General features: G+C 43.2%; 2 non-coding genes across 2 annotated transcripts; both read right to left on the reverse strand.

The window, feature by feature from the left end:
- Positions 1–6897: 6897 nt before the first annotated feature.
- Positions 6898–7016, reverse strand: LOC145394402 (5S ribosomal RNA). The gene has a single exon (XR_013896411.1). It is a non-coding gene; the product is annotated as a 5S ribosomal RNA (ribosomal RNA).
- Positions 7017–10627: 3611 nt separating this feature from the next.
- On the reverse strand, positions 10628–10746 carry LOC145394371 (5S ribosomal RNA). The gene has a single exon (XR_013896404.1). It is a non-coding gene; the product is annotated as a 5S ribosomal RNA (ribosomal RNA).
- Between the last annotated feature and the right edge of the window lie 61343 nt (positions 10747–72089).

Raw genomic sequence — 72089 nt, forward strand, 5'->3', positions numbered from 1 at the left:
TCTATCTGTCTGTCTATATTTCTATCTCTACATCTACATTTGTCTATCAATCTACCCATCTATCTATCTGTCTGCCTATCTCTCTATCTATTTATATACAGGACTCTCATTACCTGCTATATGAGTGTCTGAAAATACTGTTACTTTGGCATCCATCCATCTGTCTTCGTCTGTCTGTCCGTTTATGTTTCTGTCTACACGTCATGTCTATCTACCTACCTACATAATTATCTATCAACCTGCCTATCTATTTACCTATCAAGCCATATGCCTTAATCCTGGAGTGGGTGACCATGAACAAACTGCCTGTGTGTCACCCTGTCCTATGCCATCAAGCTGCCTTCCCTCCAGGTCACACCACTTGCATTCACATACCCCTGCCCCTACCCTCTATTTACCCCTCTCACTACTCTCCCCTCTGCCTCACTCACTCTCCTAGTCAGTCTCTCATCCTCCATACTTTCCTCAATCCTTCACCCTATCATCACCATCCATATCTCCTTTCCCACCTAAGGATAGATTCAGGTGGGGTTCAAAGAGCAAGGAAAAAAAAAAATAATAGTAGGAGAAACTATCCAAAAGCCTAAATAAATGGGCCACACACTCATTTACTCATTAGTCAAGCCCCTGGAATCCTGACTTCACCCCACAGGCATAAACATCCACAATTACCACCTATATACATGCGATACAGTGTGTTATGGTGGCAGAGAGCAATGCCTTCATGTGGTGGCACCGATAAAACCACCACCTATACACATGTCCCGTAATTCCCTCCCTATCCCCCCCAAGGATGATGGTGGACTGCTTGAGACGGCCAACTTCAGTCTACAGTCCACTAAGTTTACATCCAAATAAGCCCAGAGGAGCAACAACATGAGTATATATTGTGTGTATACCTCCTTGGACTGGGTTTACATCTAAGTCTAGAGAAGCAACATGAAGAGCATACTGTATATTGGGTGAATACCTCCTTGGTCTAAGGCTGCAGTCCACTGGGTTCACATCTGGATAAGCCTGGGGCCACCACCACAACAAAAACAATCAATATACATCATGGCATCAGTCAATAAAAGGAAGGGAGCTGTTATCTTTGAGGGTCTGTTGTGAATATTTAACAGGCTGGCAAAGGGTGAGACACAGGGACAAATAAACTGATATAAGAGTTCAGTCTGGGGCTTATCAATGCTCCAGGACATCACAGCTTATGTTATTCTAATGTGCAGAGACGTGCAGTGCCTCTAAGTGCAGTGCCTACAGTCTATGTGCATCTATACTTCACTCACTTTAACTTGGTTGAGATTTTCGTTCCTTCACTTTAATTCATCAGAGATTCTTATTCTTTTATTTGCTTCAACTTGGTGGATTTTTTCACCGTTTCATGCTTTTAACTTGGTGGAGCTTTTTGTCCTTTAGCAGCCTATTCCCAGTAGGTCAATGGCAGAATAAAACAATACTATGGCCCGGCATAATATCCATAGCACTTATACATGACTAGTGCATTCCAATGTTACTCTTATTTTATGACTCAGTATTCAATATGGACAGATGGTAGTTTTACACCCAGTTAAAGTGAACAGAGTATAGTAATGTATCTACAGTATCAACAGTATCTACATGGTTCCACAGTACTGTACATTACCTGTTGTCATGGTGTTGGATAGGGAAGCCTTCATGTGGCTGCATCAATACAACCAGGCAAATGGCTTCATACAAATATCCCTGAACAACCTCTCTTTCCTCCAAAGGGAGGCTGGTGGACTGCAGGGGAGGGGCAAATTCAGCCAGCAGTCCACTGGGTTCACATTCAGAAAAACAGCACTACAGTAACAACAACAATCTGGCCTCACCCTTTGCCTGTAGTCTCCAGTTTTGTTGTTACTGTACAAAAAATTAATGTCTGTGCTTCCTCTTAATGAACTCCATAATGGGGCTAGCTAAGGTAAGGCTGATTATTTTTATTAATTACTTATTTATTTCTATTATTTTTTTGTGGACTGGGAGCTAACCAAAGTGCCAACACCAGCTAAGTACTATACAACAACTGCTGGAAGTTTATGGGGGGGAAAAAGAATCCAAACGGTATAAACACATGAAGTGTTACAGAGCGGTAACACTGTCAGTCATGGCCTGGTCTTTGACTCAGCATACTTGTGGCTCAATGTTTCCTATAAGGAATAATTCTGTGGCAAGTTACCAAGCCTCTAAAAGGTTCAGAGTAATTTATTAATGTTCCTAAGTGCTATTTTCTAACCTTCAGTTGTCCGGAAGTATGTACAATATGTATACCAGCACATCTCACCAATATGTACCTGGTAATCTCTTGTTAGCAATCTATAACCAGAAGCATTATGTCAGGAGGGCTGGTCATGAACAAATTACCTCATGGAACCCTGTCCTCCGTCTTCATGCTGCCCTACCTCCAAAGCACACCACTCTCATTCACATACCTCTCCATCTCACCCTCCATTCCCCAACCCCCATCCAACTAATGATTATTCATTCTTAGTGCTTCTCCACATCGTCCCTCCACCTCGTTCTGAGACTTCATATTCCCCTCCACCTCACTCCTAGCCAGTCTCTCATTCTCCATTCTCTCACACACCAAAACCTCCTCAGGGCACTCTTTCTGACACATTTCAACACATCCACACCATCACCACAACACTTCATAACTCTCTCACTGGTCTGTCTGTCTCTCCACATGCTTCCTTAACTAAATCTAATCTAACCCACCAAATCTTAAATAATTAGCCTAAAGTAATCAAATTTAACCTAACTGAACCAAACAATAAAAATAATAATAAAAACCTAACCAGTCTTTACCTACCCGCATTGCTTTGCCTAATTCCACATGCTCCAACTAAACTGAATCTAACATGGCCATATATTTCAATTAACCAAAAGTAATCAAACGTAACCTAATGTAACCTAACTCAACCTAGCAGAGAGAGAGAGAGAGAGAGAGAGAGAGTGTATACTGCACCGTAATCTGGCCTTGGTTTAATGACACATATGATTCCATTTATTATTTTACCACAACTGAAACAATTTACCAGTGAATTCCTACAGTTCATCCACTTTAGTTACGTGGAAAATGTCATTTTTTGCAGCTTATTTCTCACAGCTCAATGGCACAGTAAGATAATACCACGGCATATCACCCCTTCCACAGCACTTCTTTGTGACTAGCAACCAGTATTCTTGTGTTTCTCCCATGCTACAGCTCTGCATTCAAGTTGCAGAGGTGGCAATTTTTACCTGGATCTTGGAGGGATCAATTCTTCATGTTTCTAGCCTTTGATTCCTGCTTCCTTGCATTAAAAAAAAGTACAGTGCCAGTTATCACACACCATATGACACAAATTCAAAAGAGGGTTACATTACAGTGTACTGGACATGGCAAAAATAGATGAGGCAAAGACAAGGCAACAAAAATTAACACATGGACAAGACATTCAAAACAAGCTCAAACACAGCCAAGAAAATCAATAAAAAGATGGAAATTATGAGACAACCAGTAAATATCAGGTAAAAGACCAATGAGAAATAAAAACATTAATTTGTGTAGAGAAAAGGTCTGAAATTCACTTTAAAAAACGGCTAAAATGAAAGGGACAACTGTGACAAAATATCTATCTATTGCCAGACGTCTTAATTCTGCAAGGGGTGGCCACAAACAAATCACCTCCATGCCATCTTGTCCCCCCCCATTTCACTGCCCTTCCCCAGCCCATACGCCCCTCTCTCATACACCTCTCCACTCCATCCCTCCACCTCCCTCCCTCTCCCTCCTCCACCTCACTCACATACACTCTCCTCATCAGTCTCTTGATCTCCATCCTCTTCACATGACCAAACAAACTGAAGACCTAAATAGCGTAGGAAATAACTGGATCCATTATGCATGATACTCTTTGGATCAAGTGTTCAGACAGACAAAAATAACTTCATCCATTCCCTTCAGAAATTTAAGTACTGTAGTGACACAGTGAAAAATGACTCAAAATCCAGCCTTTGTAACTGCTGTAACTCTAACTTCTCAGAATATTGTGTATACAGTACTTCATAATTTTTAAAGCACAAGGGAGAGCAATGTTAGTCTGCAGTTGTATTAGTGAGCAATATTACCAAATGTCAGATATAAAATTCATCAACCCCTTTCCTTAAACTTTGGTGTTAACACTGTTCTTTCTCCTTGGCCACAAATATGCCATCCAAGACTACATCTGGATCGTACTGTACTTGTGTATATGACAGTGATATCTTGTAGTGTACAGTAGTAGTCTCAGTCTGGGCTTTTCCTTCTCCTAACTCCCCTCCCCCTAACTCACACACGCATGCACCAGTGTAACTTATGTTAACTTTCCTCTTGCAACTAAATACGGTATATATTTCTTCTTGCAGGAGGAAAAATCGACTTAGGTTCTGCATTCTCGTTTGTTTGTCTGTCCTACAAAAACAAATCACAGTTAAAACAAGGAGCTGATGGTGTATTTGTAAATCTAGCCCTGGACTCTTCCTTCACCTATGCCACACAGCAGCCATCCAAGGCTGCCCAAGGAATATAATGTACTCGTGAATAAGAAATATGTACTGTGGTGTACAGCAGTGTATAAGAAATATGTACCATAGTGAACAGCAGTGTATAAGAAATATGTAACATAATGTATAGCAGTGTAAAAGTATATTATGTACTGTAATGTAAACCAGTGTGTAAGAAATAAAATGTACAGTAGTGTATAGCAGCGTGTAAGAAATATGCACTACAGTGTACAGGAGGATGTGAGAAATAAGATGTACCATAGTGTACAGCAGTGCCTAAGAAATAAAATGTACTGTAGTGTATGGCAGTGTATGAGAAATATGTACTGTATAGCAGTAGTGTATGGCAGTGTATGAGAAATATGTACTGTATAGCAGAGTATAACAAACAAAATGTACCATAGTGTGTAGCAATGTACTTTTTCCTCACCTACATCACACAGCTGGTAATTAAGATCTTGTAGTAGAGGTGAATATTTGTCTTGCATACCACTCAGGCCATCATCCTCCATGCAGCCTGGAAAAGAAGGTACCCATTAATAACTGTGACACCATTTTGTGTGCACACATGCATATGTAGATCTCTCTCTCTCTCATAGCCCATTTCCTAAAACCCAGCAGTTCTCCTATGCCTCCTTCCTTTTCATATACCACTTGTCTCTCCCTCACTTAACAGTATATGTACAGGTGCAGACAAAAAGAAAGAGAGACTGCCTTAGCCTGGATGCACAAGCACTGGGTCATTTCTGGTTGACGAGTTACAGAGGTGGGTGGGAAAGTGGTACCACCTTCCCCTCACTTCCCCTCACCTGATAGCATTCCCTCACTACCCACTGTAACCCATCAGCCAGAAATGACCCAATCTGTGCACCTGGCTGGTATTCTTGACAGTTATGAAAGTTCCTTGACACCGTTTCCATAATAATATATTTTCGGATACGGCTGGCTTATATCAATTAGTAATTATATTATTTATGATGAAAATGGAGGTAATAGAATGATTTATATGACACAGAAGAGGACAGTAAGGAGCAATAAGCAAAATAAATCCTTTAGGATGAGGTGTTAGGGAGCTTCCTTTACCATCAAGAATAATTGCCCCTGTTTCTTTTGTTCCATCTGTAAATTATGCTATTGTGCATTAAGCATGAATATTTTTCAAACATACTTAGTGTGTATCCATCCATCCATCCATCCATTATCCAATCCTACATTACCTCATGAGGAGTGTAGGAGCCCAGGGCTAGGCAAGTTGGTCCCAACATTTAAGATGAGAGTGACCAGCCTCACTCATCCCTGAGTGGCATTACATGAGCAATAAACCCCAACCACTCTTTGGATATAAACCTTCACCGGCTCAATCTGACTGGAGCACCATAATCACCCATTAAACCATCAGGCACCAAAATTTGGTTATATGGTTACCACCCAGTATAGTAAGTGGTTTCCTGGTGCACAGGAAACCATAAGGCTTGTCACTCAGTGTAGAGTCACCCACAGGCAGAAGGAAGAGGAAAGAACAAAGGAAAGAAAGACAGAGGAGGGAGTGCAAAGTCACCCGGAAGCAGAAAGACAAGGAAAGAATGAAGGAAAAACAGAAGAGGATGAAAGGAAAAAAAGGTGGAGGAGAGGAAAGGGCAGACATCTGAGAGCAGCACTGCATTGAGTGAGTGGATGGTGAGCACCCCCACCTACCACTAACTTAGTGTGTACTTATCACATATTCCACACAGTTCATACATTCATATATACTATTAACTACCTCTCTCACTTGGCTCTCCCCCACATAAAGTCAACGCATATGTTTACGTGTACAAAACAATATTTTATATATATATTTCTCACATACTCCACACAATGCATGCTTTCATATGGTGTTAACTCTGATATGTTACCTCCTCTCTCTCATCACCAGCTCTCTCTCCTCTTGCAGTGCACTGTAGTAAAAACTGGACTCTTTCACACTTGGTTGTCTACAATTATTACTGGATATATCACATTATTTGATGAGGAGAAAAATCACTGGGAAAATTACAATTACCACCATCCACCACACCATCATCATCATCATTCATTCATCCACCACCACCACCTCCACCACCATCATCGTCATGATCTCTTTCCCCACCTTAAGATAGGGTAAGGCAGGATCCAGAAAGCAAGAAAACATGACAGGGGTAGAACTAAGCATTCTATAAGGTTTCTGATTCCTACTGTATGTCTAGTATGTTATTTTTTTTTCATTCATTGCCAGATGCCATGTATCCCAAACGGGGTGGCCAAGGGCTTAGAGTTAACTGTTTTACAGGGAGGGGCACTAATCCTCCACCAACCCCACTTGACACGTAGGGATGCCAACAGCATCTGGTGTTCCCAGGCGGTCACCCATCCTAGTACTAACCAGACCCAACGTTGCTTAACTTCGCTGATCGGACGGGAAGCGGTGTACTCAACGTGGTATGGCTGTTTAAAAAGAAAAATAAATAAATGAAGTCTTACTTTCTACAAGCTTTCCGATTCCTACCATACGTCCTGTTGGGGGGAAAAAGAAAAAAAAAAAAAAAAAGACCACAAAGTCTATTTATCTATCTATCTATAGCCCGACACCCTAATTCCGCAAAGGGTGGCTGCAGACAAAATGCCTCCAAGTCGCTCCGTCACCCACCATTTGACTACCCTCCCCCCAACTCACGCCCCCCTCCCTGATATACCTCTCAGCTCCATCCCTCCACCTACCCCTCCCTCCACCGCACCTACATACACCCTCTTAGTCTGTCTTTCATTCTCTATTCTCTCCACATGTCCAAACCACCTCAGCGTATTTCTCCTAATCTTCTCAACCACATCCACATCCACCCCACAACGTTCCTTCACTTCTTTATTCATCAACCTGTCCCTCCATGTCACCCCACATGCTCCTCTCAAGAAACACAAAGTGCTAAGGGATATTTGTATGCAGCATGTGTCAGGAGTGTAATGCTGTATCGCAGTGAGACCTGGGCAGTAAAAGAAGCAGGTATTCGTTGGTTCAAACATACAGAAATGAAAATGATTAGGTGGATGTGTAGTGCGTCCTTGAATGAGAGGTCTGGAAGGGCTAGGTTTATGACCGAAAAGTTGAAAGGAAGGATGGAATTGGAAAGAATTGGTGATGTGATGGATTGAGATGATTTAGGAATGCTGACAGGATGAAGGATGACAAAGGAAGGATGGAATTGGAAAGAATTGGTGATGTGATGGATTGAGATGGTGTAGGAATGCTGAAAGGATGAAAGATGACAATCTGATGTGGAAAATGACAAATGTAGTGCTGGGGGTTGGGCTGCAAAAGGCAAACTGAAAAAGACCTGGTATGAGGTCACAAAAGTGGCCTCAGGGATAAGGGATTGAATAGGGAGGTAGCCAGAGATCAAACAGTTTGAAGAGCCGCAATTAGGTGACCAAGGCAGATGCATGTAAGCATATCAGAGCCTTTATAAATGATGTGACAGGATACAAAAACATGAAAAAAAAGAAAAAAGAAAAATCAATCATAGTGAGGATTTCAATTAAGATTAAAATAGCTACAGTAATTACAAATTTAGTGGTAGGTGGTGGCGACCATCATCCACTCACTTGATGTAATGCTGCCTACTTCTTCCTTAGCCTTTATCATTCTTTTTCTGTGCCTGCCCTCCTCTCTTCCTATTTCTCCCATCTTTCCTGTCACTACTTAATGCTTTTCTTTCCGTTACAGGTGGCTTTACATTGAGTGACAAGCCAAATGGTTTCCTGTAAGTCAAGAAACCATTTACAACGCTGGGTGGTAACCATATAACCAAACCATACGTGCTCCCTACGTGTCAAGTGGGTTGGTGGAGGGTTAGTGCCCCTCCCTGTAAAACAAACAACTCAAGAGTCAAATGGCCACCCCATACGGGATTATGGCATCTGGCAATAGATAGATAGACAGATAGAATTACAAATTTGTGAACTCACCTCAGAACTAAGTAAACTGTGGGTGGCTCAATTTCTCAAACCACTTAATCCATAAACTGCAACAAAAAATCACACACATCATCACCAACAGTAGTTCCAAGAAGGGCTACCTCATCCATCATGTCAGTTGGCCTGAAAAACGAAATTCAGAATGTTACAGCTGTTGCACTGACTCTGATACATGGTTATGAAGCTACATGCAAGTGTGCCTATAAGGTGGAGCCAGGATTCCAGAGGGTTAATGGAGTAAGAATGTGTGGTCCATCTCACCAGGCATGATGTTCAAGTGATCCATTGCTATCATTTTTAAAAAACTGCCTATGCTGTTCATTTGTTCACTAACATTTGTTATAACTGGGAATGCTGTTCATTAGAACATTATCATTTTTTTTGTTGGGCATGCTGTTCATTAATTCTCCAACTATCACTTTTTCATTCTTTTCCTTGCTTTCTGGATTTTCCCTCACCCCACCTGTAGGTGTGAAGAAGAGGCTGGATGATGTTGCCCATTATAAGCCATGGCAGAATCTGCATACCTGTATATCAGCATGCCCTCTTACCTCACATGCCATTTTTTTTTTTTTTAACTGTCCGTTCTCCCCTTTGGGGCTAAGATGGGAATGAATGTGTTTGAATGGATGAGTAAATGGGGAGTGTGTCGTCCTGTCTTGGCTACCTCCCTTTCCTTGGGGGAAGCAGCCTAGGTATATAGATAGATAGATTTAACTAAAACAATGTACTGTATGAATACTGTAATCGGATAAATACATACGTGCTAGAAAGGGGCACCTTCATGTGGTGGCACTGATATAACCAGGCAGCGTAACTGCCTGGCTATAAAAACATCCCTCTACTACTTCCCTATCTCCTGAAAAGATGATGGACTACAGGAGAAAGGCATCTGGACTGCACAAAAAATGCATCATAATCATTTTGGTGCTGCGACTTATCGTCTACATCATGGCAGGCCTGGGGGGTTGAATAATGATATACGGTATCCTCTCAGCGTCAAATATTCCTTCACAGTAAGGGAAAAGGGTAGTTGGGGTGGGGGGAGCAATGGGAGCCTGATGCTCCAGAGGGGGACATGACTGCTCACTGGTTCATGCTTTAGCTCTGTCCACTCTGGGTCTTCAGTAAACCACTGTCCAGACTGGTCCTGATGTAGCAGCTGGTCTTGCATATCCACATCAACATTACAATGCTCCCAAATCTGAAAATCTAATTTCAAAAGAACCTCTACTTTCCAAAATATATATATATTTTTTGTCATGCAATAGGTGTGTATTACTACCTGTCATTACAGAATCAATGCATATTTGGAGAGAGAAGATAGGTTTGTTAGAAAAAAATAAACAGATAATTACTACAAATGTCTGAGGCAGCAGATGGCTGGTTCTTAGCTCTTGGTGTTGGGTCAAGGGCTCTAACCTATATGTCACCCATATGAACCCCTCCCGTGGCCCAGGCCGAGGTCTCTGCTAGAGGTGGTAAAGCTGCCTGGGTCATCCAAAGAAGACACATGGCTGATGCAGGACAGGGTGAGGGAGTGGTTGTCTCAGCCCCTCCCCACAAAAATGCAAATTTGTCGTCCCAACTCCTAGAAAATTGAGGGGTGGCAGCATCAGTGGCCTGCAATGTAAACATATTGTACGTTAGACAGTGGTTATAAATACAGTGATGGGAATGGATTCTCAAACACAGTTATCATCAACTCCTTCCTGTAAATTACTGTATATGCATTTGTGCAGGAAGAACTAAATAAATGCAACGTTTCTACACTCTCCTTTCCTTGTCCTTCCTGCTCAAACAAACATTCTCTAGTTTACGATAACTTTCCTCTTGTAGAAAAGATTAACTTAATCTATTTATTGTTTTTTAGAAAGCTTAAGATATAGAAAGCCTCTACTCCTGTCCTTCTCGTAATTAGTACGATTTATGACAAAGTAAATTTGGTACAGGTATACCCCGGTTTAATGATGCAATTCTCATTCATTCATTGCCAAACGCCATGTATCCCAAACGGGGTGGCCAAGGGCTTAGAGTTAATTGTTTTACAGGGAGGGGCACTAATCCTCCACCAACCCCACTTGACACGTAGGGATGCCAACAGCATCTGGTGTTCCCAGGCCGTCACCCATCCAAGTACTAACCAGACCCAACGTTGCTTAACTTCGCTGATCGGATGGGAAGCAGTGTACTCAACGTGGTATGGCCGTTGGCAATTGATTAGGTATAAACCCATCGTTAGACAGGGTATTGTTGTGTTGGGGTAGCTTTAACATACAAAATAATGGGATGTGTTTTTCAGGCTTGGGATTCCCCCACCAACCAAGTCCAAAACCCACCCAAAATGAGCCCAAAAAGAAGTTTAGAGCCAATCTAAATGGCCTAACAGCCTAAAATGAAGCTAATCTGAGCCTAACACCTGTAAATAACTCACTAAAACAAACAGGTCAGCTCTGGAACTGTCTCCCTCTGTCTGTATTTCCTGCTGCCTATGATCTCCAGTCTTTCAAACGTAGTGTGTCCAGGCATCTCAAAATGATCGGATCTTGAATTTGGCTCTCTATTGTATTTTGTTTTTCTCTTGGAGGGAACTGTTACTGCGGGCTCATGGCCTTTGGTTCCTTCTTCCTCGCATAAAAAAAAAATAAATAAATAAATAAATAAAATCTGAAAATCGTCAAATATAAGTCTGGAAAAAATTAAACTTAGTAAACTGTACCCCCAAATGAAAATGTTCACCCCACCTATGACTAAAACACATTAATCCAAGTCTAAAAACTAGATATCAACCTAAACACACAATTTTAGTACAAAATATCATCAAAATTGGTAAAAAAATCAAAACTCATCATTAAACTGAAATCTGGCCATTGTTAGGCGGAGTATGGTGCCATTTATACCCCCACTGTTAAGCCGAAGTATTGCATCTAGGGCTATCGTATATCAGGGTATTACTGCATACATCTGGGAATCCCACCCCAATATTGCACAGGTTCTAATTTCTATGAACCTGTGAACTTTGGGAAAATCTGCCTCACACACACACACACACACACACACACACACACACACACACAAAAAGTCATATATTTAACAGATTTTTTGGTATAATGGCTCCTAGAGTATGTGACGAAGGGTGTGTGTCAGTTTTTAGGTTCATATGTGCTATTATAAACTCACTCCAGTGTCTTGAAGTTACAAAAGTTTCAATACATTTAATGACACTATTGCTAAATTGAAAACTTCTCAGGACTGAGGAATTATGCATAAAACTGATTAAATATTGTGTGGTTACAGAAAGATACATAAAAACGGCATCAGCCAATCCCATTTCATCCCTTCAAGGTGCAGGGTCCTGAGGCTTGGCTACTGTGGTTGAATACTGTACATCCAAGAGTAAATTACATGACAAGCTGACTTCACTTAATGGCGCTACTGCATCTAAAACCCTCCAGTCACCACTCTGGATGCTGGGCAAGGCTATTACTCCAACTGGGGCATCCTAACCACTACACCACTTTTCTAACTTTTCAAAATACTTAAAACTGTACTGTATCATCTATTATACCCCTGGCCATATCTACCTCCAATGCGCGTCCAAATGCAGCACTATATAGAAGCCTTCCATTAAAAGAGGATGACAGAAATAGTACGAAATTTAAAACAGCAGCATCGACAAAAGGATTTCTGGACCTTTAAAAAAATGGGAACAATCATTTTAACTATCAAAATACCTAAAATCACACAATATCATCTAATAAATCCTCAACCATACAATATCCAATACATACCCATACAGTACATCATGCTTAGGCCTTCCATTTAAGAAGGATGACAAAAATATTATGAAATTTAAAACTGCCATCAGACTACCTGGTTAAAGGGATCTCTGGAGCTTTAATCTAACGTAAACATTTCTATGACCTTTTAAAATACCTGAAATAAAAATAAACTGGTTAATATAGCTCCAACCATATTAGTCTTTATTTCTCGTCATGCATGGGACCATTTTTCAGCCATAAATATGGATGAAAAATACAGGATTGCAAACCATCAGCCTAGCATGGTTAAATGGACATCTTGGCCACCTGGGAATAAACACAGCCATATATCCTTCCCACAGATAACAATTACACGCATATAAACTACCTATACTCCTCCACAATGGCACAAGACAATAGTGAATAAACGAGCATTGTAAATACCATCATAACAATAACAATAACACCGTAATTAGAGAATAAAATCGCCACTCACCTTCACGTACTTCTTCTCCCATAATTCTCCAGTGACGTCACATTACATTACAAGCCTAACATACTTTTTAATGCCAGTTTCAGGCAGAGATTTTTTCTACCATATCATCGGCTTTTTAAACAATAATTTATGTCTAATTATATAAATGGAGGTTAGTTAAGTTTCTTCTAGTTACCTTAAATTTACTTACAGTTCCAATCAAGACGAAAAGATGGCATATTTTCGCCAATTTAAAGTGAACAAAGAACTGAATACCCTAAGGCCCTGTCTGCATTAATGGCCCTCCTTTACTCAATAGGCATTTATTTACGCCTTCCTCTCCATGATTGGCAAGTGGTGGGGGTGGAATGCCAATGAGGTTAAATGTTATATTATAGATGGTACCGAAGACTGTAGTGGTTTATTCTCAAGTTCATTTCCTCTTGTTGTATAGGACACCTTGCATTACCCATTACATTTATACTTACAGTGTTATAGGAAAGTTATTGGACACCAACCAATTTAACAAATTTCTGATAAACTGCTCGGTTGACAAATTTGACTAAGTTTTCCCTGATTTTATCATATTCTTTAAATGTACCATTAGAGTACGGCAATTATAAAGGGTTAACTAAAGTTTTTAATCCAAAGGTGTTGCCTATGTATATGTATCTACTTGCATGCACGCCTGTACACATACCCATATCTTTATACATACGTACCTATCCTGTACATGCAGTATGTCTGTGGCTACATGTGCATGAATATATACATATATGTAAATGAAATGAAAAGGTAGCACCAGGTAACAAAGACCATATGGCAAATCGCATCACAGAATGAAAATATGGTAAAGGAGGAAAATAAGGGAAAAACGGAAGATACAATTAAATACCATACAAAATCCCTGAGTTAAAGGACATTAAACGGGTAAATACTGAGACTCACTTAAAACATCGCTTAAACCTGGAGGTCAGCAAAGTGAGGATAAAAACAGGAATAGTCGAAGGTGAACCCCTGTACCTGTATGTCGAGGGCAGGCAATGAGAATGTGGTGTACTGACAGGGAAACATTGCAAGCAGGGCAGAAAGGCGGCGAATCGCCAGACATCAAATACCAATGAGTAAGACGAGTATGGCCAATCCGTAAGCGAGTGAGGGCAGTCTCCCAACGGCGGTTACGATGACAAGGATTGGATCACGGAGAAACAGAAGATTTAACAGTCCGGAGTTTATTACCAGTCAACAAGGACCAGCAAGACTGCCACCGCTGTCGGAAGAACGCTCGGAGGACAGAAAAAAAAATCAGAAACTGGAACAGATCGAAAGGGCACACAAGGGGACTGGAGGGCTTCGCGAGCCAAGGCATCCACAGTTTCGTTACCAGGAATGCCATGACCTGGCACCCAGAAGACACTGATTTTTTCTTGACAGACAGACGAAACTGCCACTCTTGAATCTGTAAGATGAGAGATGGAAGAGCGAAGTTGACTGCAACAGAAGGAGTGCACTAAGGGAGTCAGAGCATAGAACGAAGGACGATGAAGGATGGCTGTAACATTTACGGACCGCAAGTAATAAAGCATGAAGTTCAGCCGTCATAACTGAAGCTACTGAAGGAAGGCTATACTGATATAAATGATCAGGGAACTGAACTGCAATCCCAGTACAGTGTGCCATTTTTTATCCATCTGTATAGACATGGACTGCAGAAGCATGTTCGACAAGATGTGCGTGACAGGAAGATCTGAGAACTATGGAAGAGGTAGACGACTTTGAGGAAGGCAATATGGAAGTGCAAACAGAGGGACGTGGCAGCAGCCAAGGTGGAAACCACCCAGGGCGAAATAAGAGAACACTGTCTATGGAAACTGGGAAGGACGAGAGGAAGGACTGAACACGGAGTATGAAAGGGGGTCGACGACGGGGATGGGCTAAATAATAATCTGCAACAGAGGAATGTATTCTGAACACCAAAGAACACTGAAACTGATGTTGTCTCAAGAAATAGCGAAGATAAAGTAATGCACGACGTCTATAAAGCACATATATGTATAGATATATACGTATGTGTATGTGTGTATATATGCCTCTTTCTACACAGGTAAGTATATACGTGTGTATCTATGTACCACTTCACTCATATCACATGTAATGATAATTACTGTGCCAACTCTGTACCACGTATGTATCATTGTATGTCTTTGTTCATTATTGTGCTTGTAATGATAATTCCTTCTGTACCTTCTATGCCTTGTGATACCGATTTTGTTTTCCTCATGCACCCCTCCCTGCTTGGCCTTCAGGGACAGTGTTCCCCAGAGTGTTGGGGCTTGTACTGAATGGTTAATAAAGAACCTAAATAAAAAATAAAAAGGGTGTTTCAGTGCCTGTAATAGCGAATGGTAATTTTTGCTTCCTGTATCACTGTATCCCTTTGGTTTCATGTCCCCTTCCTGCTTGGTGTTCAGCGGCAACGTTACTCAGTGCTGGGCTTGTATTCAGTGTATTTGGGGGGTTTAAGTGGAAAGATATTGAGCCGTAGTAGTGGAGGGATATTGAGCCGTAGTAGTGGAAGGATACAGAGCCGTGGAAAGATATAGAGCCGTAGTAGTGGAAGGATATAGAGCCGTGGAGAGATATAGAGCAGTAGTAGTGGAATGATATAGAGCCATAGTAGTCAAAGGATATACAGTCGTGGAAAGATATAGAGCCGTAGCCGTGGAATGATATAGAGCCGTAGCAGTGGAAAGATATAGGGCCGCGGAAACAATATAGAGCCTTAGTACTGCCGTAGAGCTGTAGAAAGATACAGAGCCTTAGTATACAGAGTCGTAGTTCTGCCTCAGCGTGCCACTGTGCTAAGGGAAGGAGAAAACAGCGAAAAACAGAGCCTGCAGAAAGACGATAATCACAGTCCAGTTAGCCCTCTCAGGTTTGGAACAACTCTAGTGCTCTATTCTGACGCCAAAGGACTCTAAATTGCTGAGCATGAGAGTCTAAAAGTGTAATTATTAGTACCATTAACCCCTTCATGGTCAGGATAGCTCTACTTATCTCATCCAGGTAAAGGCACGAGATTTATTTCAGGTAAGAGCGCGTCATCTGAGTCTAGCTCTTGAATTTCATGGCGTATTCCCTAACACCTTTTCCTAATCGACTTATTTTGCTTTTTACTCTAACATCCTTTCCTAATCGATTTATTATTTTTTTTTTACACCTTACTCTAACACCTTTCTCTAACCGATTTATTTTGCTTTTTACACCTTACTCAAACACCTTTTCCTATTCGACTTATTTTGCTTTTTACACCATACTCAAACACCTTTTCCTAATCGATTTATTTTGCTTTTTACACCTTGCTCTAACACCTTTTCCTAATCGATTTATTTTGCTTTTTACACCTCACTCTAACACCTTTTCCTAACCGATTTATTTTGCTTTTTACACCTCACTCTAACACCTTTTCCTAATCGATTTATTTTGCTTTTTACACCTCACTCTAACACCTTTTCCTAACCGATTTATTTTGCTTTTTACACCTTACTCAAACACCTGTTCCTAATCGATTTATTTTCTTTTTTTTTACACCTTACTCTAACACCTTTTCCTAATCGATTTATTTTGCTTTTTACACCTTACTCTAACACCTTTTCCTAATCGATTTATTTTGCTTTTTACACGTTAATCTAACACCTTTTCCTAATCGATTTATTTTGCTTCTTACACCTTACTCTAACATCTTTTCCTATTCGACTTATTTTGCTTTTTACACCATACTCAAACACCTTTTCCTAACCGATTGAGTTTGCTTTTTATATCTTACTCTAACACCTTTCCCTAATGGACTTATTTTGCTGTTTACACCTTACTGTCCTCTTCTCTCTTACATAAATCCTTCTAATATCGCCATACTCTGCATAAATAATGTACCAAAGGAAATTAACCAGCCATATCCAAACATAAATCGCTAAGGAAAAGGTGTTAGGGAGCTTCCTTAACCCAAAATAATACGAGTTGTATAGTTACACATCTTAAAATCCTATATCCTTGGGTGGAATAGAATGCTAGAGTTGTGGTAGGCATGAGAGGGCTGAGGCGAACTGCTGCCAAGAGTATGATAAGGTGTTGTTTTTTTAATCCAAGAGTTGTGGTAGGCATGAGGGGGCTGAGGCGAATTGTTGCCAAGAGTATGATAAAAGTTGGGTGTTTTATTTTAATGCAAGAGTTGTGGTAGGCATGAGAGGGCTGAGGCGAACTGTTGCCAAGAGTATGATAAGGTGTTGTTGTTTTTTTATGCAAGAGTTGTGGTAGGCATGAGAGGGCTAAGGCGAACTGTTGCCAAGAGTATGATAAAAGTTGGGTGTTTTTTTTTATGCAAGGAAGAAGGAACCAAAGGCTGAGGCCCGCAAGACTGTTCCAAGAAAAACACAAACACAAGATAACAGTGAGCCAGCCAGAGCAGATATATGTGGACTGCGAGGCTCGTGATATATCTGGTACTTAATCAGCTTTTAAAAATAGCCAGATGGGGAGGCATTTATCACGAAAGCATTAACAGATGAACACTGCACAGGCGAAGTGCTTGCCAGAAGACGGAGAGAAGAGGTAGGAATATGGAGGGAAAGTATAACGAAGACAGAGAGAAAGTATAACCAAGAAGGAAAATATAACGAAGAGGGAGAGAAAATATAACGAAGATGGAGAGAAAGTATAACGAAGAGGGAGAGAGAGTATAACCAAGACGGAAAGTATAACGAAGATGGAGAGAAAGTATAACGAAGATGGAAAGTATAACGAAGATGGAGAGAAAGTATAACGAAGATGGAAAGTATAACGAAGATGGAGAGAAAGTATAACGAAGATGGAGAGAAAGTATAACGAAGATGGAAAGTATAACGAAGATGGAGAGAAAGTATAACGAAGATGGAGAGAAAGTATAACGAAGATGGAAAGAAAGTATAACGAAGATGGAAAGAAAGTATAACGAAGACGGAAAGAAAGTATAACGAAGACGGAAAAACGGGGACAGTGACATCAATTACCTAATAAAACGGGGAGTGACATCAATTACCTGGCACTGATGCACTTCCGATGGCATTGTTGTTGACGTTATTTTTGTTGTTCTTGTTGTTGTGCATCCTCGGTCTGCCTGAGTGAGCATACCCATCAACCACCGGCAACCTGTCGTCCCCGTACAGTGAACCGATGATGTTCCCCTTGCGGCTGACTGCGCCTCACCACAGCGAGGCGCGGGAATTAATGTGCAAGTTTGTTTCCTTGTTTGACCCCACACTTGAGTCCACCGAGCCAACAGGGGCACCACAGCAGACTCCACATCACGCCGTTAGTTGGTTATATGGTTACCACCCAGCGATGAGACTGGTTTCCGGAGTTTCCCGGCTGGTTACCCGATGTAGAGCCACCTGAAATGCAGAGAAGGATGGGAAGAAATAGGGTGAGAGGAGGGCAGACACAGAAAAAGAATGACAGACGTGAAGGAAGAAGTGAGTGGGTGATGGTCGCTACCACCTAATGTTGTGGATAATATTTCATGTATATTCTAAATGAGCCTCATCTTTCTCGTATCAGATTTAAAAAATCTCCCTCAGAAGGCTTATATCTGCTTGAAACTGCTTACCACTCAACCCATTCATCACAGTAAGGTACGGAAGAACCCGTATTCACTAACATCTGTAAACCTTATTTTTGCGTGAAATTTTGACTGTTTAAACTTGGTTCATATCCTTGACTGGGGTAAAAGTAATCTTGTCGTTTTTAATGCATCAAAGCCTCAGTTCTTACATCTTTCAACCCGATAAAATCTTCCGCAGGAGTATCCTCTAATTTTTAATCATATCCAGCTCAATCCTGCATCATCTTTAAGCATACTTGGTGTTTCATTCACTCGGGATTTATCTCGGAAAGATCATATTACTTCTCTTGTAAAATATGCTTCCAAGAGATTAGGTGTGCTAAGCCGACTCCATGCCTTCTTTACCCCTGCACAGTTGTTGACTTTATACAGGGGTTTTATTCGCCCCTGTGTAGAGTACATCTCTCACGTGTGGGGAGGATCCCCACATACAGCTCTTCTCAACAAGGTGGAGTCAGGGGCTTTTCGTCTTATTCACTCTCCTTTCTTACCGACTTCCTTCAACCTTTGTCTCTTCGCCGCACTGTTGCATCTTTATCTCTTTTCTATCACTACTTCAGTGGTCGCTGCTCCTGTGAATTGTCTACTTGCATCCCTCCACCTCTACGACGGGCGCGTAGCATCCGTCTAGCAGCAAACTCTCATCCCTTTTCTGTCCAACTCTCTAATGCAAGAGTTAACCCCTACTCTCAATCCTTCATATATGCAACAGGTCAGCTCTGGAACTGTCTCCCTCTGTCTGTATTTCCTACTGCCTATGACCTCCAGTCTTTCAAACGCAGTGTGTCCAGGCATCTCGAATGAAAGGATCTTGAATTTGGCTCTTTGTTGCTTTTTTGTTTTTTCTTGGAGGGAACAATCTTGCGGGCTTCTGGCTTTGGTTCCTTCTTTCTTACATATAAAACAAGAAAAAACAGCCACAGTTCACGTCACGTACAAACTGCAATGGATATTAAACCAAAATAACATGAATAAACACACGATCTAGTCCAGTGGGTAAGTGTTGTGGAAATGTTTGCTGCAAAAAACTGGTTAGGATTCTTTTTTAACATACCTCCTCATTTATTCCTGTCACAGATTAATCGTGTCGCATTTGTTGATAAAATGGCGCTTTAGAGAATGATGACGCTGTCCAGAGAGAAAAAAATCAGAGAAAAAATATTAGTCCAGAAAAATGTGGTGAATTTGAAATGAGCGTAGAGACCGACGGCCCTGTTTTTTATACATCACTTCAGGGACGTATTTCGTAATTAATTCTTGCCATCCCTAAACGATTTGCTTCAGTTTAGGGGCTAGTCGTATGCATAAGTTTTTTCCTGATTTTTTTTTTTAATTCTGACGACTTTTTAATGCAAGAAACAAGGAACCAAAGGCCAGGAGCCCGCAAAATTGTTCCCTCCAAGAGAAAAAACAAAAACTACAGAGCCAAATTCAAGATCCGTTTGTTTTGAGATGCCTGGACACACTGCGTTTGAAAGACTGGAGATCACAGGCAGTAGGAAGTACAGACAGAGGGAGACAGTTCCAGAGTTGACCTGTTGCATACATAAAGGACTGAGAGTAACGGTTGCATCAGAGAGTTGGACAGAAAAGGGATGAGAGTTTGTTACTAGACTGGCAGACTGTAGAGGATAAGGATAAATACATTCAGCCACTCCAATTACATCTATTCTGATAAACTTTGAAAACTTCAGCCACGTATTGCCCTTGGATAGCGGGCACTGGATATCGAATAATGGAATAGCAACCATCTGTGAATTTTCCATTTTTGTGCAGAGACACATAACAGTTTAGGAGGGCTCGTATACTAATATTAATTGACAAATCCAAAGTACTTTTCGTGCCTAATTTAGCGCTTTTGTCTGAGGTGTAGCGCAAAACCTCACTGTCACTCAAGCGCTCCTCTCTCTCTCTCTCTCTCTGGTGACGAGCAACCTTCACTGAGTAGGAATAACGGAAGCACCAGCAGGTTCTTTTGTGAGGCCCTAATTTACCACGTAGTCGGAAAGAAAATGATGGGAGAATGGGGATGACGCTGGCTGGTTCCTTCTTCATCATCATTTTCATTAGCAGTATCCGGCGACGTAAAATTACCCACTTCCTGTTTATACTTCAAGCAGCGGAGAGAGAGAGAGAGAGAGAGAGAAAGCGTTACATTGCCACCGACTTCCTCCGTTTTCCATCTTCGTTTGTTGTCTGCTGTATGGTAAACTTAAACATATTAGTTTTGTTTCGCTTAATCAAAAATCTTACTGCTTATTTCACGCCAAGCAAGCTCACCACAACTACGATGGACGCTTCAAAATGTCCACTGTTTATATTACAAACTGATAGCCATGCAAGCATCCATAAGGAGGCCAAATATTGCTGTTGGTGTTCGAATATTTCTTACTGCTGTCATTTCCATATTTATTGCCATTTAATTATCGCTACGGTATGCACGTTTTAATTAAACCAGACACAAATTCCTCAGACATAACCCCAAGTGTGCGATAATTTTTAACTGTATGTACGAATGTCGATTTTTATACCCGCCATCACACATCAACTAGCCTATAGAGACGATGTATGTTTTGGCTGGCGTCTCTCTCTCTCTCTCTCTCTCCAGTGACCTATATCCTCCCTTCCTCCACAAATTCAAGGACATCATGAGACGCTTTTCGCAGTGCTGGGGTTGGATACAGCCTTCATGTTGACCCGCAGTGTGGAGTCTACCGTGAGTTGGATGGAACTGTTTGGCTATTACGAAAACAACAATAATAACTTCAACAACAATAACAAGAGCAAGATCAGTAACAAGGACAACTACATCAATAACAAAAATAAAAATAACCGCCACACGACGATGAAAGAAGAACAGCAAGAAGAAAAACAAAAAACAAAACAAAAAACAAACCAATGTCCAACCCATTTCTATACCCCATGAAAACAGGAGTGTAGGGGTCCGGGGCTAGGCTATTGTCACGACATTTAAAGCAACGGTGACCAGCCTCCCTCGTCCCTGAGTGGCATTACGCGAGCAATAAACCCCAACCACCCTTCAGATAGAACCCAGTTAGACTCCACCCAGCAGAGCCCCTTAGCCCGCTATAGCACCAGGCGTCATTTGGTGATATGGCTACCACCCAGCGTAGGATATGATTCGGTTATATCCTTACCAATTAACCAAATGCTGTATAATTTGACATGACACAGTAATCCCAATGTTTTTACTTATTTTCTTATTAGTATTAACCACCAGGCGTCATTAAATTTAGGATAATTGGACGGAATACAATAATCCGTGTTTTATTATTACCTCTGCCAACGAAGCTCGCCTCCCTCACCCACCCCCACCCGCTACTACGGCTCTATATCCTTCCACTACTACGGCTCTATATCCACTACTACGGCTCTATATCCTTCCACGGCTCTATATCCACTACTACGGCTCTATATCCTTCCACGACTCTATATCCACTACTACGGCTCTATATCCTTCCACGGCTCTATATCCACTACTACGGCTCTATATCCTTCCACGGCTCTATATCCACTACTACGGCTCTATATCCTTCCACGGCTCTATATCCACTACTACGGCTCTATATCCTTCCACGGCTCTATATCCACTACTACGACTCTATATCCTTCCACGGCTCTATATCCACTACTACGGCTCTATATCCTTCCACTACTACGGCTCTATATCCACTACTACGACTCTATATCCTTCCACCACTATGGCTGTGTGCAAAATAAAGCGCTGAGGAAGATGTGTTGGGAAGTTGTGCCACCAAACCCCGTATTATTGTCAATTAGGGAAGCACTCTAGTTTTTTTTCTTTCTTTAAATGCAAGGAAGAAGGAACCAAAGGCCAGGAGTCCGCAAACCACCTCTATCATACCGTTACGTCTCAGAAAACACGTTAATAATCTTGTGCGTCTTTTACGTAATTCAGATCGGTAGTAAAGAATACCTGATCAATAAACTAAAGAGTACTTGGGCAGTGTACATGAAAATATATAGTTGTTTTAAAAAGCCTTCTAAGCTGACGAGAATACTATCTATCTATCTATCGCCAGACGCCTTAATCCCGTAAGGGGTGGCCACAAACAAATCGCCTCCATGTCTCCCGCCATTTCGCTGCTCTTTCCCCAGTTCACATCCCCCTCGCTCATATACCTCTCCACTCCATCCCTCCATCTCATCCTCAGTCTCCCCTCCCTTTCCCCCTCTCCCCCTCACTCATATGCACTCTCCACGTTAGTCTCTCACTCTCCACCCTCTCTCTCCACCTCACTCATACGTACTCTCCACGTTAGTCTCTCACTCTCCATCCTCTCTCCACCTCACTCATATCCACTCTCCACGTTAGTCTCTCACTCACCATCCTCTCTCTCCACCTCACTCATATGCACTCTCCACGTTAGTCTCTCACTCACCATCCTCTCTCTCCACCTCACTCATATGCACTCTCCACGTTAGTCTCTCACTCTCCATCCTCTCTCTCCACCTCACTCATACGTACTCTCCACGTTAGTCTCTCACTCTCCATCCTCTCTCCACCTCACTCATATCCACTCTCCACGTTAGTCTCTCACTCACCATCCTCTCTCTCCACCTCACTCATATGCACTCTCCACGTTAGTCTCTCACTCACCATCCTCTCTCTCCACCTCACTCATATGCACTCTCCATGTTAGTTTCTCACTTTCCATCCTCTCTCTCCACCTCACTCATAGGCACTCTCCACGTTAGTCTCTAACTCCCCATCCTCTCTCTCTATGCACTCTCCACGTTAGTCTCTCACTCTCCATCCTCTTTCTCCACCACATTCACATACTCTCCACGTTAGTCTCTCACTCTCCATCCTCTCTATGCACTCTCCACGTTAGTCTCTCACTCTCCATCCTCTCTATGCACTCTCCACGTTAGTCTCTCACTCTCCATCCTCTCTCTCCACCACATTCACATACACTCTCCACGTTAGTCTCTCTCCGTCCTCTCCACATGGCCAGACCAACCCCAAGAGAACGGCCCTGAGAATCATTCCGACAAAACTGGTGGCCGCTGATCCCAGACATCTAACATTCAATTTCTTTTCCAGATTTACCGCACTCCCACCCGCCTCCTCATCAATCAGGCGAGGATTGGAAAAGTTTGCAGGGGGAGACGCGCAGCTCACGATAACTTGGGAAATACTGTCATAGCGTCGAGTTGTGGGACGTCAATTGGGTAAAAATAATTTGGTAAACTTGAAGGCTTGGGTCTTATCGCAAGGAGAAAATGCGTACGTAGCTCGCCTGTGTCCCTATCGCCTTTATATACGCTGCTACTGATGATGTCTGTGGTAATGTATTTGTAGCAATAGCATGGGCCACCACAAAAAGTTATGTGGCCTCCTCTCAACACATTATCCTCAATTTTAAGACAAGCTAAAAATGCCTACGTAGCTTGCCTGTGTCCTTATCGCCTTTTTATATGATGCTACTGATGATGTTTGTGGTAATTCATGTGTAGCAAAAGTATGAGGCAACACAAAAAGTTATGTGGCCTCGTCTCAACACAATATCCTGACAGAGATATTAAAGCAGGCTAAAAATGCCCACGATCTCGCTGGTGTCCCTATCGCCTTTAGGTCTGATAAAACTGATGATGTTTGTGGTAATGTATTTGTAGCAAAAGTACGGGCCAACACAAAGCGTTATGTTGCCCCCTCTCAACACTTTATCCTGAATTTAAGACAAGCTAAAACACCCAGGATCTCGCTGGAGGTCCTATCGTCTTTATGTCTATTGCTACTGACGTTCGTGTTTGTGGTAATGTGTATGAATACTCTTTTTACTTGGCCTAAAATTGCGGTCTCTCCTCCTTGAAGACTGAGATGTAGCAAGAGAGTGACACTAGAAAAGGTTGCTAGTTACGATGAAGCGCTATAGAAAGAATGTAGACCAGTAGCATTGTCTTTTTCCACAACTGACCTCCGTGATATAAGCTGCAAACGGACGAAAATCTGGGCCAAGTTAGAGTAAAAACAGCAGAGCAAATTTATGAGGCAACGCAAGAAGCTATGTTATGTGGCCATCTCGCAACACATTTTCCTGATAGAGATTTTAAGACAAGGTAACTTTGTATTAACCCTTTCATGGTCTGAATACCAAATACCTGACATTTTTATCTAGCTGAGAATGATCCATAAGAGCCCCATAAATATAATACTGTCACCATTAATCGAATTATATAGAACTTTAGCATCATATTTTATTTCAGTTTACCGCTAGGCGATTCCGTGGAACAGAGACTGATTCGTATGAGGCTTTAGGTTACACGAGCGCTGCCACTACACCACCATGGTTAAGGAAACCGGACAATGAAGCACAAAGCCAAGTCCAGCGGTGAAGTAGAGGTGCTTTGACAGCCAGTAGTACACAGTGACACTGGATTAACACTATAACCCAAGGGACTCTTTCTTCTGCTGAATAAAATCGTCTGCCGTTAACCACCACTAATAATATTTTACATTACCACCTCACCAACTCTGTTGTCCGTATGCCACGTAAATTTTGTATCTTAACCAGTATCATGTCACGGATTACATGAACTGTCAAGACATGCGTGTTTCAGAGAAAATTAATGTTTTTGAATATGTGTGTGTGTGTGTGTGTGTGTGTGTGTGTGTGTGTGTGTGTGTGTGTGTGTGTGTGTGTGTGTGTGTGTGTGTATTGATTTCCACAAGGAAAGACGAAAATGTCCAGAGCGTTTTCGTGTAATTGCATCTTCAGGTGAGAACAAAGTGGGTGAGGTTCAGTACAGCTGACTTTTTTGAGAGAGAGAGAGAGAGAGAGAGAGAGAGAGAGAGAGAGAGAGAGAGAGAGAGAGAGAGAGAGAATTCCCTGGAGATATCAGCAAGTCGCTGGTCAACACGTCAAACAGCTAAAACCATCTTCTGACATCAACGCAGGGCACGCCGTGGAGGCCCCTACCCTGCCTGTACCCTGGTCCGTGGGGAGGGAAACCACTGGCCAATATTTTTTCATGTCACTCCTCCCATAAGGCCTGGATCCCATGTTTCTATAAGGTACAGTAACACAGTGAGAGAGTGAGTGAGTGAGGGAGTAAGCGAGTGAGGGAGTGACTGAGAGAGTGAGGGAGTGACTGAGAGAGTGAGGGAGTGACACAGTTGGGGGGCCAAGCATTATACAGTATTTGGAGACACATATGGGAGCGGCAAAACTCAAGCAATGAATCTCAGTCCAAATTAAAGTGGAGATGGTATGGCACTAGTTCCTGGTATCAGTCTCTCGTTACAGATCAGTACTGCAGATGGATTGACAGCAGTATTAGGCCACGTTAAACTAGACAAAGTATAGTTGGTGTGATGTGGAAGCAAGGAGGAATTATTTATAGGGTATGGTTGACCTGTTTTCTTTGCCCCATATCAACACATTAAACTTCACGTCCTCGTATATTCCATTTTTGAAGCTGCCAGACGATATATTCACTTTTGGAGAGACCTACTGAAGTACCTAATGCCATATACCTAATCCCTACAGTTTCAAAATTCTATTACTAAGCAAAATCGTGTAAAGGTCGAAAGAACGAAGTCAAAAGTACAGTTGCGGACATAAATACTGATCCACTTCATGAACTATATTTAGCCAGGAGGTAAGCAGTGACCTTTGAAACTCTGTGAGGCTATTTTCATGCATAACAAACCTATCAGAGTAATACGTATGAGCTTCACAATTCATGGACTGAAAACGTGGAGCAGTATTTTTGTCCGCAACTGTACATCAACAAATTGACAGGGTTACGACGTGGAAGGGGAAGGGACAGACAAACCCTTAAGTTACTGGAGTGGCAAGGAGGTATGTGGGAAGCTGTGGAGTTACTTGAAGAGGCAGACTGACAAATGAGGAAGCGGGGGAGCAGTGTGGTGTTAATGTGGTATATACTGGAAGGAATTACACGTAGCCTGGCATAGTGTGGCTAGGTGGAGAGTATGAAGAATGCAGAGACTAACTAGGAGAGCGGGAGTGAGGTGCTGGGGGGGAGGGAAGGGGAGAGACAGAGGATGAGATGGAGGGATCTGGTGGAGAGGTAAATAAGTGAAGAGTGCAGAAACTGTCTAGGAGAGTGTATGTGAGTGAGGTGCTGGGAGAGAAGGGGAAGGGGTGACCCAGGATGAGATGGAGGGATCTGGTGAGCAGGTAAATAAGTGAAGAATGCAGAGACTGACTAGAAGAGTGTATGTGAATGGGATGCTGGGAGGAGGAGGGAAGGGGATGTGGTGGAGAGGTATATATATGAAGGAGGTGTACACTGGAGAGAAGGCAGCCTGATTGCCGAGGACAGACTGACAGAGACCTTTTACCTGTGATCACTGCATAGGGAATTAAGGCATCTAGAGATATATGAACAGACACAGGAAAAAAATCTGTGAGGATAGGAAATGATTTTAAGTAAATACACAACAGTGGGGGTGTAGGCCAAGGATAAGATGAAGGGATGGAGTGGAGAGGTATATGAGAGAGAGGGGTGTGAGCTGGGAACAGGGCAATGAAATGGCGGGGGACAGGGCGACATGGAAGCGATTTGTGTGGCCACCCCTTACGGAATTAAGGCGTCTGGCAGTAGATAGACAGATAGCCAATTATCAATCAGGAATAAATGCCAAACCTCTCCCTGTTCCCACCTTATATTATTTTCAGAAACTTTGCGAAAATTTGGAGGCTAACCTTCCCTTTCGCCATCTCGAATTTATTATGTCGTGTGAGTCTGATTAGTGTCTGAGGAAGCTGGATGTGGATATATAATTAAATATGGTATTGAAAAAAAATGTTCAGTGAAGTTAGGGTGGATATGTGGGCTAATATTCCGTAGGTGTGTCTCCCTCTGTCTGTATTTCCCCCTTCCTGTGATCTCCAGTCTTTCAAACGCAGCGTGTCCAGGCATCTCGAAATGAACGGATCTTGAATTTGGCTCTCTTTTGTACTGTTCTTGTTTTTTTCTTGGATGGAACTGTTTTGTGGGCTCAGCCTTTGGTTCCTTCTTCCTCGCATTAAAAAAAAAAAAGGTGTTCCTAACTATTCTTGATGCAGTTATTTAGAATGGGAAGGACTTTATCGTTCTGTTGTTTTTCCCAGGCTCATCTGAATCGTGAACTCAGTGGACTGCAGGCTGAAGATACACTCCTGCAGTCCAAAATCCTTCATTCGAGGGATAAGGAAGTAGCTTAGGGACGTCTGTATAACCAGGCAGTTGTCTTCCCGTCATATCGATGCCAACTCATGAAGGCGTCCATTCAATCACCGGGAAAGACTGTACTAAAATGTAGACGTGAATTTTGCTAACAGAATGAATAGATGATCTGGCTGTGTAGACTGATAATAGGAGGATTAAGAGCTGTTAAAAAAATCGATGTTCTTTCAGCAATATTTTATTATTTGATGTTGCTCGTAAGTAAAATTAAATCAGTGTAATTTTGACATCATCAGTAAACACCATTTCAACATGTTTACCGCCCAGCTAAATCCGGGTGACATTCTTTTAAATTTAATCTTGCTTCTACCAAAATATTATACTGATTTTAGGAATGGCCTGTCGTATGGAAGGGCGTATTAAGTCTATTTCCAACCTCTCCAGTTCCAAAAAGTTTATCTCATAGAAAGAAAAAGCAGAAGTTGGCAAGAGGAAAAAAATCTTGGAACACAATCCCTTCACTCGGCTGGTGTAATACTGTTTCTTGCTTCCTATTTCCAGATCAGAACTTTCGAACACGAGACATTTTTTTTAACCCCCATTCATTAAGTTCAATGCTGAGGCCTTCCAAACTTGAATGAAACTGACAGAAGCAAAATACAAACAATGACACATCATCCTTTACTACACACTCCAGTCCAAACCATACAAGTTGATGGTTTGTCTGCCTCGTCTTCCTTGTCGTCTCAGCTGCTTCAGGATAATCTCTGTTTGTCGTAAAATATTCTTGTTTTCTGCATGATCGTCAGTCACCACACTTCCTTTGCAAATTCAAATATCACTTTTCCCTTTTCATCCTTACCGCCACCTCACGTTCCTCTCTCTCTCTCTCTCTCTGCAGGTCAATACCCTTCCATGTATTTCCTTTATTTCACACGTAAAGTCTCCCCATTCTTCCCTCACTCTGTTCTCACACTAAAAACAATGTGATCCTTTATTTTCTATTCCCAGCCTCTGCTCTCATCGTTATTTCTATTTCCATCTTCTCACACTCTGTTTTACCTACCCCCTTTCACTCGCCTTTCTTTACTTTCCTTCCTGCCTTTCCTGACCAGCCAATTTAACCTCAAGGCAATTCATTCCTTCCCATCCCTTTTTCCTTGTCTATATTTTGAACTTCCCTCTGCCCTCGTTTTTGTATTTCATCATTGCCTTTTCTTCCAGTTTTTCGCTTTCTCTTACACGCTCCCGCCTTTCATTTCTAGCTGTCTATTTTTACTCCCCTCCTCCATCGCCTTCCCTTATCCTCTCCCTGTCTTTCAATCTTCCTGTTCTTTGACCTTTCTCGTTCACTCCTCCTTTTTTAGCAGTCACCCTTTGCTCAATTTCAGATCTCTCTCTCTCTCTCTCTCTCTCTCTCTCTCTCTCTCTCTCTCTCTCTCTCTCTCTCTCCCTCTCTCTCTCTCTCTCTCTCTCTCATTTTATCACCTCTTCCTGCCTCACTTCATGTTAAAACTTTTGCTTCCCTAATTCATCCTCATCATCATCATCCTTAACCTGTTCCTAGTTCTTTTAAAATAATTAGAGACCGTTCAGAAACTATCTGTCTGTCTATCTATTGCCAGACGCCGTAATCCCGTAAGGGGTGGCCACAAACAAATCGCCTCCATGTCACCGTCCCCCGCCATTTCATTGCCTTGCTCCCAGCTCACACACCCCTGTCTCACATACCTCTCCATTGCATCCCTCCATCTCATCCTTGGCCTACTCCTTCCTCACCTCCCCCACCACCTCACTCACATACACTCTCCTCGTCAGTCTCTCACTCTTCATCCTCTCAGAAACTCAAAAAAAAAAATCATCTTAGAGAAGTATTAATTCATTTACATCTTTCGACATTGGATTTGGATTTTGGGGTATAATAATCTGGCAGTCACTATATGGGTTTGTTTATCATCCTCAAAACATCACTGGAAAACTATTATTATTATTATTATTATTATTATTATTATCATCAATCATCATCATCATCATCATCATTATTATTATTATTACTATTATTATTATTATTATTGAGGTGGTTTGGCCATGTGGAGAGGATGGAGAGTGAGAGACTGACGAGGAGAGTGTATGTGAGTGAGGTGGAGGGGGAGAGAGGGAGAGGGAGGCCAAGGATGAGATGGAGGGATGGCGTGGAGAGGTTTATGAGGCAGGGGGGTGTGAACTGGGAGCAGGGCAGTGAATGGCAGGGAACAGGGCGACGTGAAGGCGATTTGTTTGTGGCCACCCCGTATGGGATTGAGGCGTCTGGCAATAGATAGACAAATAGATTATTATAATTATTATTATTATTACACCCGCGTTGGTATGTTTTTAGCGGCGCGCGTGCTTTAACAAAATAACTATTATATACTAAATCGATTTTCACCAAACTTGGCTGAAGAGTTGAGGGCCAGTTCTCAAGGAAATCTCTCTCTCTCTCTCTCTCTCTCTTTTAGAACAACAGGACAAAGGTCAAAGTGGCAGGAACAGGCCATACGTTGACCTAGCAAAATCAACTTAAACATTACAAGAAATTACAATTAACTTTGTGGTGGTAGGTGCTGGGGGCCATCATCCACTCACCTGATGTAGTGTTGCCTACTTCTTCCTTCACCATTAACATTCACTTTCTGTGCGTGGCCTCCTCGCTTCCTATTCCTCTCATCCTTCCGGTTAGTTCTTGTTACTCTCCTTTCCACTTCCAGTCGTTCTACACTGAGTAACAAGATAAATGGTTTCCTGTGATCCAAGAAATCTTTATAACGCTGGGTGGTAACCATATAACCAAAAAACAGGGTGGAGTCTACAATGCTGTCCCTATTACCTGGATGGAGATATGCAAATGCAACGTCCATCCAGGAACCAAACCTCCACACCCTTCCCCACGCCTCGCTGTGATGGGACGCTATCTACCGTAAGGGGACATGGGTTCACTCTATTACGGCCCCGCAGAGGCGGTTGCTTGCCTGCGATTGGTGGGCCTGCTCAGCCAAACAGACCAGGGATGCTGAACAACAACAATAATAATAATAATAATAATAATAATAATAATAATAATAACAATAATAACAAAAATAATAATAATAATAATAATAATAATAATAATAACCATTAACTTATTTCAACCCTATAGACACATTTAGATATATTATTCCAATTCTCAACTGATTGTACACGTGAAGAATCATACTTGCCATTAAGCTGGACAGTGGCGGTGAATACTGTTGCTGTTAATGCGCTGGAAGTGAGTTAATACGTTCCCCATTAACCACCTCATGATCGGAATAACTCTAGCTTGTGTTCGGCTGAGAGTAAGTCCTAGAAGCCTGTGTGTTTAAACCTGATATCTTCTTTGGGTGTGTGATTTGAGGATGGATGTCTCTGTCACCCACGCCTCCCTTCCTAATGACGGTGGGAAATTATGGAAAGAATGTCATGAGTGAAATAAAAGCAATATAGAGCCGAATGCTAATCGCCCGCCGAAATATGTTGCTGGGTATGATAAGTGGACTACGAATAAAACTGATGAAAATTCGCAAAACTCTACGGAATTCAGTCACCGCGTTTCACAAAAAGCCAATCCATATTAATTTCTCTCTCTCTCTCTCTCTCTCTCTCTCGTGTGTGTGCAAAAACGCATCTTACTGTAGGTACGAGAGGAGGGTTATGTGTGTGTGTGTGTGTGTGTGTGTGTGTGTGTGTGTGTGTGTGTGTGTGTGTGTGTGTGAAAGGAGTGTAGAAAATTTCCGAGTTCCTTTCTCTTCCCGCAAATGAGAACCTAAGACGAGAGTGGGAATGGCTTCGTATGTTTGTTCGTGAATTTGGCACATTAGGTACGAAGCTTAAATGATGCAGACTACGGCACCCACGCAAAATAGGTAGTGAAGGCCTCCTCTTACCCTCGTCTTTTTCTGTCGAGAGTAGGCTCCGTTTCTTCTCAACCAGACCGTGTGGCACAGAATGTACGAAGATAATGCGTAGCTACATATAAACTGCCGCTGCGTCTGTCTGTCTTACGCCTTTACACTGTCCTCTCCTGTTCACATCACCCTCATTCATTTGGCACAGTGAAAGTACGATGATGATGCGTAGCTGCAGATAAACAGCCGATGTGTCTCCCTTACGCCATTACACTGTCCTCTCCACACTCACATCATCCCTCATTCATACGCCTCTCCACACTGCCCCTGCTCCTCATCCTCTGCCTCCCCCTCTGCACTTTATTCACGTACACTCTCTTTGTCATCATGATCTTCCTCTTATTGGCGTTCTACATACGTCATTATACGCGGAAGAGGATGCGTGTTCAGAGCAGATATTTATGTTGTCCGTAAGCTATTTGTAAACACTGACCACGGAATGTAGCGAAGTTTGAACCAAGAGACTTTAGCGAAGATTGATAGATAACACAACTAGGAGGAAACTACCTACAATAACATTTGGTGATTTCATGAACTCTCTCCACCGATCACTCTCACCTACAACGACCCTCTCATAACAGTACTTAGTTTTATCTGCGTTAGGACCAAACTTGAATACACTTTTAGCTAACTTACGTAGAACACGATCTGGTTATGTTGTTGCTAGAGTTGTTCCCCGGGCTCACTGGAAGCGTGAACCCGGTAGACTGCAGACCTAGCCTTCATCCAGCCAGATCATCATCATTCAGGGTACAGGGAAGTAGTTGAGGGGTATGTGTGTATTACAGGCAATGGAGCTGCCCGGGTATATAGTCCCACCACATGAAGGCGTCCCTCTCCATCACCACTTTGTATATACCTTCATTTATTTATTCATATATTTACCGCCAGAAATATCCACAACCTTACATGAAATATTTTGTCTCTGTCTCGAGGTACTCAAGTATTCGTGTAAAAGTTCGTCGCGCAGTTCTTCAGAGCAATACTTTCCCACATCTTTTTCAACCTGTCCTCGCCAAGATTTCATTTCCCCTCCTAATTCAATTTCGCGTTTTCCCCTCAGGTCTCCTTCGCCTTTTTACCTTCTTCTCCCTCGCCCTTCGCTCCCTCAGTCCCAGGATTTGCCAGGAGGGGAAAGCGGAGAAAAATCACACTTCAATCTGAGAACGAAAACTGTCTTTAGGTGAGAGAAAAGTGGGACATGAAATAGTACAAATATTTATCTTTAGGAGAAACACATTGAGGTGGTCTGGTCATATGGAGAGGATGGAGAGAGAGAGACTGACGAGGAGTGTGAGTGAGGTGGAGATGGGGAGAGGGAGGGGGAGACCAAGGATGAGATGGAGGGATGGAGTGGAGAGGTATATGAGAGAGGGGTGTGTGAGCTGGAAGCACGACAGTGAAAAGTCGGGGGACAGGGCGACATGGAGGCGATTTGTTTGTGGCCACCCCTTACGGATTAGGGCGTCTGACGATAGATAGATAGGTCTTTTAACATAGGTCCCATTGGCATAATTAAGGTGAATGGAGGAGATTGGTAATTGGGTGGACCAGTTTAGATATTTATGTGGTGTTGGAGTAATGGACTAGCCAATAAGGAACCAATACTCGTACTTATGTCCAGCTGTTTGTGAAGTGGAGACCATCATCTTTTTATTTATCTTTTAATGCAAGGAAGAAGGAATCACACGTCAGAAGCCAAAAAAAATATAAACAAACAGAGATAAATTCAGGATTCGCTCATTTCGAGACGCCTGGACACACTGCGTTTAAGAGACTGGAGATCATAGGCAGTAGGAAATACAGACAGAGGGAGACAGCACCAGAGTTGACCTGTTGCATACACGAAGGACTGGACGTAGCGGTTAACTCTTGCATTAAAGTGACGTGCGTAGGTGTAAAAATATAAACAACTAGAACAGCCACCCTCTATGTTAAATATAAGAATGGTAAATTTTGGAGTCAGTAAGTTGCTCAGTAAAATGATGCAGTAATTCGAAGTGATGTAACAGAGGATATCACAATGCTCGCCAGTCTTTGTTAGATTACCTTATTAAAATGGACACGTCAATTATGGTTTCCTGTAAGCCAAGACACCATTTACAACGCTGGGTGGTAACCATATAACCAACCCATACGTGCTCCCTACGTGTCAACAAGTGGGTTGGTGGAGGGTTAGTGCCCCTCCCCGTAAAACAAATAACTCAAAGTCAAATGGCCACCCCTTACGGGATTATGGCGTCTGGCAATAGATAGATAGATAGATAGACAATTATGTTTTTGAATTATCTTACTTAGACATATATGAAAACGTTAACACCGGTGTCTAATAGGAAGAGAAATATAAGATCGACCTGACACAGACGATGTATAGTTGATAAAAGTTTAATCTCAAATGCTGTTACTCCACATTTGAATTACAGTACATAGCGCCAACGGATGATATATATATAACACAGGATTATCTAGTAAAATATGACTTTCTCAAAGGATAACACATCCTGGGTGACCATCGCGTAGGAGGTAATGTACTGTGGATTACATATTACAGAAACGCCTGAATGATATGGAAAGAACAAGGAATATATGGGTTTTCAGAGAGTTACTTTTAAAAAATGTTACGATGCAGAGAACTTTAGGTGAAATTTAGTACAGTATTTATTTCCTCTACTTCATCATTATTTAACTACAGTTTCGGCAAGTTTTGAAAGCTGTCGCCATCAAAGTTTTAAAATAATTGAAATCAGTGTTCTAAACTAGCTAATATTCGGTGAAACTTATCCACAGAGATGGCTTCATTCTCCCTAATATTTTCTTTGAGCTAATCAAGTGTGCAAGGCTTGTTTTTCAGTCCTTTTCCTTTAACGTAACCCCTCAGCCAGGACAAAAATGCTGTGCTAATTAGAGATGCGTCGTCGGTTATCACATGATCACTTAATGAATACAGTTGTCCAGCTGATGGCCACTCACTCCCACACTGATGGAAACACAACATTTTATTTCTGGTATGTGTCTTTTTAAAATGTCCGAGAGTTCCACAAATGAAGTATATGACCAATGATGTAGCCACCAGGGGGGGAGGGAAGTCTGCTCCCGACCTCCCCAGACCTCTGGCCCCACACTGCTTCCCCTATTTGATGTCAGCTTGTTAAATGTGTCCACACTCTGCAACAGTGGGTCCACCAAGGATAGAGCCTGGCCCGACCTTGACCCTCCCATTGGTGGGGGCCTGGCCACGCTACTGTGTATGAGTGACATGAAGTGAAGTTTGTAAGTACTGAGTGTCATTTAAATCCATTCATCAACAACGAATATATTGACGTTATGCTAAGACCTCAAAGCAGTGACTCGCCCCGTATTATAAACGTGTACGACAGCAATATGAGTGATATTTTCCGTTCAGGGACCTGTTCCTAAAACGGACATTATATTCGGAAAGAGTACAAAACAAAGCACTGACATTGATTCCATCCCTTCCTACCAGATGCTATGAAGGTTAGTTAGCATTATCTGACTTGACTCCCCTACTCATTACACAAAGACATATTCTCATTCAGTAAAAAAAAGCGCCCCTCTTAAAGTGTATTCAGAAAAAAGTCCATTATTATTTGAGTCAACTGATCAAAGGTTTTCACACGATTTTGCATGAATGGTCGCAAAAGCTCAAAGGTCCTAAATTAACAGCCTTATCCGCTTCCACTCACAACCATCACTTTGAGTACGCTCGCGAGGAAAGCGATTCGCCATCATGGGAGATTGCTGTCGCTGTTTTTGGATAACCCTGGTCAGTCTGGCCAAGCAGAGCCATGAACCACAGATAAACAACCGCTTCTGTGTGGCAGTTCTACAGGCACAATGCAGTACATGTAGGGTGTTCGGTGTTCCCTCGTGGCAGACAGCGCTTCGCCAGGACCGAACCAGAGTCCTTCCCCATGGCGAGGCGCAAGGAAATGATGAGGTCTGGCTGCTGTGTGTACGCCAAAGCAGCTTCGGTCACGGTGCACAGTGTCATCATGTGTAGGCTGAAGGATTAAATCACTGTTTTACTTTTTTCTTCATACTTGGAAACTCCGTGTGGCGTGAGCGACTTTTCCTAGGTATGTTTTTGGCTTGTAACAAAGCGAATTAATATGAGAGGGGGTGTCTCCGGCCAGTTGCTTCCCTGGCTGAGATGTCACGCTCCAGCCGCATCGCCTTCTCACCGTCCACCCACGCAAACCTTCGCCAGGATCTGAATTGTCATCATCACCCCCTTGAATCCTAACAGCAGACAGCTTCTATATAAATTAGGATGAACTGGCGGGCGTAAAGCGGTTGATGAACACTGTACCTAACCCATTACGCCATTAGGTTTGTCATTCAGTGTAGAGTCAACGGAACTGGAAAGAAGGATAATAAAAGTGAGAGGAAAGATGAAACAGAAGAGGCAATAGTATCTCTGTACATATATTCACAACAAAGGAGCGTTGTGGTGTGGATGTGGATGTGATAGGAAGCGTTAGGTGAAACACACTGAGGTAGTTTGGCCACACGGAGAGGATGAAGAGTGAGAGACTGACGAGGACAGTGTATGTGAGTGAAGTGAAGGAGGGGAGAGGGAGGGGGAGGCCAAGGATGAGATGGAGGGATGGAGTGGAGAGGTATATGAGAGACGGGCGGGTGAGCTGGGAGCAGGACAGTGAAATGGCGGGGGACAGGGCGACATGGAGGCGATTTGTTTGTGGCCACCCCTTACGGGATTAAGGCGTCTGGCAATAAATATAGATAGACAGATGTTTTGGTAAATATTGTAGCTTAAGTCTGTGAAGTGACACCTGTAATACATCATTCCAATGCTGTAAGGTCAGTGTTGGTGATAGCAGGGCAACACACGGCAACACAAATAGGAGGGTGACACGGCAACACAATTAGGCAACACACGGAAACACAATTACACACAGCAACACAAATAGGAGGGCAATACACGGCAGCACAATTAGGGCAACACACGGCACCACAATTACACACGGCAACACAATTAGCGGGGCAACACACGGCAACACAATTCACAAGGCGTCACCCACGAAGCTTCCCTCACGCATTATGATGAGGCAGGTGAGTGAGAATCATCATATATCTCCATGCAGCCCTGATGAAGACAAATGGTGCCCCGAATGCAGGTGCTCCCCCACTTATATATATCTTTTTACATACTTACACTTTCCTTAGGGACTCCAGGTGCTGTGCTTGAAATACTCTTGTCATACTTCTTTTTAGTCAACATTATAATTGAATTAAATAAAAGACAGTATAAAACAGACACTGAAACATCCTTCCTATGTTTTTCCTTCAGGTGAAACAGGTGGATCTTGACTGTCTCCTGAGTCTTTAATTTAGAAGGGGGAAGGTAGTGGAATTTCAGCTTTTGTGTCCTTATCTGAACAATGAATAATATTTTCTAACTTCATTGTTTTTTATTATCATTTTTTGTCGCTGTTTTCTGTGGCCGATCATTCAGTATTTCCAGTTTGTTGAAATTTATGGTCCTTGCTTAATTGTAATCGCTCATCCAATTGCAATTTACGCCTCGTTTATTAATTAATTAATCTCCATTTAATCATTATATACCTTTTCTCCTGTGAAACTGATTATGCGAAAATCAGGGAACAAATTTATTATAAGTAAACATTTCAAATCTTTTAAAATCATCAAGCTTTGAAAAATAGTATTCCTGGCCTCTGCATGACTTATATTATCTTTCTATCTATCCATTACCAGATGCCTTAATCCCGTAAGGGGTGGCCACAAACAAATCGCCTCCATGTCGCTCTGTCCCCCGCCATTTTGCTGCCCTCGCCCCAGCTCACACCCCCTCTCTCATATACACCAGACGGACAGCTCAGAGGAGTGACGTGTAACATGAGTATCTGGGTTTACTCATTGTTTTGTAAAAGTGGATTAATATAAGAAATGGATGCTTGAATCTTCTGCGTATATTACAACCTGCACGGAATGTTTGCCTACGATATGAAGTGGCATCGCAGCAAGTAATTTACCTTTCAATCTCACTAACCCCCTCGTGGCAGGCAACTTCACCCTCCCCCAAGACTTCTTTCACATCAGCCCTACACCTCATAACAGATATTCTTATTCTTTGACCAACTTCATTTACATTAAGTTTATTTCTTCGTCTTCATGTAGTTAATGTGTCCGGTCATGTCAGCATGTTTTTCTTCAGCATCTCAATTTCATCCAGTTATTTTGTCCAATAATTCCCTCAAGAAATTCAGCGTGAAATCTAAATCATATTCATCGCTGTATCTATCTTTCTATTGCCAAACGCCTTAAGCCCGAAAGGGGTGGCCACAATCAAACTGCCTCCATGTCGCCCTGTCCCCCGCCATTTCACTACCTTGCTCCCAGCTCGCACCTCCCTCTCTCATATACCTCTCCACTCCATCCCTCCACCTCATCCTCTCGCTTATGTTAATCTTGCTATTCAAGGATGTGGGTAGTTCCGCTGCGGCTTAAATGAATTCCAAAATAACTCTGCTTTAGTGCTCAATTTAGCGCTTCTGTTTTATATGGCAGTAAGGCGGTGAATTTTTACGCGTCACTCAAGTCATACCCATTCTTCTTCCATCAGCTTTCCAGTTTTGTGCCAAGATCCGCTCTAGCTCTAACAATTTCCCGATAACACAACTTTGGTCCTGAACTGTATGCTCTTCTGGTCCTTTTCAGCAATACGGTAGCGAGTTTTTTCAAATAGCAATTCAGCAGCAACTATTATTTCTCCAAGAGCTCTCCAACGATGTGCGTAGATCCCGCGTAGGTTCAAAAACTTCCAAGATGGCGCAGTTTTGGTTACTTGATATATTTTTAGCTTTTATTAGCATTATTATGATTATCTATCTATCTATCTATTGCCAGACGCCTCAATCCCGTAAGAGGTGGCCACAAACAAATCGCCTCCATGTCTCCCTGTCCAATGCCACTTCACTGACCTGTCCTCACCTTACGTCCCCCTCTTTCATATACTTCTCCACTCCATCCCTCCATTTCATCCTCGGCCTTTCCCTCCCTTTCCCCCAACTCACTCGCATACACTCTCCTCGTTAGTCTCAATCTCCATCCTCTCCACAAGGCCAAACCACCTCAGTGTATTCCTCCTAACGCTTTCTATCACATCCACATCCACACCACAGCGCTCCTTCACTTTCTCATTTGCCAGTCTGTCTCTCCACGCAACTCCACATACTCCTCTCAGATCATTTTCACTGCTCTCACTCTTGACTTGCGACGAATTCTGAAAAACGAAACACTGAAATGATGTTTATGATTTTTCAAGAAATTTACAGTATATATATCCCTCGTACCAACAGTGTCTGAAATAAATTACTTCTCGTGTTTCTGATGCAGTCCTTCAAATGCTGCTTGTCTCGGTGTGTTCTCTCGCTCGCTGCCCTCGTTCAAACAAATTATTAAAACTAAATTATTTCATTTGGCCCAGGAGAGATCTATGTGGTTGTAAATAATCACTTGTTTCGTATCGTTTCGCTACCTAACTGGTCATCTACGCAACTCCCTCATCCATATCGCACTCCATTACACGCAACTCGCACATCCACACCCCATTCCTTTATCAAACACAACTCTTCCACACCTATACAACACTCCTTTATTACACGCAATTCTTCCACATCCACACCGCACTCCTTTATCACACGCAACTCTCCAACATCCACACCACACTCATCACACGCAGCTTTCCCACATGCACACCACACTCCCTTATTTCGAAAGATGTGTAACTGAACTGGACATCAAAGCAATACCCAGTCCATAGGTAACTACACACCACGCAGGTATACACACACAGCAGGTAACTGCACACCACGCAGGTATACACACAGCAGGTAACTACACACAAGCAGGTATACACACACAGCAGGTAACTACATACACGCAGGTATACACACAGCAGGTAACTACACACAAGAAGGTATACACACAGCAGGTAACTACACACAAGCAGGTATACACACAGCAGGTATACACACACAGCAGGTAACTACACACAAGCAGGTATACACACAGCAGGTAACTACACACAAGAAGGTATACAAACAAGCAGGTATACACACAAACCAGGTAACTACACACATGCAGGTATACACACAGCAGGAGTCAGGGAGGGTCTCAGAGGCAGGCCAGCGTCAGAGAATCCCTTCATGACCTTGTGCGACCTAGTGCAATTTGTCAGGCATTATGGCAGCCCCGGAACCTCGTATACAGAGCAATTTCCCCGCGCCAACCCGGAACAAACCCACTGCAACGCCCACTGCCTCTCCCCGGAAATACACTCGGAAAATATCATGAATATGTGGCAACAAATATGAAATGTAGGTTTGCAGAGGATGAAGAGTGATAGACTGACGAGGAGAGTGTATGTGAGTGAGGTGGAGGAGTGAAGACGGAGGGGGAGGCCAAGGGTGAGATGGAGGGATGGAGTGGAGAGGTATATGAGAAAGGGGACTGTGAGCTGGAAGCAGGGCAGTGAAATGGCGGGGGGACAGGTCGACATGGGGGCGATCTGTTTGTGGCCATCCCTTACGGGATTAAGGCGTCTGGCAATAGATAGCTAGATAGATATAAACATGAAATGTAGGTCTACTAATTAATACAAATAATTACAACCTGCCGCCACACAATACTGTACGTGAAACAGTGGGATCCTCATTGTTATGCAGGGCGTCTCGGGTCAAGGCTTATAAAAGGTAAAAATCATGTACAGCAACAAAGGTGGTTAATGGTAATGCATGTTTTGTTGTCTGTTTTCTCTTACCTTAACAAAGAGATAAGGTAGTCTTCCATGAGGGCCTCTAAATCTACGCCAGTTCTATCAATCACTCGCTTTCATACAGCCACGCCATTTCACTGACTCTGGGTTTATAATATATATATATATATATATATATATATATATATATATATATATATATATATATATATATATATATATATATATGTGTGTGTGTGTGTGTGTGTGTGTGTGTGTGTGTGTGTGTGTGTGTGTCCGACTCTGGGCATAGGCTTCACAGCCTGCTCACAAGGCCCAGTACTCCTCCTACATTCCATACACCTCTACATGTCACCACTTCGGCGCTAACACCCACCGTCCATATTGAATATATGCTAGGGCTGTCTCATACAGGACTGGTGTATTGGTATTAGCGGGGGTATTTTTACGACATGTCGGCGGGTATCAGTAAAGTCTGCTTTTATTAAAAATAAATCCTTAAACTGTTCCCTTCCCCAGCGGGGATTTGAACCTGGGTCCGGTGGGACTGCAGGCCACCTCTCTACCGACTGATATATATATATATATATATATATATATATATATATATATATATATATATATATCTACCGACTGATATATATATATATATATATATATATATATATATATATCTACCGACTGATATATATATATATATATATATATATATCGTCATCAGCCGTTTGTGTGTCCACTGCAGGACCGGCCTATCCCTAACGAAGTAGGGACGATGCAGCCAATGTATCTCTACCAAGTGGCTTAGGCTGTCTAGTAAAGATTGTATGTAGGGTGAGAAGTGCTTGTAAGTGTAATTGTCGTGTTGTAGTGGCTTTGGATGTGTGTGTAGTCTGTGAAGCAAGTGTAATCGGCCCGCGCAAGCCGACTGGGTGCAAGCATACTTTATAGTATGCGACACTGGTTCAACCACAGCACCCCTGATGTCCGCCAAAGCAGTACGTGGCCAGAAGAACGCTCCCAAAGTTTATTACCCTGGCGGGGCGCGAACCCTCGTTCTTCAGTATACGAAAACGCACACTTTACCACTGTACCACAGAGGCTCCATATATATATATATATATATATATATGTGTGTGTGTGTGTGTGTGTGTATGATGTACAGACTCAACAGGCATCTCTGCTTATTTGTTTTGACAATACTCGTACCATGTTCACTGAGCATTTCCTGTTAATGAGGTTATACTCGTACAGTGAATTTGGTCCATTCCACGTAATGCGTTAGGCACAATCAGAAGTAAATTGGCTGAAATATCCTCTTTACTACCACGATGTTAATCAGAGGATGTATAAGTGTCTGGTGGTGGTAACTATGCAGAACAATATATGCCATGATACTGAGGACAATAAGGAGCCCGGCTTGTCCTGCATGATCACTGTGCAAATACCCACTTCAGCATAACATTACCGTTGCCAGTTCTGCTTCTTCATTTCTCTCTTTGCATTCTCTACCACTTTATCATTTCCATTTCTGTTTCTTATTCTGCCTCTTTCCAGTATCTGCTTCTGTAAATAACATCATATTTTCCATCTTCATTCCTCATTTCCCTGCCATTTTTGTCTCTTCATTCCCGTACCACTTCCATTTTTCCCTCCTCATTTTCTTCCTCCCAGCCTCTCCTGGTTTCGCATCACCTATTTTTGGCTCCAACAATTTTAGTAACTATTGAGGAATAAGATGTGGGAATCGGAGTGTATTGGCTGGGACTCACCACCTGCCAGAGCTGCACAGTTTTCATACAAACTGGTAAATTCCTGGGAGTCTCGCTGATATGTGAGGCCTCTTCTCGGTGCAGTGAGACTCGCTGGCAAAATGTTTCTCTCTTGTCCCTGTTCATCCCCTGGTACAATTGGGATCCTGGCTGTAACAGTGACTATCGCTGGATGATTTAAGGGGTAAGATCTGGAGAGAATGAGAAGCAGTTTTGATTATCGTGCACGCTAGAGGTAATAATCCGAAGCCGTCTTTCCTGTGGGTTAGACCATCTCACTACCCTCCCTCACCCTACCGCTCCCTCACCCTCACCCTTGTTTCACTCCCACTCCTCCCTCACCTCGCCCCCTCTCACCCCCACACCTCCCTCACCCTCAAGCCCTCCCTAACTCTGCCTTTCCATCATCCACACTTTCCGCTCCCCGACCCACTTCCGTCCTCATCCCTCCCTCAGCCTCGCCTTCTCCTTATCCTCACGCCTCCCTCACCACCCACACATTCCGCGCGCCGACTCTCCCTCTTACCCTCCCTCACCCCTTTACTCCCTCACCCTCGTCCTTTCTTCACTTGTAACTCTTCCTCAACACCCACACTTTCCACACCCTGACCCCCCCTCACACCAGCACTTCCCACATCATGCAATCCATCAAGTTCCACCGCATCATTATGCTCAGTGTCATTCGTTTTGTCATGAGTCTCGCAAAGATCACGTAGCATTCGTAATATCACCTTTATATTAGAGGTGACGTTGCTACTAGAGATCGAGTTTTTATAGGTTCGTCCAAGCTGTTCTGTGAAATTCGTTTGATGAAGAATGAGAGGAGCAAAAAGGGGGTTACCTGAACTGGACGTAACATGATCAATTGTAACTTTATCAACGTGGAAAAAAAAACTCATAAATATTCATCAGTATCCTCCCAGTAACTGGTTCTTTAATCCAGCGAAGAGACAGACGAAAATACAGAGCTGAACACGGCTAAATACACGACCAAACTCTACCATAAGTTTTCCAGGGAGCGTCATACTAATATCAGTTTCTGTTCGATGACCGGTTTTACGCGATCAATATGCCTGGAATAATTACGGAAAATGATGATGCGGAGGTAATTCATAGACATTCGCGTCGCCGTTCCAATAATGTGACCGATTTTGATACTAGTTTCGAGGACATTGCATTGTTGACGCTCCCAGATAGTAACGACACACGAAGGCCTGTCATGGGGTGTTTCATGAGTGTGGCGGGAACTGTATGACTCTTCAGCTTTAAGAGTAAAATTGGATGAAAGAAATAACGCCATTAAATGCAAATGACATCACTCGGGGCTTTGATCCTGCTCCACTTCCCTCTCTCTGGCATTTCCCGTGGTTAATGAGAGGGAATTCTGGTGTGGTTCCGTCTCGCTGCCTGGGTCTCACTTCACCACATCTGCCGCAGCTATTCACACGAGTGGGGCACAATTTTCAGCCTACGGGGTGAATATCTCGGCTTTGCGTCTCAATATTCTCCCTGTAGGCTGAATAATCCGGCTGTGGGGGCCAATATTCTCTCTCTAGGCTGGGTGGTGATTAATATTCTCCCTGGAAGCTGAATAATCCGGCTGAGGGGGTCAATATTCTCCCTGTATTATACGTAACTCGGCTGTGGTTGTCAGTATTCTCCCTGTAGGTTGAATTACCCAGCTGTGGAGGTCTATAATCTCCCTCTAGGATGGGTGGTGATTAATATTCTCCCTGTAGGCTGAATAATCCAGCTGTAGTGGTCAATATTCTCCCTGTAGGCTGAGTAATCCGGCTGTGGCACTCAATTCCTTCCCTGCTGACTAACACAATGCTGAACTCGGTAATGGAGGCTAAGTAACTGGCAGAGGAACCCAGATCTTTTTTTATTTCTTGTTTCGAAACTCAGCAACACTTACCTTGTGATGGAATTTATTTTACTGACTCAGTGGTAGGTGGTGGCGACCATCATCCACTCACTTGATGTAGTGCCTACTTCTTCCTTAGCCTTTATTATTCTTTTTCTGTGCCTGCCATCCTCTCTTCCTATTTCTCCCATCTTTCCTGTCACTTCTTATTGCTTTCTCATTTACAGGTGGCTTTACACCGAGTGACAAGCCAAATGGTTTCCTGTAGGCCATGAAAACATTTACAACGCTGGGTGGTAACCATATAACCAAACCATACATGCTCCCTACGTGTCAACAAGTGGGTTGGTGGAGGGTTAGTGCCCCTCCCCGTAAAACAAATATCTCAAAGTCAAAAGGCCACCCTTTACAGGATTATGGCGTCTGGCAATAGATAGATAGATAGATAGGAAGCTTGGAGTATTGATGAACTGTTGTAAAGAAAGGAACACATCAGAAGTAACAGAAGAATGGTGGAATTATTTGTTGTAATCATTATCGCCACTGTTATAATGGAAAAAAACAGATGAGAGAGAGAGAGAGAGAGAGAGAGAGAGAGAGAGAGAGAGAGAGGTGTAGTCTTACGCATGGTTAAATTGGCAAGGATGAGGTGGCCGCGTTTCAGATACCCACAAAAATAATGCCCTTTTTTAAGAGTCAGGTGAGCTGTGGTGTCAATTCTGCAGAGTCTGAATTTGGGTCGCTCTTAGTGTGACGCCGTTGTCATGGTAACGTATGGTGAGGGGGAGGAGGGAAGGGAGGAGGAAGAGGGATAAGGCGGTGGTAGGAGGGTGTTAGGTGAATATTGTAACACCCTCATTCACGAAGGCATAGGGTACGATGAATATTTTGCATGATGAAGTAACGTGGATGGAAAAAGAAAGGTATGGTTGGGACTGAACTGGGAATGTAAGAAATGATGTGTGTGTGTGTGTGTGTGTGTGTGTGTGTGTGTGTGTGTGTGTGTGTGTGTGTGTGTGTGTGTGTGTGTGAGAGAGAGAGAGAGAGAGAGAGAGAGAGAGAGAGAGAGAGAGAGAGAGAGAGAGAATCGACAACTCCATGCATCGGTCAATCCACTTTCGTTTCATCAGGAACGTATGAACTATGGGCAGGTTACTTAGTCCCCACATTTAGACAACTATAACCAGCCTCAATCGCCCCTGAGTGGCATTATGTGAGCAATACACTCCAGCAACACCTCACATATACACCACTACACTCAATCCACACCCGCAGCAGGACAGAGTTTATTTACACTAGCAAAGAGACGAATCATCAAGGACTATATGTAATGGAAAGAGTGTATGTGAGAGTCGTGGTGATAATGGCTCTGTTTTTTACACTTTCTCTATCTATCTATCAACCTATAGCCCGATGCCCTAATCCCGTAAAGGGGTGGCCGCAGACAAAACGCCTCCAAGTCGCTCTGTCACCCACCATTTGACTGCCCTCCCCCCAACTCACTCCCCCCTCCCTCATATACCTCTCAACTCCATCCCTCCACCTTTCTACTCCCTACCGTAGTCTCTCATGAATAATAACACGAATAATATCGTTTCTGAACATAAGGGCAACTTAAAATCGCTACCTGTTTACACTAATAACGTTAAGACCGCCTGGGTAAGGAAATTTCATGGGAAGCGTCAGTCTGCATTTGGGTCCAGATGAAGGCGGGACAGGGCGACATGAAGGCGATTTGTTTATGGCCACCCCTTCCGGAATTAAGACGTCTGGCTATAGATAGGTACACAGACAGACAGATAGCTACTCAATTAAGGTGGGAGTGTATATGCTGGAACCTTAGTACAAGAATCTTTTCATCAATCGCCTCACACACTGGTCTACTTTCGATGATTCTGTTCCACGCTCAGTTCAGACTAGTGAATTTGGTACATGATTTTCTCCGCTAAATTAACAGGTCCTAACATCTCCAGCAAACTCCCTTCTAATATCAGTGTTTGCCCTTCTCATGGAAATATTTGTACGTATGTTGCTGGGAATATTAAGGACTAGATGATGTTTGGTTCATGAAACACACAAATCTTGGCACCTTGAAGCGCCGAACTTACTCTCCCTTAATCTGTCTATCTATAGCCTGACATCTTAATCCCGCGAGGGGTGGCCGCAGATAAAACGCCTCCAAGTCGCCCTGTCACCTACCATTTGACTGCCCCCCCCCCAACTCACTCCCCCTCCCTCATATACCTATCAACTCCATCCCTCCACCTCATCCTCGGTCTCCCCCTCCCTCCACTTCACCTACATACACCCTCTAAGTCAGTCTTTCATTCTCCATTCTCCCCACATGTCCAAACCAACTCAGTGTATTTCTCCTAACTTTCTCAGTCACATCCACATCCACCCCACAATATTCTTTCACTTCTTCATTCGCCCCTTGAACTTACAGTACAATAGGTTAATCAGACACCTGCTCTAGCGTCACACCTGTATCATTTAACTGGACTGAACTTTCCAAAACAACGGGCCGTTCTCACCTGGGCGAACTCACCTGGGGACGAATTAATTATCAACCAGCTTCTCTAAGGAAAGTTATATTACTCAAGTCTTTGGCCATGTGGAGAGGATGAAGTGAGAGACTGACGAGGAGTGTATGTGAGGTGGAGGGGGGGAGAGGGAGGGAGAGGCCAAAGATGAGATGGAGGGATGGAGTGGAGAGGTATATGAGAGAAGGGGGTGTGAGCTGGGAGCAGAGCAGTGAAATGGCGGGGGACAGGGTGACATGGAGGCGATTGTTTGTGGCCACCCCTTACGGGATTAAGGGGTCTGGCAATAGATAGATAAATAGATTATTCTAATGACTGATGAGTATTTATGATTGTCTTTATATCAGCTGAAAAAAAAGGTGTTAGGAATGTTTACAAGAAGAAGGAAAGATCAGAGTAAATAGGCATAAGAGCCACCAACTTAATCTGTTTTCTTTCATGCATTTTCACAAACACACACACAAACACACACATTCTCTCTCTCTCTCTCTCTCTCTCTGCAGGTCAATCCTCCCATAGCAATACATTTCCTTCCCCCATTTCACGTGCCACGTCTGTGTTCTCCTTCCCCTGCCTCCTTCCATATTCCTTCTTATCTCTCCTCCTCTTTCATCACCTTCCCTAAAAGTTCATCCCTCAGCTTATCTCGTCTTCCTTTGCTGCCCTCCTCCTTTTCCTAATCAATCTTATTTACTTTCAATCAGTTCATTATTTCCACTCCAATTCACTCACTCTCCTTTCATCTTTCTCGTACGTCACATTTCACTCTTATATCTAATCTATTTATTCTTTGTATTGTTAATCATGTTTTTCGTTCTCATTTCCATCTAGTATATTTTCCTTCCAGACCATGTGGAATGGATGGAGAGTGAGAGACTAACGAGGAGAGTGTGAGTGAGGTGGGGGGAGAGAGCGGGGGAGGCCAAGGATGAGATCGAGGGATGGAGTGGAGAGGTATATGAGAGAGGGGAGTGTGAGCTGGGCGCAGGGCAGTGAAATGGCGGGGGAAAGGGTGACACGGAGGCGATTTGTTTGTGGCCACCCCTTACGGGATTAAGGAGTCTGGCAATAGATAGAGAGATAGACAGACCTTCCTCTTCCCTCACGTCCCCCTTCATTCTCCTTCCACGTTTTTTCATATTTCTCCATTGCCCATTTCTCTTCTTTGACAAAACCAACTCACTTTCACAGCCCCTTATCGTGTCTTCCTCTTGAGTCTCTTTCAGTGCTATATTCTGCATGTAACTACACATTCCTTCACGTCAAGAAATCTACACTAATTCTTCGTCTCACCACGTTTGCTATACTTTGCTAGTGTGGAACATTTGGAACACTCTTTTGCTTCTTTGTACTCACTCTAGTTAACACCACGTATTTTCATCATCATCATTACCATCATCAACATCCTCTTCCTCCTCATCATCAATATAATGAAGCAAGAAGAGGAGATAAACAGGGTATGAACGGATCTGAGGACGACCGGGACAGATGATAAACCTGCCGCTTCCAGGATTAGCGATCTGTCATGAATACCTAATTCTCCAAAAACAACGCTATCATGCCTCGCTCCATCTAATATGCAGCGAGTCTTCTCACGTTACCCTTGCACCTTATAGCCGGGATCAGCTTCAACGGATGACTCAGATACATTCAGATACTTCCTTACAGTCACTATCCAGCAGAAGGACAGACTCATGCAGAGGGGAATATATTTTAACACGCGACCACACAGAGACTCACTCCTCCAATATTTCTATCACCTAATTCAAGGGTAACATGTATATATCACACGTACACAAAAAGGAACTCGATAAAAGCTACCCTAACCCAGAGCATCAGGCTGCAGCTTCCAGGAGGAGGAGGAACTTCGTATGTAATTTATAGCATTGGCCATCAAATTCCGCCTTCCCGCAGTTCCAGGTGGACGCATATATTCTTACTAAGGGCGATTTTAGCATCACGCGTTTAGTCGTCTCGTCCCGGGATTATCGTTCCTACTTTATTCACTGGTAACCCCAAGCTAATCCGATCTATTCCTAGGAGACTAATCTAAACTGACCAACTCTCACCTTACCACACTAATATACATCCCTGGATTGAGTTGCTGGCGGGTTGTGACCTGCGGAAAAAGATTTAATTTCTTTCTCAGGCACGAAACATCTTTCCGAGACTTCAAGGAACCCAATGGCTGCGAGATCCAGCGCCAGGATAATGCATACACAGAGCCAAGAGCCAAATGGATGGGGTTGCAGTGCCAGAAAGGAACACAAAACCAATAAAGGCCAAAGGAAACCACAAGCGAGCAGGAAGCGTAAGGATACACACGGGATCCATAACTATGCAGATCGCTTGCGGCCTTTCATGCAGCTAGTTCCCTTCCTCGTTCCGTCTGTTCTTTCCACACAGCAGCCCTTCCTTCCCAGCTTGTCTGTCTGGGTAGGGTATAAGCTTAACGAGGGAGTAGTATTTCCTAACAACGACCTCGATGTGGCTCACTAGATGCGGGCTACCAAGACCAATTTAGCCACTACACTACCTTGGCCCGTAACTCCATCCATAGCACAAGAGTGTCATGTTCTATTCGATGTGTGTGTGTGTGTGTGTGTGTGTGTGTGTGTGTGTGTGTGTGTGTGTGTGTGTGTGTGTGTGTGTGTGTGTGTGTGTGTGTGTGTGTGTGTGTGTGTGTGTGTGTGTGTGTGTGTGTGTGTGTGTGTGTGTGTGTGTGTGTGTGTGTGTGTGTGAAGAAAATCAGTCAAAACTAGCCCCTATGTTACCCTGACCGCCACTGAACCGTCATCTATCCAACCCACCCCTCCCTCACCCACATACTTCACCCTATCCCACAACCTCATCCTCGACCTCCCTCTCACCTCAACACCTAACTCCCATGCACATTCCTAGCCAATCTCACATCCTCTAGTGCCCTCCATATGCCAGCTCGTCTCAAAGCACTTCTCCACTATCTTTCTAGCACATCACATCAACACCACAACGCTCTTTCACTTCATAAACCTGTCTCTCTCTCCACGTAACTCCGTATCATTCTACCAGATAACTCATTTACACTACTCTCACTCTTTACCTGTGTCCTTCAGTGTCAAATATTAGTCCATGCAATATCTATGGAAGAAATATATATGGGAAATAACATCATCCACTAGTTGCCACTCTAATATATATAAATGCATATTGTAATCTGAAGAGGTAATGGAAAGTTTCATGGATATGCTTTGTAGGGGAGTTAGGAGGGAAATTTTGACATGTGGAGAGGATGGAGAGTGAGAGACTGAAGAGGAGAGTGTATGTAAGTGAGGTGGAGGGGGAGAGAGGGAGGGGAATGCCAAGGATGAGATGGAGGGATGGAGTGGAGAGGTATATGAGAGAGGGGAGTGTGAATTGGGAGCAGGGCAGTGAAATGGAGGGGGGACAGGGTGACGTGGAGGCGATTTGTTTGTGGCCACCCCGTACGGGATTAAGGCATCTGGCAATAGATAGATAGACAGGTTTTATACTTATGTTTTGTCATTAATTTTTCTTGATATTTCATCTTGTGTATTAAGAAGCTAACTGAGAACCGGTCATTGTTTTGGATTCTCTTGTTCTGTGTTTTCCTGTACAAATTCATGAGCGATATTAATCTAGGAGACATCAGTTTTCAGACAGCTTAATTATCTTCATCCATAGTTATAATATTCAACCTTCAATCATCATTATTATCATCATCCGCACCTCCTGTCCCACCCTAGGGCAGGGTGAGGAGTAGCAGCGTCCAGACAGCCCAAATTTGCTCAATCCAATGGGCCTCGCTTCCATTCACTCATCTTTAAAGCCCCCGGAATCCTGGCTCTATCTGATAGGCCAAAGACATTCACCACGTTCTGTAGCTTCACATAAACGTATCCGACAGAGTCAGTCCGGACGCTGTTACGTTAAAAAGGGGTGCCTAATCCCTGATCATGCACTTCTCCTCACAATATTCATCCAGCCAGCTCGATCTCTTGTCAGTTCCCTAGCCTCACCGACTTCCGAACCTCTCTTCCTCACACACACATCCACCAAGTCTCTCCACCTTTTCCTTGGCCTACCTCGCTCCCTCCTTCAAATTCGCTCAGATATACCAACCTTATAACGTATGAAAATTAAGAGAGAGAGAGAGAGAGAGAGAGAGAGAGAGAGAGAGAGAGAGAGAGAGAGAGAGAAATAAAAATCTAAGTCTACCTCTCTATCTACTGCCAGACGCCTTAATTCCGTAAGGTGTGGCCACAAACAAGTCGCCTCCATGTCGCCCTGTCCCCCGCCATTACACTGCCCTGCTCCCAGCTCACACCCCCCTCTCTCATATACCTCTCCACTCCATCCCTCCATCTCATCCTTGGCCTCCCCCTAATCTAAGTCAGTCTGAATATAAGTGCCTGTAGGAGGCAAAATTTAAGCAAGACATCCCGGGCTGAAAGAGGTATGTGAAAAAAATATTATCTTTTAAATTTAGAGAGAGAGAGAGAGAGAGAGAGAGAGAGAGAGAGAGAGAGAGAGAGAGGGGGGGGGGGCTAGCGAAAACTGCATCTAGCCCTTTAAGTAAAAAACGTATATGCTAATCTGAGAATTATTGTTAACCGAAAAAAAAAACGAAAAAAACAAATTATATCCCCAGGTTCAAAGAGTCATCAGCCGCCGAAAAAAAAGTGAGAGAGAGAGAGAGAGAGAGAGAGAGAGAGGAAATACAAGGCGAGGAGATGGAAAGACAAAACGTGCCTGGAACTGAAGTAGATGGATAATTAAGCTGGAAAGGCGCTCGCGTCAAGTAAGCTTCCCTCTCCTTCACTTCACTGTCACAGATAATGAGATGCAGAGAGGGCGGGAAGGGGGAAGGAGTGGCTCGCGCGCAAAGGGACGCCTGGAAAGAGAAAAATTGCATCACCGAGCAGTGTGTTAGAGAGAGGGTTGAAAGGAGCGGGGAGGAGCAGTAGGAAAGGGACGTCCAGAGGAGGAAAAAGTTGCATTTGTTAGCCATGTGTTACAGAGACAGTGGGAAGGGGACGACAGGTGCTGGGTAAGAGGACGCGTAGAAGAGGAAGAAGTTGCATCACCGAGCAGTGTGTTAGAGAGAGGGTTGAAGGGGCGGAGACGTGCAGTAGGAAAAAGATGCGTGGTAAAGGGAAAGCTAATTCTGTGAGCAATGTGTTACAAAGAGTGGGAATGGACTGAGAGATGCAGGGGGCAGGGGGCGTCAGGGAAGGGGTAAAGTATTGCATCTATTACTAAACTGCCTTACAGAGAGGGACTATAAGTGGCGTGTTTCTACTTGGCGCCGGAGAAATGGTAATGTCTCCTGGTCATTTTATTTTCCTCATCGCACCTTAGTAATCATCCTGTACCTTCTATTTGCAAATCGTGTCGATATTAAACACATACACATAGCAGGTAAGAGGAAGAAAGCTGCACTGAAGAACAAATTACTTAGAATGGTACTACGAATTCTCCAAATCATGTGAGTGTTCTCGACAAAATCACCAACAACAGACCAGCCACTGACTTCTGCAATACCTAGGCAATATGTGAAAGTGATTGCAATGACTCACCATCAGATGACACGAACAGCACCCATCCAACAAATGGCCTCAGCAGTGTCTCAGCATCAAGTGACAGCAACAGCATCTAACCAGCATACGACATAGCAACATCTCAACATCAAGTGACACCAACAACATCTACCCAACCAATGTCATCAACAGTGTCTCAACATCGTGACTCATGCAACATTTACCCAACAAAGGAGTATCTATCTATCTATCTACCTACCTACTGTATCTATCTATCTATCCATCTATCTATCTATCTATTTATAAAGAATGTGTTTATCAGTACCATAAAAAACGAAATTAATTTTTGAGAGATAAAGTAACTCGGTGAGAAAGAAGTCTCAGAAAATGTTCCATCTTGCGTCAGGCTACTTCTTTAGCTGGAAAAAAACCCTGAAATCTACACAAATTAATTACGCATTTCTAGAGACGCTAAAAAAATGAGCCACAATCAAAACCCGACATTTTCAAGCTGCCTGGAAACGTGATGCTGGAATGACTGGAGGCCGTTGACGGTAGGAAAACTGCTGAGAGAGACAGTGCTAGAGATGACCTGTTGCATGAATGAAGGGCTTAAAGTATCGGTTAATTCTTGGATGGTGAAGCTGGGCAGAAAAAGGGTTGGAATGCTTTGCTAGACGGGTGCAGAGCAATCGCTGTGATGGAAGAGGGATGCAAGAACAGAATTCAGACAGTAGTGGAAGAGAGATGAAAAACACACACACACACACACACACACACACACACACACACACACAAAGAGAGAGAGAGAGTAGTGAAATTAATCAGACGAAAAGCCTTTCACTTCACCCTGTCGAGATGAGCTATATGTGGCGATTCCTCTGTATATAACTTGTACTTAACACATGAGAGTGGGGTGAGCTGGTAGCAGGGCAGTGAAATGGCGGGGGACAGGGCGACATGGAGGCGATCTGTTTGTGGCCACCCCTTACGGGATTAAGGCGTCTGGTAATAGATAGACAAACTTAACACACAGGCGAACAAGACATGGCTACAAAGTCAGTGAGTATGCAAGATTAAAGAAAGTACAGAGTCGGTTTAGCACACCCAATCTCTGAGAAGTCTTTTATAACCTGAATTAAGTCTGCGGGAAGGAAATCATTATTACGATCTTTGACCAAAAATATGAACGGCAGTAGATTGAATAATTAATTCCTTTGGTTTTGGTGGTATCTTTATTCTCTCGTTTTTCCTATCACTAAACGATTTTCTTTAAGTTACGAGACGCCTTTAGGAGAGAGAGGAATTTGTGAAGGCTGTATGTCACCCCACTTCGAAAGGTGCGGAATATAATCGTCTGGTGGTGAAAATATTTAAAAAAAAACAAGAGAACAAGAGATAGCGATACATGGTGGAAATGTAAATTGAGCAACGTGAGAGAGAGAGAGAGAGAGAGAGAAACAAAGCCTAGATTAATGCGAAACAAGCAGACGAGACTAACTGCGCACAATTACAGTTCACTTCAGGATAGATATACGAACTGAAAAGGTTACAAACAGCCGCCATTAACTTTTGTACCCGAACAGGGGGGGAAAAATAGCTTAACTGTACCTTGAACATGTTTTCCCACTTACTGTCTCACTTTCCTGGGCACATCAATCTGGTTCCTGGCGAGCTAATGGTCAGTCGGTGTTGTGGAGTGGATATATGGAGTGAGGCCGTCGTTCCTGACGCAGCGTCGCCACTAAAGCTGACACAACACACCACAGCAAGCGCCTGGCAGGGAAAGGTTCGTATTAACAGGTGGCATAACAAATTTCTTAACACCATCCTTACCCTCAGTATATAAAATTGTATGATGTTAATGATTTTAAGCGATACAACCAGGGAAAGGTCCATATCAAGCAGGTGGCATAACAAGCTTCGTAACATCTTTTCCTTCCCCTCCGTATAAAAATGTATGATGCTGATGATTTTAAGCGATACAACAAAGCAGTAAGATGCAGTATGGAAAAGAAATAGCCTAGGAAAAGGATAAAAATGTATGATGCTGATGATTTTAAGCGATACAACAAAACACTAAGATGCAGTAGCGAAAAGAAATTGCCTAGGAAGTCTTTCTGTTTGTCTACCTACTGCCCGACGCCTTAATCCCGTAAGAGGTGGTCACAGATTGCTTCCACGCTGCTGTCCTCTACCATTTAGCTGCCCTCCCTACAGCTCACATCCTCTCTATCATATATCTATAAACGTCATTCCTTCTTCCCATCCTTGGTCACTCCCTCCTTTCCTCCCCCTCCACGTCACTCATATAAAATCTTCCAGTAAGTCTCTCATTCTCCATCCTCTCCACATGGGCAAAACATCTCAAAGTATTTCTCTTAACACTTTCAATTACATAATAATCAACAGCTTAATCCTCCTTTACTTCCTCTCTCTCTCTCTCTCTCTTTCTCCACATGCCCCTCTCAAATAACTCATTTCCATTGCACTCTCTCTTAATTTGTGTCCTTTCAGAGGGTCCAAGCTTCATTTCCATATGTTAGAGTGGGGTTCACAACGCTCTCATGAAACGAAATTTTCCGTTCTATGCATATTTCCAGATTTCTTATCAGTATTTCAAACCAGCAGCCTTTCTACCTTGCCTTATCACTTCAAGAGGGAGTACACTACAGCACCAGTCGAACAGGGCGGTACTCCCAAGGTGGATGGAAAGCTGATGACAGGGAGTGCTGGAGCTCCCGTTTCATCAGCCCTCGGGACTAGCTTCTGATCATCCCCCTTTCCTGTACTTTTTCACCGTTTCAGTAACACAGGGAGTAGGCCAGCATGCTCGCCAATACAAGTTCCTCTGTCAACACCAACTTACATGCATATTATACTCCACACTTCCTCTTAAGAAAAAAAAAAGGTAACTCAACACCAAGCCTCTCTGTAATCTCCATTCTGTGTGATTTCAGAGCTCACCACCACGCTTGACGCTCCTCTCTTTTCACTGACTGCTATTTTTTACCTTTGGCTGACACGAAAAGCAATTAATTCTTCGCCTCTGTACGGCTTCCTATTGTCACACACACAAAGAGCACAACGTTAACTCACTTCAGGGTTTGGGTACCCAGTCGCAGCTGTATATAACCGACCAGTGTTGGCTAAATTTAAAACTAGAGTTGTTCGCACCATGGACGAGGCAGTGTTAGCATAATAAATGAAGGGTTTATATATTACCCGATTGTAATGTCTCTTCTATGTTGGTAATCGTTTGGTGATGGAAAGAAATAATACAGAAAGATGTCTTTTGGTTTACGTGAGAAGCATAAGTACTACACACACACACACACACACACACACACACACACACACACACACAAAGCACCTACACACATAGCCTACACACACACACACACACACACACACACACACACACACACACACACACACACACACACACAGGTGGGTGCAGGCGTGTTGGAGGGGTACCAGAAGCCCTTCAAGACGTTTCCCTTCAACTGCACTGATAAGCGGGGAACACTGACCCTCGGGGGGACAGAAGGTCATATACAGCCTGACAGGAGACGAGAGCAAGGGTGGTGAAAATAGGCAAGGAAAATGGGGCCTTATTTACATATTAGCCTTATTTCCTTTAGTCCCGTGATATATATTCATATTTTACTCTGCCAGTTTCAAGGTAAGGATGGAAGTTTGGAGGATAAAGTGCTTGAAAGGGTACAACAGGGAAGAAAGGTTGCTGGTTCTTTGATAACTGTGATAAGGAATAGGGAAGTGAGAAGAGGAAATGGAAAATGTGAGTGCGTTTAAGTACTTGGGTAGTGTGGTAAGTATGTAAGGAAGTTCAGAGGGTGAAGTGCTTGAAATGGTACAACAGGGAAGAAAGATTGCTGGTTCTTTGAAAGCAATGATAATGAATAGGGAAGTGAGGGGAGGAAATGGAAGATGTGAGTGCGTTTAAGTACTTGGATTCTGTGATAAGTAAGGGTGGAAGTTTAGAGGGTGAAGTGCTTGAAAGGGTACAAGGAAGAAAGGTTGCTGGTTCTTTAAAAGCAGTGATAAGACATAAGGAAGTGAGAGGAGGAAATGGAAAATGTCGCTGCATTTGACAGTATTGTGATGCCAACTCTAACGTATGGAAGTGGAAGTTTAGAGGGTGAAGTGCTTGAAAGGGTACAACAGGGAAGAAAGGTTGCTGGTTCTTTAAAAGCAGTGATAAGACATAAGGAAATGAGAGGAGGAAATGGAAAATGTGAGTGCGTTTAAGAACTTGGCCAGTGTGGTGAGTAGGATGGAGTTACATGGAGAGACAGCCTGGCTAATGAGGAAGTGAAGGGGCGTTGAGGTGTGGATGTGGATGCGATAGGGAGCGTTAGGAGAAACACACTGACGTGGTTTGGCCATGTGGAGATGATGCAGAGTGACAGACGAACGAGAAGATTGTGTGTGAGTAAGGTGGAGGGGGGAAGAGGGAGGTGGGATGTGGACGATAGGGAGCGAGAGATGACGTGGTTTGGCCATGTGGAGATGATGCAGAGTGACAGACGAACGAGAAGATTGTGTGTGAGTAAGGTGGAGGGGGGAAGAGGGAGGGGGAGACCGAGGATGAGATGAAGGGACGGAGTGGAGAGTATAAATGAGGGCAAGTGACAAGGGGACAGGCCGACATGGAGGCGATGTGTTTGTGGCCAACCCTTACAGGATTAAGGAGACTGGCTATAGATAGAAAGATAGGTAGTTTCAAAGACTTATTCACCTTACGATTAGCTTTTCAGACTGGAAGAGAAAAATGTAGAGTAATCAGTAGAAGGAGTTTCGTCTGAATGGAATAAATTTTTACTGAGTGCAAGAATAATAATAATAATAAAAAAAAGTTATTGGAAAGAGGGAAGTAATTTCTATCTATGAGAATCGGTGTATACGTTTGCTTCCTCTCACACATACATCCATAAAAGTCTCAGTAATATAAGAGTAAATATCGTGGTGAGTCAATGGGCATGTGTGTATAAACTCTCCTGAACTCAACCCTTCTAAACACGTAACAACTTTTTCCACGTCATCCTTGTTTTGGGGCGATAATGCAAACCACAAGGATTATATGCAGCTTACTTTTGCCCTTTTAGTTAGATAGGTATTGTCTATAATGAATAAGACTGTCAAGAAGTAGAAAGAATAAGTAAAAGATATAACACTGGAATTATGGGATTGAGCTGTGTATTATGTATCGTATTGTACACTTTACAAAGGCTTCAACATGCTTACCTACGTCGGCCTTGGTCACCGAATGGCTGTTCTCCACACTGCTCAATCTCTGGCAGCCTCCCTATTCAGTCCCTTATTCCTGCGGTCACACTCTATTCGTCCCGGGTCTTTTTCGGTCTGCCTCTCGCAACCCTACCCCCGACGTTCACACTTCTCATCCTCCGCACCAATTGTCATCCTCCATCCTCTCCACATGTCCAGAACTTTTCAATTTGAGATAGAGAGAGAGAGAGAGAGAGAGAGAGAGAGAGAGAGAGAGAGAGAGAGAGAGAGAGAGAGAGAGAGAGAGAGAGAGAGAGACAGAATGTGACGGTGTGTGTGTGTGTGTGTGTGTGTGTGTTGGTGGGACAGCAAAAGTTACCCACACGGAAGTAGGTCAGGCAGCGAGATGAAGACAAGTGACAGCTTCCTTGTGGCCTTAGAGAGATACAGCACGAGAAAGAGCAAGAGATGGAAGCTGGATCCAGGGATGTGCGAAGGAGTGGGTGGTGGGTGGGTGTGGAGGTGTGGGTGGTGGGTGGGTGTGGAGGTGTGGGTGGCTGGGTACATCAACACTTATATACTTACAAATCATGGTATACTTTTTTCACCTGCTTCTACCCTTAGTTGTGGTGGAGCTGTGAATGACAAGACACAAGGGCTGTCTCCTCGATTAAGGCAGCTCCCTAACACGTATTCCTTAGCGATTTATTTTTGGATATGGGTGGTTAATATAATTTTGTATCCTTCTTATGCAAACTATATAATGCTGCTCTCTAACACCTATTCCTTAGCGATTTATTTTTGGATATGGGGGGGTTAATATAATTTTGTACCATCTTACCTATGCAAACTATGTAAGGCTGCTCTCTAACACCTATTCCTTAGCGATTTATTTTTGGATGTGGGTGGTTAACATAATTTTGCATCTTACTTATGCAAACTATGGCGATATTAGAAGGATTTATATAGCGTTGAAGAGGACAGTAAGGTGTAATGGGCAAAATAAATCGCTTAGGAAGAGGGCTTAGGGTACTCTCACAAGCCATAGTTTCTCCTCACCTCTTACGTATACCTTTGGCGAGTGAGAATTGACTGGTGGATGGCGGTAAAGGTGTGACCAGTGTCTGCTTCCTCTCTCTCTTCACCCCTGGCTGGAGGAGATTCGTAGCCAGGGTTTCATATCGAGGTTAGAGTTTGTGCCCAAGGAGTAAAGCGCTGTCTTGGGTGCGTAGATAGTATTACTGTTAACTCTACGCAGCTCTGATAGTTGCTGTAGATAGTTTATGCTTGCTTACTATGCGGCAGCTGCACTCTACCAGTCTCCGATCTTGTGGACATTTGGTAACACATGTTGCTATCACGTGAACTCTCACCTGCACGAATCGCGATCAAATATGGTAGTAATGTCGAGTGGTGAAGCAAGTCGCTCTGGACTAAATGGCAATTCAGTTGGTATATTTGTATGAAGAGCATCCCTTGTAGTGAACTGACAAGAGGGAATATTCCAAAAACAAAAAAACGAAATTTCAGGTAATATCTATCACAAGTTTGGGAAATTGATATCACAAGGTAAGAAATTCATCGAAAACTTCAGAATTAAAAGAGCCAGAAATGTGTTCGTTTATGTTTTCGAAAATGCCTCAATGACTATACCAAATACAATATTTCTGTAAATTTAGAGATTTTATTAAATACTATTACTGACAATATTTTTTGGTTCATTGTATATAAGCTTCCAGTGTCTTCTGATAACTGGCCAAACACTGATACAGGCTTTAATAAACTGTTTCACTGTATACAAGACCTCAATAACTTTACAACAATGTTCAACCAGTTTCGCTAACACTTCCACTTGAACTGCTCCGAACATCCACTCACTCGATGTAGTTTTACCCACAGGAGACCAGCCAAGTCATGGTGATTGCAAAGACCGACAGGTATACCGCAGATATTTAGACGGGATGGGGCAAAAGAGATCACCCAAACGAACAGTGACATTGTGGTGGAGGAAGGTGTATTGCATCTTGGTGTGTGGCGAAAGGGTGCTGGGAGGAAATTAATCTTATTTCGTGTTTGCATGTAATGGGTACACATGATACACTAATTAATAGGTAAGCTGTAGGATGCATGTTTCGAATGAAGGGCATGAAGTGATGTGGTGAACGAAGAGATACAACTACACATGTCAGGACTGCCAGGACGTATTTGGCAGATGTGTGTTTGGAGTACGTAAAGGAAGGTTGTTTTATGTGTAGTATGATCTATGCTGGAGAGCTGGGAGGGTTGCTAGGAGTAGGAGTGGATGGAAAATGTCTAGGGAACTGTTAGCGCTCTTGACACTAGCAAACTTCCCCTTTAGAGTAAGGGAAAATATCACGCAGCCAACTATACTCTATTCACTCTAATCTGGCCTAAAACTGACATCTCTCCATCTTGTATGCTGAGCTGTAACAATGGCTGAACTGGAGTATGATGCTAGTCAGGAAAAAGTGCTATGGAAAGTGAGTAGGGAGAGTAATGCTTCGTGGTTTAAAATTGGACAACGCAGAAGAGGACGTGAACCGGTAGTCAAAGTGTATAGAGATAAGAATGGCCAGGTGGATGCGTAGTACTTCCCTGAATGAGAGATGGATGTGACAGAATAATGAGCAGCTGAGAGATCGACTGGTAACTGCTGATGTGAAGAGGAGGTCCAAGCTGGCAGTGATATATGAAGAGCGTGAAGGATGGAAATTAGGTGAAAAAAGCTCTAGGAATGTAAATATAAAGATCAGAGCATCAAGAAGCAGGTCTGAGAAAAATTATAGCTAGATCCTGTGAAATGACTCCAGGGTTAAGGAAATAAACAGTCATGCTGCCAGAGATCGTGTAGCACAGAGAGTTGCCATTATTTTAACAAGGCTGACCAAATAAGTACGAAGCCTTCCAGAATTAGACGAAATTATAATTGTTACAGTATTTTATTTCAAGAAAGCTTAGAGCAGTCTTTTACAACATGGTTTAAACAAATACTATACTGTTCTGTTGAGAGAGAGAGAGAGAGAGAGAGAGAGAGAGAGAGAGTATAACAGCACAAGTTAGAGATCAGAAGAAAGGTGCTAAAAAAAAAGGAATGTTTAAAAAATCACCTATTGAGCTCACGAAGGATTTTTAGATAGGTAATCAATTTTTGCTCCTCATTATTGACTCCAATACAACCCGCAATATTTGGTTTACATTTAAGTACCCAGTCATGCCGTGGGGTGAACTGGACAATGGGAAACTAATTCTGTCCACGAGTCTGACTGGCCAAACGATTTAACTCGGGTTCTCCGCGTTGCGAGGCGGATGAGCTAACCAATGCGACACCTCCAGCCCCTGCACCTCACACGGCAGCAACAAAGACCAGCCAACTTCTCTCCCTCTAGTTCCTGGAATGGAGTCGGCCGCTGAGAAAAATAGACGAGGAAAACCATTGGCGTCGATGGTGAGATGGGCTGCGTCTGAACCAATAGGAAGTGATGGCGACCATTTGTTGGCCTGTGATTGGTCGCTGGCTTTACGGCTGCACCAGGATTATCGTCAATGTCCGGAGCCGAAGACGCAGGAAGGATTTTACCAGAAGACGCACCACGGATTTTACCAGTAGACACAGCAGGGATTTTTAACAGAAGACGCAGCACGTATTTTTACCAGAAGATGCACCACGGATTTTACGAGAAGAGAGCATGGATTTTACCAGACGATGCAGCAAGGATTTTACTAGACGACGCAGCACGTATTTTTAGCAGAAGACGCAGCACGTATTTTTAGCAGAAGACACAGCATGGATTTATACCACAAGATGCACCAAGGATTTTTACCAGAAGACGCAGAATGGATTTTACCAGAAGACACAGAATGGATTTTACCAGAAGACGCAGCATGGATTTTATCAGAAGACGCTCCACAGAATTTACCACAAAGTCTCTTGTTTATATCGGGTTAAACTTTCTTAGCGCCTGAAAATCATCTTTATAATTGCTGTAACTTCACACAATACACAAAGATCTTTTTTGTCAGAGATGTTACAGAAAAAAAACTCCTAAACATTCAGTACTGACAGGAGGATGAAATCAGCTCTATAAGAGAAGAAGGAACTTGTTTTGTAATTCAATGTATATACATGTAATTTCAGACATGAAGTTTAAGTGCAACCTTAGGACTTACTGTACTTGAATTTCTCCCTGAATAATGAAACAAACTGTCAAAATATTTTAGTTCTACTTTTAAAAGGCTCAATAAATCACCATAGCACCGACAGATTATTGTGCGCATATTATCCTGCATCTGTAATACTAGTAATACTAATACTAATTAGAACACCATAAAATTACCCATGTGGCAATGAGTTATGAGGTGACAGAAGTGGTAATGAGTCCTAAGGTGATGGAAATGGTAATGAGTCCTAAGGTGATGGAAATGCTCTTGCCCTTTCCAAGTCGGGACAACTCTTGTATTCAGATAAAAATAAATAAATATATAAATAAAATAAAAATACTGCAGCTAAATGAGTCGCAAGAATATGAAAAAGTTTATATAGTATCTTGTTTTAAAATTAATATACTCCTGAATTCTCAAAAGCAAAATAATTACCTTGGCTCCTTCCTTGCTTCACCTTGCTTAAGCGGGAGGAATTTGGGTAAGAAGATGATATTATTAAAGACAAGAAAGAGGAGACGAGCAAAAAAAGCCAGGAAAATTTTCTCCTCATCTATATATCCACAAGGACAAGGTGCCAGGTGAGTGCTATTAAGTTTTTACGTGTGTTTATTTTGGAACTTAATTTCTAGTGGACTGTATCAATATTGTGGTTTGGAATTAGACGGAAGGGGGAGGTCATGGATGAGATGGAGGGATGGAGTGGAGAGGTGTATGAGAGAGGGGGGTGTGAGCTGGGAGCAGGGCAGTGAAATGGCGGGGTACAGGGTGACAAACATGGAAGCGATTTGTTTGTGGCCACCCCTTACGGGATTAAGGCGTCAGGTAATACAGTAGACAGATAGATAGATAGATGGAATTAGTTACACCATTAAACGCCCTCTCCAGCATTGCCAGTTTTATATCCATCTATCTATCTATCTATCTATAGCCCGACGCCCTAATCCCGCAAAGGGTGGCCGCATACAAAACGCCTCCAAGTCGCTCTGTCACCCACCATTTGACTACCCTCCCCCCCAACTCACCCCCCCCCTCCCTCATATACCTCTCAACTCCATCCCTCCACCTCATCCGCGGTCTACCTCTCCCTCTCCCTCCCTCCACCTCACCTACATACACCCTCTTAGTCAGTCTTTCATTCTCCATTCTCTTCACATGTCCAAACCACCTCAGTGTATTTCTCCTAATCTTCTCAACCACATCCACATCCACCCCACATCGTTCCTTCACTTCTTCATTCGTCAAACTGTCCCTCCACGTCACTCCACATGCTCCTTTCAAGTAACTCATTTCCACTGCTCTCACTCTTGACTTGTTCCCCTCTTGCAAGGTCCATGCCTCGCTTCCATACGTCAGGGTAGGGATCACAATACTATCATGCAGTGACTTCTTAACTTCCATACTCACCTCCCTATTTCTCATCACTGCTTTCAGTGTACCAACAACCTTCCTTCCCAGCTGTACCCTTTCACGCACTTCATCCCCCAAAGTTCCACCCTTACTCATCACACTACCCAAGTACTTGAATGCACTCACATTCTCCATATCCTCACCATCCAACCTCACTGCACACTCTGTGACTTCATTCCTCTCAAACACCATAACTTTACTTTTGTTTACATTAACTTTCAGATTCCTCCTCCTACACACTGTCTCAAATTCATTCACCAAACCTTGCAACTCCCATTCATCTTCACTCAAAAGTACTGTATCATCAGCAAACAGCAACACCGGAAGCTTCCAAATCTCACCCTCATTCATTAGAGCCACCCCCACATCCACTGCCCTACCCTGCACCTCATTTACAACCCCATCCATGTATATATTAAACAGCCATGGAGACATCACACAACCCTGTTTCAGTCCCACATTGAGATCAAAGAACTCACTCAGCTCACCATCCACTCGCACCGCAACCCTAGCTCCCTCGTACATACTCTTCACAGCACTCAACAATTTCCCCTCCACTCCATATATTCTTAATACCTTCCACATATATGTCCACTTATATCCATACTCTTGTAAATACTAACTTTTTGGCCATTTGACTTTGCAGTAATCTGAGTGTGATGGCATCTCAGACGAAGGCATGAGGTTACGTGAGGAGGATTCATCTGATGTATATGTCTTAATGTATAGTTAGTTGTATAATTGTTCTCAAAATACAATACCTTCATCCTCTGTCCATTTCTAAAAAAGGTGACATCCACGTTTGAGTGATTGGTCTCCAAGCAGAGTCCATTTGTTCTTGCTTAATCCTCAACCATCCCACCAAGTTTGGTCTAAATCGGAAAAAAATTTATGTTGGGTTTGCTAGGTCAAATTTTTTCTTATTCTGTGACCTTCACCTTTGACCTCTTGTTCTAAAAAAAAAAAAAAAAAAAAACCCTCAGCTGTCCGTCTACCCCTTCACCGAATTTTTCACGAGGACAACTCTTCATTTTGTTCACACACACACACACACACACACACACACACACACACACACACACACACACACACACCGATCATTGCTAACTTCTTTAATCCGACAATATTGTTTTTTTTGTTTATTCTTGTCACTTTCATAAGATCTATAAAACCACTAATTTAACAATCACCCCAGGAAGTCCCGTCAGCCCAGGCAGTCCCGTCACCCCAGCCAACCAGCTCACCCCAGCTAATTGGGTCACTCGTAGCCCTAGCCTGTCTTACTGCAGGGTCACTAGTCTATTTATTGCCAGACGCCTTATTCCCATACGGGGTGGCCACAAGCAAATCGCCTCCACGTTGCCCTGTCCCCCGCCATTTCACTGCCCTGCTCTCAACTTACACCCCCCTCTCTCATATACCTCTCCACTCCATCCCTCCATCTAATCCTTGGCCTCCCCCTTCCTCTCTCCCCCTCCACCTCACTCACATACACTCACCTCGTCAGTCGCTCACTCTCCATCCTCTCCACATGGCCAAACCACCCCAGTTAAATACCGCATTAAAGACACTGCCAATTACGAGGAACGATTTGCTAATGTATCACTTCCAAATCTTGCTAAAGGCTGTTTCAACTGTAATATCAGTTGTGACATCAGTTAAATGAAAACAGTATTACAATTTGTGCTGTCCCAGGCTATGTAACATACTAATATCTGTCCCACCACATCGCTGTACCGTTAGTAAATCACAATACAATTTTAATGCTATCTATCTATCTATTGCCAGACGCCATAATCCCGTAAAGGGTGGCCATTTGACTTCGAGTTATTTGCTTTACGGGGAGGGGCACTAACCCTCCATCAACCCACTTGCTGACACGTAGGGAGCACGTATGGTTTGGTTATATGGACACCACCCAGCGATGTAAATGGTTTCTTGGCTTACAGAAAACCATTTGGCTTGTCACTCAATGTAAAGCCACCTGTAAAGGAAAGAAAAGCAATAAGAAGTGACAGGAAAGATGGGAGAAATAGGAAGAGAGGAGGACAGGCACAGAAAAATAATAATAAAGGCTAAGGAAGAAGTAGGCAGCACTACATCGTGAGTGGAAGATGGTCGCCACCACCTACCATTATAAAACTGCTTCACTTAATTAAACCTCCTTGATTCAGCTGCGTTTTATGTTCTACCACGACCTGAGTTAGCGGCGATCAAGGTAAATTTTTAGGCCATATCACATCCCACTTTTCTCTTTGCTAAGGGAAATTTTCGCTCTCAGTGCAGGTTTCCCGGGCTTTTCTCTGGGGCGAATTGTGAGAATGAGGGAGCGAAGGGCGAGGGAGAAGGGGGTAATGAGTTGAAGGAGGCCGCGGGAAACTGAGAAATGAAATTAGGTGTGGACGCTGAGACGAGGACAGGTTGAGAATAGTGTACACAAAAATGAATCTAAGAAAGTCCTTGAAATACGTAAATACAAGCTAAGTCAGATTTCGAAAAGTTAAATGACAGTGAAGGCACAGGATGATTTTTGTACTGATTCTGAATAAGGATGCTTTAAATGGAGGAGGAAGAGGCACCATCCACTCACTTGATGTAATTTCGCTTTTAGGGGGGAGAGGGAGTTTAGGCATCCTTCATATACTCCCACGTAGATGCAAATTATTGACCACCGTTGCCTTACATTTCTGGGCTAAGTGGAGTGGTTGTGGCTCCCTGTGTTCCTGGTTCCGTGACACAGGACTGGACGAGGCACAGACAGAGAGAATGTAATCAAGAAGCAGGGAACTGACAATCTATATAATCCTTCATCCAGACAGCTACGGAAAGGATAAAAGGAGGACTGGCAGAGGCTATGACGATGTGTGCTGAATATTTTGACACCACAGCATACTCGATAAGTGCAAAAAAAAAACAAATCCAAAAAACCTAACCACTACACCAAGCTCATGACGAAAGTGTAAGGACTTTAACCTTTTTTTAACAGGAGATCAACAGAGGAAGGAAAAACAGATTAAATAAAAGAGATAATTCACACACTCGCCGTTCAAACCTACCAAAGTACTGTACAGCTTCATGGGATGGGTTGTACATGTTTAGCGAGGGTGAAAGTCTAGCGTAGCGGTGGCTTAACTCACGGAAGGAGCCTTGTGGTCAGGAAGAATGAGACGCTCGTGGGAAGAAAGAATATATGTAACTGGGAATCTTAAAATGATGAGAGAGAGAGAGAGAGAGAGAGAGAGAGAGAGAGAGAGAGAGAGAGAGAGAATAGGAAATTGAGACAGACTGATGGGTATGTAAGTAAACAGGCAGGGAGAGAGAGAGAGAGAGAGAGAGAGAGAGAATAGGAAATTGAGACAGATTGATGGGTATGTTAGTAAACAGGCAGGGAGAGAGAGAGAGAGAGAGAGAGAGAGAGAGAGAGAGAGAGAGAGAGAATAGGAAACTGAGACAGACTGATGGGTATGTAAGTAAACAGGTAGAAAGAGAGAGAGAGAGAGAGAGAGAGAGAGAGAGAGAGAGAGAGAGAGAGAGAATAGGAAATTGAGACAGACTGATGGGTATGTAAGTAAACAGGCAGGGAGAGAGAGAGAGAGAGAGAGAGAGAGAGAGAGAGAGAGAGAGAGAGAGAGAGAGAGAGAGAGAGAGAGAGAGAGAGAGAGCACCATATCTACCCATTTCCTTCATTTATTCCAATTAAGTGTAAATTTAATCTAAATCACCCAGCTTGCGTCTATAATTTTTCTTTTTTTAGTTTTATTTGTGTAATTATTCAAATACGACTCTAAACTGCTGTATCAGATTCAAATGTGGCCATAGTGAATGTTGAAGCAATATTCCCAATGATATCCTTGTCCATATGGCTAAATACGACTCTGATTTCTCTCTTCGGTCTTTTTTCACTTTCTCCTAATTCTGTTCCATGACATTTTATTATCTTGAATTGCATCGTTCACTTTTTGCTCTGTTCAAAATAGGTTTATATGTTTACAGTTCTCTACAGCTTTGTTTTTCACAGGTCAGATGATTTTTGAACCTTATATAAACGTATTTAAATGTCTGTCTTCAAGAGTACATATCAAAAAGTGCGTCTGTGTTTACTATGGTGGGGTTGTCTAGGTTACAAAGACGCCACGTAAGGTACATAAGGCATAGAAGCCCTCGTGCGAAAATGCCTGCAAAGACCAGTTTCATGCATACGGGTTAACAGACCTTCCCTATTTAACTGCAAAGTAATTCACAAAGTCCTGCTAGCCTTGGATGGAGTCGGAAATTCTGTCTATCTATCTATTGCTAGACGCCTCAATTCCATATATGGGGTGGCCACAAACAAATCGCCTCCACGTCACCCTGTCCCCCGCCATTTCATTGCCCCCCTCCCAATTCACACACCCCTCTCTCATATACCTCACCACTCCATCCCTCTATCTCATCCTTGGCCTTCCCCTCCTCACATACACTCACATACACTCTCCTCGTCAGTCTCTCACTCTCTATCCTCTCCACATGGCCAAACCACCTCAGTGTGTTTCTCCTAACGCGTCCTATCACATCCACATTCACACCACAACGCTTCGTATTGTTACCCGTCCCCAACCCGGAGAGACTCTGCTACATTTTTCTCAAGGAGGTAACTATGCTGGCCTCTTCCTATGTCCCTGATGATTTACCTTGTCTCTCTAAATGCATAAATATGGTCTGCAGTTCCACAGTTACTATATTCTAGCATTCTTAAAATACCTATTATGGTGCTTCATCAAGATCGTCTTTTAAAACCCTAATGTTTTATCAGATACCTAATTTCAAATGTCTTGGTACTGATTTAGTTTAATTTCACTTCCAATACCTGTAGCTTATCTGTTTTGCTGTGGCTAACGTCCCGCGATTTACTTGCTCTGGATTCCTCCCAAGATCTGAAGTTCAATTATCTTTTTATGCCTTTCCTCCCCCGATTCGCTGAAAAGAATTGGGTCCTCAGTGGATCTAAGAATTCCCAGTCTCTCATCATTAATGCTAATTCCCTTGCCATTCAGTTTGAAATTTCTGGAAAGTTTCATTTTTCCAAAGAGTGGATAACTTTGGTGAAACTGTGGCTCCTTCTCCAAGCCCTCCCTTTACTGGCATCAACTGGCTATTTGGAGTTTTACTATACGTGTCATCTAAATATAAAGACGATCCAGATTTGTGTCTGCCAGTTAACACAAGGGGTCATAAAGGAAGACTTACTTTTCACAAATTTCCAATCTATCCCTTGAATTAGACACGCAAAAATCAATGCTACATCCATGTCCCCATCTGTACTGCTGGGTGGACACGGAACATGAGGGATACTGTGTCCAAGAGTCTGATCGGCTGAAGTGTTGTATTTATCTTCTTCCAATTACAAGCTGGACATACTAACCCATGCACCATCGGCTCCTCCATCTCTATATTTGTTTTCTAATACAATTACCTACGGAACAAAGTGTCTAGTGGTAGGTGGTGGTGGTGACCATCATCCACTCACTTGATGTGGTGCTGCCTACTTCTTCCTTAGCCTGTACCATTCTTTTTCTGTGCCTGCCCTCCTCTCTTCCTATTTCTCCCATCTTTCCTGTCACTTCTTATTGCTTTTCTTTCCTTTACAGGTGGCAGTACAATAAGTGACAGGCCAAATGGTTTCCTGTAAGCCAAGAAACCATTTACAACGCTGGGTGGTAACCATATAACCAAACCATTCGTGCTCCCTACGTGTCAGCAAGTGGGTTAGTGAAGGGTTAGTGCCCCTCCCCGTAAAACAAATAACTCAAAGTCAAATGGCCACCCCTTACGGGATTATGGCGTCTGGCAATAGATAGATAGATAGATAGATTGTTGGCCTGAGTTAAATACGCCCGTCAAAAGAAATGGAATATGGGTAAAAAATGTTTCTTCTGCACAGTGTCAAATTGATCTAGTCACCGCCACCATTTACCTGTATTTAACCCTCTGTCTTGAACACAATTTGCCACGTACAAAGAACTGACCGAGACCAGATGGAGACCGGAGTGTGTGTGAAGGAGTAGGAGCACGGATTGGGTATATCTGCTACAGGAAAATGAGAGGACAAAGGAGGGTGTATGTATTACTGTAGATAAGAATGGAACGAGTGAATAAGGGCGTATGGATCAGTTGGATCTTTGACAGTATGGGTAAAAACGAAAGTGGGGGAAAAAAAAGCGTGGGCAGTTTGTGTTTATGCCCTAACAGGACAGAATGGCTTAAGTGAAATATAAGCTTTGGACGAATGACCAAGTATCCATTGAAACGTCTGAGATGTGAGGACGTGTTTCTCGTACTGACTGGAGATATGAATGGAAAAGTGGGGACTATCAGGGTAGATGGGGTAGTTGGTGAATGGGGTGTACCGACCAAAGTGGATGAGAATGGTTCTGGTAGACATTTGTGTAGGTCGGGGTGTGAGAATCCAATAGGCAACATCAGCATATGTGGTGCTCTCACATCTTTTAGTCCCGCAGGTGAGGTAGTTACAAGGCCTTGCCCTTACAGGTGTTTAATTGACCTGATGGTATGCTGCAAACTGTCGTTCTGCTTCTCTCTCTGTCTCTGTCTCTGTTTGTCTGTCTCTCTCTCTCTCTCATATATATATATATATATATATATATATATATATATATATATATATATATATAGTATATGTGTGTGTGTGTGTGTGTGTGTGTGTGTGTGTGTGTGTGTGTGAATAGTGGTAAAGTGTGTGTTTTTGTACATGGGGGAACGAGGGTTCGCGCCCCGCCAGGGTAATAAACTTTGGGAGCGTTCTTCCGGCCACGTACTGCTTTGGCGGAAATAAGGGGTGCTGTGGTTGAACCAGTGTCGCGTACCATAAAGTATGCTTGCACCCAGTCGGCTTGCGCAGGCCGATTACATTTGGTTCACAGACTACACACACATCCAAAGCCACTACAACACTAAAGTTACACTTACAAGCACTTCTCACCCTACATACAGTCTCTACCAGACAGCATAAGCCACTTGGCGGAGATTCATAGGCTGTATCGTCACCACTTCGGTAGGGATAGGCCGGTCCTGCAGTGGACACTCACACGGCTGATGACATATATATATATATACACACACACACACACACACACACACACACACACACACACACACACACACACACACACACACACACTGCATGCTGCGTATAAATGCTTTACAGTCTTACTAGGCTCGGAAGACTTTGATCAGTGGTGCAAGGGCTAACGTGTGTGTGTGTGTGTGTGTGTGTGTGTGTGTGTGTGTGTGTGTGTGTGTGTGTGTGTGTGTGTGTGTGTGTGTGTGTTATAAAAACCACTTCGAAACGGCAAAAGGTTGTAGAAGCAGAGAGTGAAGCCTGCATGATATATGATGGGCTGGGGCCTTGAATTCATTGGTGAGACCAGTGCTGCCCACAGTCTGATTGTCGGTCACTGAGCCTCATCCATTTTCTGATTGCCTGATAAACGCGGCCCATCACTCTCCCTGACTGTGCATGCAGCGAAACGCAAAGGATTCCCTGCCAGGCCTGAGTGTGAAATGGCGAGAGGCAAGGGTGTGTGGAAGTGAGGCAAGGGTGTGTAGGTGAGGCAAGGGTGTGTGGAGGTGAGGCAAGGGTGCGTGGAGGTGAGGCATGAGTGTGTGGAGGTGAGGCAAGGGTGTGTGGAGGTGAGGCAAGGGTAAATGGAGGTGAGGCAAGAGTGTGTAGAGGCGAGGCAATGGCGTGAAGTAAGATGAGTGTGTGTGGTGTGGGTGTGTGGTAAGCGTGTGGTGAGGGTGTGTGGTGGTGTGTGGTAAGGGTATGTGGTGAGAGTGTGTGGTGAGGGTATGTGGTGAACTGTGTGGTTTGGGTGTGTGGTGAGAATATGTGGTAAGGGTGAGTGGTAAGGGCGTGTGGTAAGAGTGTGTGGTGAAGCTGCTGGTGAGATAAAGCCAGAAAGTACGTAAAAGAGGGATGTGTGTCGTGCAAAGAAGGGTCGTTGTTGAGTAGGGACATAGGCACGTTTAGGACTATCCATATTCCCTATCAGGTGGTGCAATTTTGGTCTGACTTGTTTTATGTATTTATTTTTTTCATTTTATATGAGAGAGAGAGAGAGAGAGAGAGAGAGAGAGAGAGAGAGAGAGAGAAATTCCGACATATTCTCACAACAGCAGCTTTCCTCCTCTGCACTTCCCTCCTGTTTGTCAACACTGTCATCCACGAGCGCGATTTTAGCAATAAGTTTAATATTAACTCCCGTCGTAAACCAAGCTATTTTTAAAGGAAGAACAAAAAGATATATACAAACTTTACGTCTTTTAGGTGAGTATGTATCTGTCTATCTTTTTTACGGGAGGAATTTGCATCGGTTACTTCTTTGTAGGCAAGTCAAAGAAGTGTGAGTGTAGAACTTTGTCGTGTCTCGTTCTTCTGGCCAATATAATTCTGAGTTACGAGAGGGAATTCACGGTAAAAGTGTCTGCGAATCAAGGTCCAAGCTGAATACTGAGACTAGTGGCTAGGCATTCTCACCAGCATTAGCTTTTGTAACCACTCTCACCAGCCAGCCCAACCATTACCTGCTGTCACACTCCGCCAACATTCCCAGCCATGAGATACACACCGTAATTGAAGGAAAGGATCCCCTCCACTGGAAACGCTAACACTACTACTATTTTCTTTTTAATGCAAGGAAGAAGGAACCAAAGGCCAGAAGCCCGCAAACCATTCCTTCCCCCCCCCCAAAAAAAAAAGAGCCAAATTCAAGATCCGTTCATTTCGAGATGCCTGGACACACTGCGTTTGAAAGACTGGAGATCATAGGAAGTAGGAAATACAGACAGAGGGAGACAGTTCCAGAGTCGACAGGCGACTCACTCTTCTCTCAGCTTTTGTCTACCCTGTCCTGCCAACAATACTCTCCTTTATAACCTGCTTCGGCCACGTTCTGTGAGTCGCTGGTGATTTCAGGTTAATAGATTTCACTTTCATCAGACCTACTTCGTGTCCTATCCTACCCTTACTTTTTGTTCAATGTGTCCGACTTTGAGGGTAAAAATGAAAGTCCGTTCCTTGAGGAGTTGCAATCCCTCTGCGTGCCACTCATCGTCACGTCATTACTTCGTCACTAATAGACTACCTAATATCCATAATGAATACATGCTAGGGCTGTCTCATTC

Source organism: Coenobita brevimanus, chromosome 3, assembly GCF_032717465.1.
Source record: "Coenobita brevimanus isolate Jiangsu-jjx chromosome 3, ASM3271746v2, whole genome shotgun sequence".
Taxonomy (NCBI): Eukaryota; Metazoa; Arthropoda; class Malacostraca; order Decapoda; family Coenobitidae; genus Coenobita; species Coenobita brevimanus.